Source organism: Lichenostomus cassidix, chromosome W, assembly GCF_008360975.1.
Source record: "Lichenostomus cassidix isolate B80296 chromosome W, HeHo_3.0, whole genome shotgun sequence".
NCBI lineage: Eukaryota > Metazoa > Chordata > Aves > Passeriformes > Meliphagidae > Lichenostomus > Lichenostomus cassidix.
This window is the reverse complement of record NC_139510.1, coordinates 293,724-365,812: the sequence shown is the minus strand read 5'-3', so window position 1 is coordinate 365,812 and position 72,089 is coordinate 293,724.

The following is a 72,089-nucleotide window of genomic DNA, read 5'->3' as shown; positions in this document are numbered from 1 at the left end:
TATTGCTAAGTTATTGCTGTTATTTATTCTGTACAGTGTCCGCCGCCTTTGTACGTGACAATAAACTGCTTCAACAGCTTTTTTTTATTTTAAATTTTGACTGTTTGTCCTCAGGACAACTGTCCTCCCACGCTGGTAGATGGTGTTAGGGAGCAGGATGGTCCCCCTGTTATCCAGGAGGAAGCAGTCAGAGAACTGCTGAGGCCCTTGGATGTTCATAAATCTATGGGACCAGATGGGATCCATCCCCGGGTGATGAGGGAGCTGGCAGATGAGCTTGCGAAGGCGCTCTCCATTGTTTACCAACAGTCCTGGCTCACTGGTGAGGTTCCAGATGACTGGAAGCTGGCCAATGTGACGCCCATTTACAAGAAGGGTAGGAAGGAGGATCCTGGAAATTATAGGACAGTCAATCTAACCTTGGCACCCGGTAAGGTCATGGAGCAGTTTATTTTGAGTGCCCTCACACAACACTTACAGGATGGCTGGGGGATTAGACCCAGCCAGCATGGGTTTAGGAGGGGTGGGTCATGTTTGACCAACCTGATCTCCTTTTATGACCAGGTGACCCACCTGGTGAATGTGGGAAAGGCTGTGGATGTTGTCTATTTGGACTTCAGCAAGGCCTTTGACACTGTTTCCCACAGTAAACTCCCGGAAAAGCTGGCAGTTCATGGCTTGGACAGGTGCACTCTTTGCCAGGTTAAGGACTGGCCAGATGGCCGGGCCCAGAGAGTGGTGGCAAACAGTGCCGCATCCAGTTGGTGGCCAGTCACTAGTGGTGTCCCTCAGGGATCTGTGCTGGGGCCAGTTTTCTTTAATATTTTTATTGAAGACACGGATGAGGGTATTGAGTCTACTATTAGTAAATTTGCAGATGACACTAAACTGGGAGCATATGTCAATCTGTTGGAAGGTAGGAGGGCTCTGCAAAGAGACTTGGAATGATTGGATAGATGGGCAGAGTCCAATAAGATGAGGTTCAACAAGTCCAAGTGCCAAGTCCCGCATTTTGGCCACAACAATCCCCTGCAACACTATAGGCTGGGGACAGTGTAGCTGGACAGTGCCCAGGCAGAAAGGGACCTGGGGGTACTGGTTGACAGCCAACTGAATATGAGCCAGCAGCGTGCCCCAGTGGCCAAGAAGGCCAACAGCATCCTGGCCTGTATTGGAAATAGTGTGGCCAGCAGGACCAGGGAAGTCATTCTTCCCCTGTACTTGGAACCAGTGAGGCCGCACCCCGAGTACCACGTCCAGTTCTGGGCTCCTCAGTTCAGGAAGGATGTTGAGACACTCAAACGTGTCCAAAGGAGGGCGATGAGGCTGGTGAAGGGCTTGGAACACAAGCCCTATGAGGAATGACTGAGGGAGCTGGGGTTGTTTAGCCTGGAGAAAAGAATACTCACCTTATCACTCTCTACAACTACCTGAAAGATGGTTGTAGTCAGGTGGGGGTTAGTGTCTTTTTCCAGGCAACAACTGACAGAACAAGAGGACACAGTCTCAAGCTGCACCAAGGGAAATTTAAGTTGGATGTTAGGAAAAAGTTTTTTACTGAAAGAGTGATAAAGTTCTGGAATCGTCTGCCCCGGGAGGTGGTGGAGTCACCATCCCTGGATGTGTTTAAAAAAAGATTGGATGTAGCATTCAGTGCCATGGTTTAGTTGAGGTGATGTTAGTGCATGGGTTGGACTCGGTGATCTTGAAGGTCTCTTCCAACCTGGTGATTCTGTGATTCTTTGTATATCTCGTGCTTGTAGTAGAGTTAAATTAATTTATTTTTGCTAGTGCTCAAGTATTCTGGTGATAGAAATCATGAAAAAATTTTGCCTGCTCTAATTGTTGTGGTACAGTAGCTGTCATTGCAGAAGTTTGGAAAACAATAAACACAGACCTCTGCTCTCTTCTAGCAGGATCCATCTTTATGACACACACTTCAGTATTTATATGTTTCTTCTGTGGGAAAGTTTAGGGAAAGTCTTGGGAAGGTACAGCAGGGAACACAAAGCAGCCACACCAAATCAAGCACCCGTAGAGCAGATGTTTCTGCCCGGTTATCAGTCATTCATGCAAACACAACTCCCACCCAGCGTTCTGGGTGGTAAGAAAGGCATCCACACACAGGTGTTTATGGCTAGAGTCAATCCCCTGGTATGCACTTTCCCAGGGGAAACAGAGTTGCCACCAAGGTCAGGATAGCTGCAGCAGGCCACTGCTTCCATACTTCCCCCTTCTTTGTTTAAGGAGGAATTGATCCCAAAGGCAGCCATCACATTTACTTCTATCTTTTTGCTGACTCAGAAAAATTTTCAGAGGCAAACAAGTCCTGCAACAAAAGTAAGAAAAGGACCCATCCCCAAAGCGCCAAATAGCCATATGTGTCAATTCAGTCCCTCAAACCATGTTTTTGGGTTGAGCCAGGTAAAGCTGTTAGTGAGTGTATTGTAGAGGCTCTGTGCAGATATGGTTTGAAGCCTTTGAGATTGTTTTCTAATGTTGTCTCTTAATGCATTTATGTTTTTATCCATATTTATAGAAAATGCCCCCTTTAAATGGGCCTTCACCTTATCCCAGGAAGTTTCAGAGCTGTTCCATTCTACAGGGGTTACACACGTTAAGCATTGGTGTGCTGCCAATCACAGTGAAGGCGTAAGCGAGTATTTAGGGCATCTTGTTTTTCTCCTACCCATAGCAAGGCAGCCTCAAGGGCATCTAAGCGTGACAGTATTTGTTGATCAATTGCTGCTTGCATTTGTAGCTCCTCTGTGAAGTTACTCATTACAAAACTACATGAGCTGTTTTTACTGATTCTCTTAAGGCAGCAATAGCAATAGAAGACAATAAGCCAAGCAACAAATCTCTTAGTTCGTTTGAACTCCTTTAAGAACAAGCGTTTTAGATACATGATTCCTGATTCTCCTTCCCATTCCCATGTAAGATTCACAGGAATCCATAGTTCCGCATGCTGATGTAGGAGTGTGGGATTCGTCTCTACCACAAGCCCCTGAGAGGAGGGGTTGTGGGTGATTCCAAAGGAGTGATGAGAACCCCAAGTCTGTAAGAACATAACAACAGAATTAGATTGATAAGCAGGGCCATTATCAGTGTGAATTTTCTGTGGCTGACCCTTTGTCGCAAGTGCACGGAGAAGGTGGCAACAAACATCCTTTGCAGATTCACCAGTGTATGCAATGGCATCTACAAGGTCTGAAAATTAGTCAATAGAACAATGAACAATAAACATGCTTATGGTGTTTGGAATTGGGGCTAATATGACAAAAGGAGTTAACACTTAGTGGAAGAGAGTTCAAAACCCGAAAGAATCTGTGAGATGGTACATGAAATTAGGTTTTCCCTAAGAAATCAGCAAAAGAAACAGCACAAGTTATTGAGTCTTGTAGCAAAGCTGTAAAGGTCCTTCTTGTTGGCAATTAGAACACACGCATATCCTTTTCCCGTTTTTTGTTTAAAGAACATGCACTTCTCTTACCATGAACATTAAAGCAACACAAAAGTAAAACATCATAAGCAATAAAACAAGAAGCTTACTACATGCTCAGCTTTAGCATCAAGCAAAAATAAGCAAGGCAATACATGTAATCATAACTACGCGAGAAAAAAGATAGTGACTTAGAAAGTGTCTTGGGGTGACGTTATGATAATCCTATATTCCCTACCGTCTACTTTTTTGTACTCAGAAATGTGTTCCTGTTGCTTTAAGCCAGATTCCGCAGCCAGCAAGCTCTGAGTTGTTTTGAAAACTTTCCCAGATTGCTCAGCCTTGAAGCGCGGGGCGGGGAAGGAAGACTGTCTCCTGGATCAGGTTTCCAGCAGCGGCGGCAGCGACGAAGAGCTGTTTTCCCTGGGACTGCTCCTTCTTCGATCTTCTTCTTGGACTTTTTTTCTCTGACTTGTTTTCTTATCCGAGAGAGAGATCCCCCAGGAGGACGGTAGGTGAAAAATCCGCCAGGAGCCACCGGAGCGAGTGCTTCGCCCATTTCCCCGGGACCCACCACAGGGGGAAGCTACACCCGAGAAAAGGACACTACAATCAGCTGTTTTACTCGGGTTTAGGGGAAGTCCCTCTCCCGTTTCCCCCTGCCTCCTTGCGGGGCACTTTGTTGGCTTTGTTAAATAAACAGGTTTTTTTTCACTTTCCTTCAAGAAATTCTGTTGTGGTGGGGGGAGGGGGTGCCGGAGGCCCTTTTCTTTCAGGGGGAGGTGTTCATTCAGAGTGCTTTCCTCCTAGACTTGTCTCTAGCCCGAGACAGAAAGATACATCACCAACTGCCTAAATACTTCACCATCATCCAGAGTCTGCAATTGCTGGGGAGTCCCATTTTACAGTGAGGACCTAGAGAACCTTTCCCAGGCAAGGTTTCCAAGTTTACCCCAAAGGGGGTCCAGCTTTTATAAGACCAAATCAGCAAGTCAAAGTGAGTTGATCACATCTTTAGTGCAGAAACACCTGGGTCTGATGGCATACTTCCCGACCAGCCAGGGCCAGGGCTTGGCCAGAGCCTAGGCCTCGACTGGGAGGGTTTCCCTAAGATACAACAAGCAAGCCTCTAGTAATATCAATTGGGAAAGTTTCTTAAAATTATACATTTCTTACAGATAACTACACAAGGTTATATGAAAGTTTCCAAAGCAGACAGTGTTGTAATTTAATTTTAGCTAAATAATCAATGGTACTATGAAGAAACTGCAAATAACTAAAGGAATGCACACATGTAACATCAAATAATGTGGCTAATTCCCTCTATAAATGCTCAGTGAATTCACATTATTACATTAACAACATATTCAGAATCGTTAATGCAGCAACAGTAACTGTCCTAAAAAGCTGAGATTATATTTTTGCACACATCTATGCTTATATGAAAATAAGGCAAAATAAAAGCAAGAAAGAAAGCACTAAGCATCCTACAATTAATAATAACCATAATTTGGAATTGTTACTCATTCTTCTGTGCTATTTATGGAAGATAAAACTGAAGATTGTTATGAATATGTATCTTAGTTAACCAATGTAGAACATTTACATCCATAGAATTTTTGATGATATTAAGGATCTAATAAACCATATCTTCACACATTTTTAAAACCTATTGTCTTATGTTCTTAAACAGTTGCTTACCAATCCTCTATCATAATTGTTTCAGTTGATTCCATCCTATTTCTATAACAAAAGAACTTTATATTTTTTAATTTAAATGAGCATATTGTAACAGAAATTAAAGGTAATTTTACTTAAATTCAACATCACTTAAATTTAACAGAAATTAAACCTAACAACTTAAAGTTAACATCACTGAAACTTAACAGAAATTAATCCTAATAGGACCTAAACTCAAGAGAACTTAAAATTAATAAACCTTAAACTGAACAACACTTAAATTTAACAGACTTAATTGAATTTAACTTTAACAGAGCTTAAAAGCAACAGACCTTAACCATAACATCACTTAACTTTAACAAAACTTAACCTTAATAGCACTTAACACTTAACAGCACTTAATAGATAATTTAACTTAAACTATTTAGCAATTGATTCATATAGAACTTACTATAACACAGCTGTAACTTACTTACAGGCCTAAGGTACAAATCTAAAATACTCAAGAAGCTAGAACAACATCCCTTGTATATTTGCTACAGCACTTTCACACTTGCATGCACACAGACATAAAGAGTCTGCTCAAGGTATACCTGTGGAAAAAATCCCCTTTAATTCAGTAAAGTAGTCACTTTGGATACCTTTGCATATTTTCAGTGGGCTCAGGGTCAAGCCTTAAATTTAAAAAAAACCAGATTCAAAGTTGAGAGTGTTACTTTAAAAGTTTCAGATTCAACAGAATTTAGCTAATTTTGACTCCATCATTATAAGAAAGCTACTGAAAATTTGCATACAAAAGTTAAACATCAATGAACAATATGCAAGCAAACAACTGAGTCATAAATGAAATAGCAGCAACATGGAACTCAAGAGGGTGGAATTTCTGCAGGATTTACTGGAAATATTATAAAGGTGTGGCAAATACATCATGATTGTACATAAATCAGTTTCAAGAATCGCTAATGTTAACTGAACATTTTTGAAAATGCTTGTCTCTCGGTCAATAGTTTCTAATATAAGCATAGGTTTGCAAGATTTGCAATTTGCAGCTGTACTCAAAAATGACAACATTGTATGCTTTGGTAAATTACATTTAAAATCTGCTCCATTCGCAGATGGTAAGATAGTTCTCTGTGATTGTCATTACAACAGATTTGAGATATAAATAATTAAGGACAAAACATCAGGGACATAATCATATAATACTGCCATGGTTTTTGTACATGTAACTTTGTGAGTTCAGTGGGTAGATAACACTGAGGCATGTATATAAGCAGCCACAAAGGGATAGTTACAGCTAATTTTAAAGGAGTATGCTACTGTCTATGGCATCGTTTTCATTCTGCCATTAGAATAAGGAATGGTAGAAACTCAGTTATTGAGCAGAGAACAAAATATTCACTTGTCAAGACTATTTTATGAGATGGTGTCACTTTTAGTCACTTTTCTGGCCCATCACTGTATTGAAACTGTTTTGATATCAAGGTCAATTTCAATCTATAAATATTAAGGAAGAACAAATACACTGGAAGCACTGAACAGTTGTACCCATATGAAATGCTGTCACATATTCCTACATGGCAAAATATTCACATTTAAATGTTCTTATTAAAGCTGTACAAGCAAACTGTTAAAGCTGGCACTATTCTGTCTGCTGGTGCAGCGGAGATTCGTGAGCCAATTATATCTGAGTCCTGAATAGCTTCTGCAGGTAACATACATGGGGAAGAGTCGGGGTTTGACCCTGACTAAATGCCAGGCACCCCGGCTCTCTCCTGCCACAAATGTGCAGGAGAGGGGTGTGGCTATTGAACCGCTAGCAGAGAGAGAGAGAGACTGAGGCTCCAATGTGTGGTGAAATGTTCTAAATTTATTAATTAATTCCAACTTATATAGACTTTCAAAGATCACTCGGATTGGGCCAATTCAAAACCTCCCCCCAGGCCGATTGGCCGGCTTGAATCATTCATATCTTGAGACACTGTTCCAACAACATCCAAACTTTATCTTTGTTTATAAAACACAGGAAGAAGAGAGAAAGATTTCTCACGGGAAAGGTCTGTGCTCGCCACAGTTCCCCCTTTTTATTTAAGAACAGAAGGTATCGCTTGTGAGCCCCAGTGGATCAGCATGAAGGATCTGCTAGGTAATGGCCGGTTACCAAACAGAGCCTGGTTGAAACACAAGAAGGGGTCCGTCCGGCGGTGGCCAGGCACCCAACAGAGCCCGAACCAGATGCTGATTAAGATGGTCAAAGAGACTCCTTGCAATACCCTAAATAGAGCAGATATAAAACCTAATTCTACATATAAATCTATAATTCAACAAAACATGCATTCAAAATCCTTGCTTTCTGACTCCATAAAATAAATTTCAGTCAGTGCTTGTGGATGGACCGGCTTCTTGATCATCATCAGAAGGATTACTTGGTTGGTGTTCTGCATTCTGGTTGTAATTTTGAGGTTGCTGGTTCTGTCTCAGGAGCCGCAGGTCAGGGCGGACTCATTTTGCAGGCAGCCCTCGTACCCCAGTATCTGTGGAAACGCAAGCATACCCATGACCCCAAGCAATAAGCTCATGTGGGCCTTCCCAGGTGTTAGTAAGTAGGTTCTGTACCCATATTTTCGCCCGGGGCAAACGCAACTGGCCTGATGACTGCAATGAGAGAAAATGGTTCAAAATCACAGGATTATTTGAATTTGGTGGCACTGTAAGGTGATTGATTGTGTACAAAGCTTTTTCCAATGGTCTCTGTGGTGTTTCCCCATGCATTCCTCCTTTTTGCCTTTCCAAGACACAGTTCAGAGTACCATGAGCGCGTTCAACAATGGCTTGGCCAGTAGGAGAATGCAGAATATCAAATGTGTGGTCTACACCCCATAAGTGTAAAAACTGCCCTGTCTTCTGTGAGGCGTAGGCAGGACCATTGTCAGTTTTCACAGTGGCTGGCACCCCCAGGACCGAGAAGGCTAATTTCCAATGGGCAATGGCATCACGACTTTCTTCTCCAGTATGATCAGTTGCCCACATAGCTGAGGAGAAAGTTTCAATAGACACATGCACATACTCGACTCGGCCAAATTCTGGAATGTGTGCCACATCCGTCTGCCACAACTGTAAGGCCTTTAGACCTCTGGGGTTTACCCCTGGTGGCAGAGGTGCAGCGAGTCCGTGGCAGTCAGCACAAGCGCTGACAATGTAACGAGCCTCAGTTGGTGTCAATTGAAACTGCTTCTGCAGGGTATGTGCACTTTGATGAAAGAAACCCTGCAATGCCTTGGCTTGTGCAATTTTGTCAGGCTGAGGTGCCACCCATGCAGGGTTGGCTAGCATGTCAGCCCTGGCATTGCCTTCTGTTATAAAACCTGGTAGATTGGTGTGGCTTCAAATGTGCAGAATATAACATGGATGTACTCGAGCCTGAATAGCCTTCCACAGGGTTCGCAATAGCAAAACAGAGTTGCATTATTGACTTCTTTTAGAAGTGAACAATCCAAACGTTTGGTTATGTCTGTTACATAAGCAGAATCAGTGACCAGTTTCAAAGGCACCTGAGAGAACCGCTGAAAAGCCATGGCAACTGCTTTCAATTCAACCAGTTGAGCAGAGCCTGTATCGTGGCCTTTCAGCACCTGCCACTCAGATCCTTCCTTCCAGGTAACAATGGCCTTTCCCGTTTTCCCAGAACCATCCGTGAAGACGGTGGGTCCGTGAACCGGCACCCGGCTGTTCTTTGGCCACAACGTAAGATTGACTGAATTTGCCAGCTGCAGAAATTTGTGGCTGGGCAGATGATAAGCAATCTGCCCTGAAAAATTTTGCAGTGCACTTTGCAAAGGAGCGCTATTAGCAAGACTCCATTCAAAATTGTCCCGTGATACCGGAACAACAATCGTTGCAGGATCAGCTGCCATCAATTGTAAACACTGATAATGGCATTTAGTTATCAGGCAAGCTATCAATCCAAACAATGTGGGTGCTGTCTTTTTAGGCTGATGGGGCAAAAAGACCCATTCCAGGATGTGCAAAGGATCATCTCATTGTTTGTTCCACTGGCCAATGATACCTGTAGGATGGAGGTCTGGAGCAGTAATGAAAACAGTGATATCAGTAGAGGGATCTAGTCGATAAACATGATGAGCAGAAACAGCTTGCTGCACTTCATTCAGCACTCGTCGCGCCTCGGGAGTCAATTGTCGAGGTGGGTTTAGGTCAGAGTCCCCCTTTAAAATATTAAAAAGTGGGGAAAGTTGTGCATTGGTCAGTCCCAAATATGGACTTAAACAATTGATGATGCCTAGCAACTTTTTGGGCATCATTCAGAGTCTTAATAGTGTCTGAAAACTGCACCTCTTGATGCTGTATGGTTCAATCCAAAATTTTGACTCCTAAATATTTCCAAGGAGGCTGTTGTTGAACCTTTTCCAGAGCAACTTGGAACCCATAGGAATGCAAGGCATCGAATAGTCGAGGCTGTAACCTCCGCAACTCATCCTGGGTGGCTGCTGCCACCAGGATATCATCCATATAATGGTAGCAGAGTGCCTCGGGAAACTGCTCACGGATTCCGGACAAGGCCTGCGCAACATACCATTGACAGATAGTTGGGCTATTTTTCATGCCCTGAGGTAACACTTTCCATTGAAATCGCTTTACAGGCTCCACATTGTTAATTGCAGGCACAGTAAAGGCAAATTTCGGTCTGTCATTGGGGTGCAAAGGGATTGTAAAAAAGCAGTCCTTCAAATCAACGATCAAGATTTCCCACTCTGTGGGAATCATTGTGGGTGAAGGCATGCCAGGCTGTAAACTCCACATACTTTCCATCACTGCATTAACTTTTCAGAGATCTTGCAACAGTCTCCATTTCCCCGATTTTTTCTTAATCACGAAAACTGGGGTGTTCCAGGGACTGGTAGAAGGTTCTATGTGTCCCTGTTTCAGTTGCTCCTGAACCAGCTGACAAAGGGAGACTAACTTGTCTTTTTGCAGGGGCCACTGTGGTTCCCATACAGGTATTTTGGTCAGCCATCATAGAGATAGCGTGGAATACAGTGCGCCCGTGCACACAGTGGCCCCAATTAAAAATTTGTCATGATTCGCACCCCCCAAGCTGCCAACACATCCCGTCCCCAGAGGTTAATTGGAGCTGGAGTGACATAAGGCCGAATGGAGGCCATGTGTCCCTCTGGATCCTTCACCAATACAGGTCGCTTACTCAATCGACTCTGTGTGGTTCCTCCCAGCCCCGCGATATTCATTCCCACCGGGCACAAAGGCCACGTAGGAGGCCACGAAGCGGCAGAAAGGATCGTTGCATCAGCACCTGTATCGATCAAACCTCAGATTTGAATTCGATGCGGACGTGCTTTCGGCATGATGAGGGTACATGTCATCTGTGGCGACTCATTGGAGATACATGCAGCCCAGTAGACCTGCAGAAGTCCTGGCGGTTCAGTGCAGTCACCTTCGCCAGCTTGCTGGTCTACCCTGAGAACAGAAGACTCACAAGGCAACAAGTGAGCAAAGCAAGTGTTTGCAGGAATGGTGACAGGGGGGTCAGGTGTGGAAACCATAGCGTGAATTTGGCCCTTGAAATCAGCATTTATGAACTCTGGAAGAACAAGGATCCCTTGGCTAGTGGCCTCAGGCCCTGCCATGAGCAGTGCACCAGCCCCCTGATCCAGGGAACCGTCCACCTCCAAGGGAACCCTGTGGGCATCGTCAGATTCTAAGACGACTGTTGCTGCGGTGTAGGCATTGACTCGGGCTGAGCCTTTGGTGCCTCTTCCACATTGACCGGGTAAGCCTGGGTCATCACCCTGTTCTGGGGGAACTGATGTGATGGGGGGCAAATCCCCCTTTTTGCACCCCTCTTCACGTTTCCTGATAGGGGTCAACCATCTGCATGGTACTGCGACCTGCAGTAGTCTGAAGTGTGACCTGGCCTACCACACCGCTTACTGTCTTGGTTTGAAAGACAGGTGTCTGCCAAGAGAGGCTGAACCCTCCCCTAGAGCAGAGGATGTGATTTTCCTTCCCCTCCTCCCTCCGAATTATTTAATTTAATAAATCAAGGGCTTTCAGGCAAAGGTATGGGAAAAAAAGGAGTATCAGTTCTTTACTAGTATCTATAAACAAACAATAACAATAATAGCAAGCCACAACTAGAACCAGAAAACCAAACAGCAGATAATGTGAGCTGCTGAACTTTCTCCCGTGTGGTGTAATCACGGTTGCAAGCAGCAGGGGCGCTGTTGAGCTCCCGGCCGGCCAGGGCAGGTGCGATGACTCCCGAGCGGCTGCAGGTGGCGCTGTGGCGCAGGGTCAGGTCACTGTCCGGCAACTGTAATGGCGACGGGCTGAGGAACACGCAGCGCAGCAGGAACAGCTCAGGGCAGCGAGGGAACAGGGCAGCAGGAGCGGGCGCTCTCTCTCTCTCTCCGGCCAGCGAGAATTTCTACAGTCACAGCAAACGCTGTGGTCTCATGCGGCAGAGGGCGGGGGCAGGCAGCAGAGGCAGCCGGACTCTCCCGGCAGTAGCCACGAGGGAAACGCAGCCCGGGGGGGGGGGGGGGAAACGTGCCCTTCCCCGTGAGGAGAAAAGTTGAATCAAAGCTCACCCAGCCAGGAGGGAAGAGAAACAGGGCAGAGTTGGATCTCCTCTGGTAGCAGCTGGAAAGCCAGGAGGCAGCAGCCTCTCCCCTCAGCGTCCGAACCACGAGAGAGAGTGTTCCCCAGCAGGCTCTCCCTTACCTAGCCCTGCCCAAAACCTAGCCATTGTCTTTTACAAAAGGCTTGATCACTCTGAACATCGGACCATTTGTAACCTAGCAACAGGAATGGGAAGGAATTCTCAACCCCCAACACTTACATTGAGGCGTCTCGGTCCCTGAATCTCCCTTCTTTCCTGAATTTTCTTTCTGTTTTGATTTGACTCGTTTCCGTTTGTTCCCAGATTTGGGCTGGTTTTGTCCCTGATCAGTGGGTCCCTGATCTGAGGACAGAAATGCAGCCAAGGCGGACTTCCCCTGAGTTTCTGATTGCACCCTGGCGCAAGCTCACATCATCTCCTGCACAGAAGGATCCTCCAGTAGGGCATTGATGATCCTTCTACACTCGTCATTGGCATTATCTCTTGCCAAATGTTTCATCAGGATCTGTCTCGTGGACCAATCATCAACCTGTTTTTCCAAGGCTGCTGCCAGCCTCTCAATAAATGTCAGGTAAAGCTCAGATTGCCCCTGCTGTATCTTTGTATACCGTGTTTGCGGGGCAACTATCTCAATAGTTTTCAAAATGGCTCCCATACCGAGCTGTTGGGCTTGCTCCAGGATCCAAGGATCCCAGGCAGCCTGAACTTTGGGGTTAGTGAAAGGTCCCTTACCCATGAGGACATCAGCCCCAACCATGCGCCTAGGGTCCTCGGCAGGCAAGGACACATTTTTCTTCAGCTGACCCTCGACCAGCGCTTTCCAATTGTCCTCAAAGGCGCTGTATTGCATGGGGTGAAACAGCACCTGAGCCAGATACGTAATATCAAATGGAGCAAGCAAATCACTACTTATCACTCTAAGAAGTTGCATCACGACTGGAGAAGACAAACCAAATGTCACTACTTTGGTCGCTAAATCATTTGTGACGTGCCATGCGATGGTGGAGTGGCTGTTCCTTGTGTCCATGGCGTCCGGGCCAGGCACATACACCGGAAAAGCCTGAACGCCCCCTTGTGGGAAGCCACCACCATCTGAACCTGCCACGGCAGATTCGCATCCCTCCCTCTCTCTGGGCAATCCAATCTTCTCTATAAGTTCCCAGTCCCCTGCCTCCAGCGCACCCTGCGTGACAGATTCGCAGAACTGCAGGGGGTCATGCGGGTGAAAAATCCCCATGCCATTGCGGCATCTCCAAGGATTGGTCAGAGCCCAATGCCATTTCTTTTTCGTCGCCCGGGAGAGCCTCCGCCCAGGAGGAAGAATACCTTCCACATCACTGTCTGAGTCGTCCAAGCAAGGCTTGCAACCAGCACTCCCCATCACAAAGGACGGCGGCTGGCCGGAGGCAGTGTCTGCGCTAAGAAACTGCGCGGTGACTGGGATGGGGGAGGGGCAGGAAGACGGTGGCGCCACCAGCGGGCTGCCGGGCACGTTTGCCAAGCCTGCTGGCACAGCGCCAGTATGCTGTGCCAGGGCTGCATTCACCACAGAACCTGGCAGGGGAACCGGCATCTGCCTGGGGCCGAAATGTCCCTGCGCTGCCAGGACCAAGCTGGCTGCGGGGCCACCGGGAAGTCCAGACCCCATCCGGGGTCCCAGGGGATGGACTTCTGGCCCAGCCACACACGGACAGGAGGGCCTACACGAAAGGACCTCCCTCCACTGCCGGATTCCAGCCACCTCGACCAGCAAATCATGAAGAACTGCAAGCGGAGGAGTTTCCGCCATGTCCACCGAGCCGTGGGGGAGCCGGGTCAGCCCCGCTCCCGTGGGAATGCCAATCAAAGCTCCCGCAGCGGAAGCACCGCCCTCCGGGGGCTTCCCTTCTGGCCCCCGCACCACCAGAATGGCAGCCAGGTCTGGAAGTGGCCCCGCGACCACCCTGGGAAGCCGCCTGGACTGCCAGGCACCAGCCGCAGCCGGTGGATGAGGCGGCGCCTGTTCGCACGGCCCAGGCACCACACCAGCCCCACTCCCGCTGGCTGCAGCCGGCTGTAAACTGGCCAAACGGGGAGCCAAGCCCCCCCATTGGAGGTGCCTCTTCTGGTCCCTGCGTGGCCAGAATGGCGGCAGGTCCCGGATGCCGCCCCGGGAGGGGATCGGCCGTCTCTGCGGCTGGCGCAGCTCTGGGCTGCACCACCGCCGTGCCGTCCAGGCCCGGGACCCCCAAACCAGCCGCTGCGCGAGCGGGAACCCCCGCGGCAGCCGAAACCACCGGCAAACCCGGAACCAGGACCCCCGCAGCCTCAAGCTGCTGGCAAGCAGCCAAGGCGAGCAGCTGCGAATCCCGGTCTGGGGCAGCACCCCCCACGTCCGCCCCACCAGCCCCCGCCGTGCACCCTGGCTGCCCATGGGCGAAGGGCACTCCGGCGCCATTCTGCGGGGGAGGGGGGGGTCTCTGAGGTTGCGCATGCCGTGGTGTCAGAGGGGGAGGAAGCTTCGTGGTGGCCTTGTCAGAGCCGGTCTGCAGTCCTCCTTTCTTCATCATCCCAGCCAGCTGTTCTGTCGGATGGACATAAGAGTGCCTCGGGAGGTCAGTTGCAGAAACATACAGAGGTTTCGCGGCAGCATCCGCTGCCAGAGATGGGGCTTCAGCATCCGTTTGGGTCGGCACGTCCCTCACGCACTGCCCCACGACCGAGAGCAGGGGCTCCAGGCCTGTGAAACCCTCGAGCTGCGACTCATAAAACACTTGCCCCTTCAAAGCGTCCCAAATGTCTCTCCAAACCCCATGGAAGCGGACTGTAGTCCTGTCTGCAAGCATCATCTCCGTGGCCAGGGTGCAACCGACATTGAACCAAAAATCACAGCTCAGTGCCACATCCCAAACATCCCGGGCCACCTGGCCCTCGACCCATCGCAACAAGGCCCGAGCGACTCGCAGCATCTGATCGGCCGCAGGGTCATCCCCAGAGTCCTCCAGAAAAGCCTGCAAGAGTTCATCCGCAGGAATGGGGGGTCCATGTCCGCATCAGAATCAGCCATGCCTGAGGGCAGGCAGGGGGGTTGGGCCCAGGCAAAACCGTGTACCTGGAGTTGCGCGCAGTACACGTCGGGGTCGCCAGATGTTGCTGTTGAACCGCTAGCAGAGAGAGAGAGAGACTGAGGCTCCAATGTGTGGTGAAATGTTCTAAATTTATTAATTAATTCCAACTTATATAGACTTTCAAAGATCACTCGGATTGGGCCAATTCAAAACCTCCCCCCAGGCCGATTGGCCGGCTTGAATCATTCATATCTTGAGACACTGTTCCAACAACATCCAAACTTTATCTTTGTTTATAAAACACAGGAAGAAGAGAGAAAGATTTCTCTCAGGAAAGGTCTGTGCTTGCCACAGAGGGGAAAGAAAAAATCTGTTAAACATACACCAAATTCATGAGTTAAATGAGATAGGACACTGATGGCAGAACACACAGAACAGAAAAAGGGCAGACAGGCTCCAAAACTTAAAGTTGCAAAGTTATTTAATTACCTAACAGAGTCGGAGAATAAATGAGAGGTAAAAATAAACTTTTCATACACCATTTGTTCAGTCACCCCCCTCCCTCTTACGAACCCATTTTTTATTCACCCCCCCCCTCCTTCCAACCAAGAGCTTGAGTAGGGGGGCAAGGTGTGGGGTATTTTCTTAGTCCATAGAGCAGGTCCATAAATCTATTCATTACCACAATTCTTCTACTACAAATACTCTTTATCTCTACTTATTTCTCTCTCTCTCTAGACAGTTTCTCTGCTCTCACCCCCTCCCTCTTAAGAAGCAGTTTCTCTGTTCACCCTCCCCCCCTCTTTCCAATTCAACAGCGTGGGTGGGGGGCAGGGTAAGGGGTTTGTTCTCTGGTCAGTCCAATCAGGGAGAGGGGTCCTCTACTTAGCCACGGGGTCCCTCCCATGAGAGACAGTCCTCTGGGGAGCTTCTTTGGCATGGGTCCAATCTCACGAGCAACATCCCACCCGAATTCTGCTGCAATATGGGTCCTCTTGTCCATAGGGTGCTGTGCAGACTCTCCCGAGCTGAGGTCAGGCTGCTTCCATGCAAGGCCTTTGCAGCTTTAACTCTTTAAATGAGATTCCCACTGGATCACAGCTTCCACCAGGCATCCACTTGCTCCTCTGGCGTGGGCTGTGGGTGGATTTCTGCACCCTTGTGGACTCCATGGGATGCAGGGGGACCTCCTGCTTCCCCTATGGTCTTCACCACGGCTTGCAGAGGGTTTTCAGCACCTCCTCCCTCACTTTCTTCACTGACTTTGGTGTCTCCATGCTGTTCTCCCTTCACATATTTTTACCTCCTTCTCTAGCTAAAAAGAAGTGCGTGCCTACCTTGTTTTGTTTTTTTCTTAAATATGTTTTCACAGAGGCATAACTAGCACCTCCAATTGGCCCAAACTTGGCCGGCAGCATGTCCTTCACCTTCAGAGCCATCAGAGATTGGCTCTGCTGGACTTGATGTAAAAACTTCCAGAACTTGCACTCAGGACACACAGGAGCTATCTTTGTGCCACACCCCACCCCTCAGACACCTCCCCAGGCCTACTACAACAGCTTCCGAGGGGTTCAAATCTCTCTTAGATGTTAAAGATACCTTGCTGATGTTCTGGGCTAAGCTAAACCACCAGAGGAAGTGAGGGTTTTCTTTCAAGTGAGTAGATAAATGTTTCAATTGAAGACTAGCATGGGCCTTACACAGTTAATTGTTCCCAGTAACTATTTTAAATTATTCAATATTTTGACATCAGGCTATAAAGTTAATTGCTATGGCTTTACATTTTGTCCAGTTAATATTCAACCTAAATTGTCCAAGGAGGGATCTACCAAATTTTACCCTATGGTTTTAACAATGATGCCTTGGTTTTATCAGAGCTGGATGACACTATAGCCTTTTTTTGCACATCACAATAAATCTGACATAATATATATCTATAACTGAGCAGAACATAAAATTACTTGTTCAAATTAAATACTTCAGGTGCATCTATTGAACTTGCCAATTGAAGGACTGACTTCTCAACACTTAAGCAGTCCTTATTTGCAAGAGCAGATGCTAGAAGTCTGTAGGCAGAGGAAAAATCTTTAATTCTGGAACAGCCTCAGAGAGAAATGTAGTTCCTGTAAAAGGTAAACCTTCAATTTTAAGTTATATAGTGGGTTTTCCTTTCAGAGATTTGGATTGAAAATTGTTGTAACCTGTAACCTCAGAAAAGAGACAAAGTATACAAAATATGGGCTCTCCAGGAGAAATAGTCTGTCCTAGTGAAATCCAGCAGAAAGAGAAAACCTGAGGAATATCTTAGGCTAAGCAGTAATAATGAGAAGGGGTGGGGGAAAGGAGCTTCAGGTTACCCAGGCTAGAAACAATTTGCTTTGGTTTCTAGCCAACTTCTGTTTACTCCTCCAATGTTACTGAATTGCAGGCACTCCAGCAATTCTTACTAAAGGAATTTCATCCAAGTTAAGGAAGGTTTTACTGTAGCTTTCAACATGGATGATATTTCATTTGGTTTCCCTGCTCAACTTCCTTATAATCTAGTTTCTTAGTATTGTTAGCTCTCCTGATTTCTGCTGCAATGCTTTCTCTTTGTGGAAACTGGAAACAAACTTGAAACACAACTCAGTTTCACTAATTAAGAGTTAGCCTGAAAGAATGTTCAGTCTTGGTCCCCAAATTTCCCTTCTGCTTTGATTTGACTCGTTTCCGTTTGTTCCCAGCTTTGGGCTGTTTTTGTCCCTGATCAGGGGGTTCCCGACCAGGCAAGAGAAGTGCAGCCAAGGTGGATTTCCTTGGACTGTCTGCTTGCACCTTAGCGCAAGCTTGTACCATGTCTGTGAGTGAAGGTTCCCCTGGTAGGGCATTTATGATCCTTCTACACTCCTCGTTGGCATTGTCTCTTGCCAGCCGCCTGCACAATATCTGTCTCAATGTATCATCTTCCACCTGCTTTTCCAAGGCAGCTGCTAGCTTCTCTACAAAGGTCAGGAAAAGCTCAGATTGCCCCTGATGTATTTTTGAATATCGTGTTTGTGGGGCGACCATCTCCATGGTTTTTGTGATGGCTCCCATACCGAGCCTTTGGGCTTGCTCCAGAATCCAAGGATCCCAAGTAGCTTGGACATTGGGGTTAGTGAAATGTCCTCAAAAACTGCATATTGCACGGGGTGAAACAAGACTTGAGCCAAATATGAAATATCAAATGGAGCAAGCAGATCACTATTTATCACGTTTATAATTTGCATAACATGTGGCGAAGAGAGGCCATATACCACTATTTTCGAGTAAAGATCGTTTATGACCTTCCACGCAGTGACATCATGCCTGCTTTTCTCATCCGAATTCAGGTCAGGCTTAAACAGAGGAAAAGCCTGAACGGCTCCTTGAAGGAAGCTAGCATCACTTTGATCTGCCGTAGCAGCCAATGGGTCCCTTTCATGGTTCTCCTGTCATTTTGGCAACCCTAATCTCTCTATAAGTTCATAATGTCCTGCATCCAGCGCGCCCTGCTTTACTGATTCCCAGAAATGCAGGGAGTCCTGTGAGCATAATGGCTCCGCTCCGTTCTGGCGTTTCCAAGGGTTGCTCAGAAGCAAGCACTTCTTTCGCTGCCCGGCCAGTGCAAGCCTTCACCCAGGAGGAAGCATCCCATCTAAGTCGCTGTCTGAATCGTCAGAGTAGGGCTTGCTATCTGCAAGCCCTATCACAAATGACAGGGTCTGGCCGGACGCAGTTCCCGTGCCGAGAAACGGCACAGTGGTGGGGTTGGGGGAGGGGCAAGAGGATGGCGGTGATACAGGCAGGGCATCAGGTGTCCCTGCTGAGTTCACTGGCACAGCGTCAGTTAAAATTGCTTGCTGCGTCGGCACAAAAGCGGCTGGATCAGCACCCTGTGCCGAGGCTACATCTGCCACTGGAACTGTCAGAGGGACCGTCACTTCCTGTCTTTGTCTCTGATCCCTCCGCACTCCCGCCGCCATTTCGGTTGTCCCCGTGGCATGGAGCCCAGACACCTTCCAGGGTATTGGGACAGGCACTTCCGCCCCAGTCCAGCCTGTGTGCTGGACGCCCCGCGAGCAGATCTCTAACATATCTTGGCGCAATCCAGCCACTTTGGCCAATAAATCCATTAAAAGCCGAGACGAAGGGGGCAAATCTGGCGGAGACCCAAAATCCTGCATACCTGTTCCGCGGGAGGTCCGCGCCAGCAACGCCTCACTCGCCATGTCGATCAGGTCACCTTGGCAGGAAGCACTTGCTGCCAGGGCTTTCCCTTCTGGTTCCAGCATGGGCCGCATCTGTTGCGCAGTCCGCCCTGCCTGGATTTCTGAATCCACGGCTGTTCTGGATGGAACCAGGGTTTGTTGCTGTCCTGGCCATGTCACGGCAAGGCATGCAGTTTTTGCACTCTCAGTTCCTGCACCCAGGGCAGCCCGTGCCGTGGCTGGGAGCTCTGGCGGCGGCCCCAGTGGAGGAGGAGGTGCCACGCCGTTCCGCGGGGGCAGAGGGGGGGGACGCTTGCTGCCGCCACCGTCCTGTGGTCCCCCTGATGCCCCTCTCTCTTCAGCATCTCTGCTAACTGATCATTTGGATGAGGGTAGGTGGGTAATATAAAATCATGTGGAGAGTTATACTTGCGCTTTTGAGACCCATCCGCTACTGTGGGGTTGGTCCGGGGTGGGGGTTTCTCAGTGCGGTCCTTGTCGATGGAGAACAAGGAGTCCAGACAGAGAGAAGCATTAAGTTCTGCAGTGTAAAATTCCTGTCCCCTTAACACATCCCAGACCAATCACTATGTCCGATGCAAACAAATGGCTTTCTCATCTCCAAATACCATTTCTTTCCACAGTGCCTTCCCAACCTTCAACCATAGGGCACAGTCCACGTCTGTCTCCCATACTTCGGGGACCCCATTTTCCGCAGCCCAGTCCATTAGTATTCTGGTCAGTTGTTGTTTCCCCTTGACCACTGGATCAAACCAGGGATCCTCCAAGAAGGATCGCAAAAGGTCGTCTTTTGGCATTGGGGGGGTCCATCTCCATCCCAAAACCCGAGCGCGGCGGGCGGGGAGGGGGGAGGGTGCCGGCGTACCTTTTGCGATGTGTGTAGTACCCGTTGGTGGTCACCAGATGTCGCTGCTTGACCGATAGCAGAGTGAAGAGTTGTGAGTCCTTTCAAGAGTGCTCAAAGACTATTTTATTAAGTAATTAACAGATTTATATACACATCAGAAGGCTATTCAGATTGGCCAACAATCATCTACCCCCCAGGGATTGATTGGCCCAGGCGTTTGAGCACCTGTGTCCAAAAGCCGTTTCAATAACATGAAACTTTATTTAGAAAACATAGAAGAAGAAAAAAATTCCCATGGGAAAGGATCTGTGCTGCCACACCTGCTGTCCTCTAACTCCCATCACCACCACTGTAGAGGGTACCAGAGGCCACTCGGGGGACCATTCCTTTTGTGTTATGATAGATACATCAGCTCTGGTATCGACCAGTTCTGTAAAAGACTTAGAACCTATTTGACAAGTGATTAATGGCTGTTGTACCCCTATGATTTTTGACCAAAATATTTGTGGGGTACCTGTGCTCCCAAATCCTCCTGCATTTTGTTGCTGTTGTAGGATTGGAGCTGAGCAGGGAATTGCTGGCAGTGGTATTAATTGTGACAATTGGCTTTCTTGTGCCACTGTGTTATGAATGGAGACAAAGGGTTGATAGATTTCTGCCAATTGCCTAGGCCTGTGACAACTGGCAGTTAACCTATTTAGAGCGACCAGCACCCCCCAAACCCAGTCTCATTTGCAAGTTTTTTAATGACAGCCGATTTAGGTCTAATATAAAGTGGATTACTGTTTATTAGACACAAGAGATAACAGAACAAGGAGCCAAACAACTTATATACTACACAATATAGGAAAACTACGAATAGCTAAACAAATCATATATTGCCCAAAATGGGAAAACTACAAATAGCTAAAATGCAGCGCACAAAAAGTACTTGTTATTGTTGTTATTATTGCTAGCAAAGAAGAATACAATTTAGGAAACAAATGATCTTTCCAAAATCCAATTTTGGTGCTGGGATACATCAGAATCCTCCCCCAATCCTGCAAGAAATTACCACAGAGTTGCGTCCAGACTCTGGGGAGAGACTTTCTGACGCTCTGGTGTTTGTGTAGAAAAGCTTCTACCTTTTGAAAAATTGTGAGTCTTTTATAGGATAAAAGTGTGTCTGTTTGGTCAGCAAGTATAGTTTTTTTTCTCTTTTCACATCCTCTCTTCATTCCAAAATATGAATTAAGGTTAGAGGTCTTAGACTTTCGGGCGCTAAGAGATAACCCCTGCCAGGCTGTTGACCCCACTGGAGTTATCTATCTTTTGCCATCAAGCAGAAGGGGGGGGGGGATTGTCCTTCCACACTCCACCCCTGTGACCAAAAGGCACTACTTTTACCTCATGAAGTGACAGTACAGGCATCTCTTGCCTTCATGCTATAAAAGTACTCATGTTTCTAATGTATGTACTATCATCAAGTATTTTAGTATACATTGTGTTCCTAAATTGTATTATTCCTTAATAGAACCTTGACCATGTTATTGATATTAATAGGAAGCACCTGCTGTTGCTTCAGTTTATGGGTTCATGTAGGAGATTATGTAACACAAAATATATATTTTTAAAGAAAAATTAGTAGCAACAACTAAGAGATTATATAATATGGCATTAACTTTAGAGTGTTCGTGGTAATTGGAGACAATTTAACAAGTCATTTATATGCGTGTTGATATTAGTCCATGTAGGGTAGATTGTTTTCCACTCCTCGAGTCTTAGGATTATAGGAGGATAAGATGCAAATCAGGAACAAAGAAGAGTCCATGGAGGTAGCTTCTTGGTCGTAGCAACTTGATGAGTCCAGTAAATGGTTGGTGAGTCTTTTACTCCTTTTGTGCTTTTAAGTTCAGTCTTCTTTTCCAATAGAGTTTAGTGTTAACATATCAAGTGTTAGACAATTCTATAATAATGTAAACAAATACACATATATAGATAGATAGATAGATGTAATTGGTTTGATTGTCTCAGGGGATGTAATGAATTTTAATTTGCTTCATTTATTTAGAATGTAATTCTAATCGGCATTTCTATACTTGAAGAAGTAGATATATAATTAAAATTGATTAGGTTATATTTAGGATGCAATCCCCTTTTTCCCACTGTGACAATCAGAGTAAAGGCATAGATATTTTAAAGTAATACTTGTAGAAAACTGTAAAGGATATACATAGACATCAATTGAAGCTGTCAAATAATTTAGTACTTCAATAGTATTAAATAGAATTCTAATGCTACATGAACAAAGTTAAATTTATTCTTTTTGGGTTTTTTTCCTTTTTAGAGAAGTTGATTATCATTAGATTTACATATTTTGTTGATTCCAATTTTGCAAATTTGGGATATGATCCATATACTGATCATTAACGTTAGAACTACAATTATTACGCCAATTAGTTTCCTCATGATTGCACTTAGATTTGGAATCCATTAGGTTATCCAATCAAATACATCTGTTCCTTGATCCTTCTGGATCTCGTGTAAGCTTTTAGTGTTTTTCCTAATTTCCTCTAGATCAGTCTGTATTCTGAGAGTTTGATCTATGTATACACAGCAGCTTGTGTTGATGACTGTGCATACTCCACCTTTGGGGGCTAACAGCAAATCCAAAGCCATTCGGTTTTGCTTAATTACCTTTGACAGGCTGATAACTTCTTGTTGCAAGGCACTGATTGCATCACCTGTCCATTTTTCTATTTGTTCAATAACTCCAGATATATTTACTATTGTTTGTTCTAATTCAGGCACACTTATCCATGGTAAGAACCCTCTTACAAATCTATGAAATCCAGTAGGCCTCTCAACTAAGGGATTTAAATTTCATCTGTATCTTGTTATAAAAGATTGTAGGTGTCCTCAGGGAAATTCTGATTTGTCAATAATGTCTGTCTCTGGGACAACTGTACCAATGGTGCACATTCCTTGCCAAAGAAGGCATAGAGCTTTTCTAGCTTGATTTCCACAAAGCCAATAGTATCCCATGCTGTCTGGAATAGGCCACCATTGTGTGGTTAAAATGCTTTTTTTAGTTACATCCAGATATGAATGACACTTGGGATAGATTCTTACCCTGACCCCACGGCTACATTCAGGTAACTTAATTTTTTGGTGTGAAGTTACTCCTGGTCCTTCTAGACATTTGTGAATACAGGAGGTTCCCACAGTCACTATGTCTATTGTTAGGATTTGCTGGTCTATAACAGTGTGGACTGGTTTTTTCCCAGAAAGAGCATTATTTTGGCAGGGGGGACACCATTAGAAAATATACATGGTGTGGGAATTCCCATCATCCGAGTACCTTCATCTGAGTGAGTAGGGAATTGAGAACAGATCCAACAGTTGCTTCAATTGGCTATTAAGGTTACAGCTTGTATTAGTTTGAAATGGGTGTTTCTTTTCCATGGGTTAGATAGCATTTGCTCTATTTGGGTTAGGTTAGAAAGAGTCATGGAAGTATTGATATTTCATTCTGGTTTCCCTTTTACAATGACTAATTGCAAGGTTTTATCGGGGTGGCTGACACGCCATTCAGCTTTGCTAAAAACAGTGACCTGTAGGCATAAAAACATAATCAGCATTGTCATTAACATTTTGATTAAAACGGATTTACTGGTTGGTGTGAAGTCCCGTGTGGTCTTCTGTGTGTGTGGAATGGATGTTATTTGTCTTTAGGAGTCCAGGAATTTCTGAAGTTTTCATAGCCGTGTAGGTAGCAAACAGTTCTTTCTCCTTCTGCTTGAGCGTTTCTTATCTCAAGTCCAGGGTATACACTTAGTCTTTGATCTCGTGAGGATATTTTTAAACATTTAAGGTTATTAAAGAAACTAAAACAGCAGAATTTAAATAGTGATAAACATGTTTTCCTGAGAGTCACTATTCCCTCTGGCCTTTAGTTGCAAATACGTCGCTATTTTCTCTGCTGCCACATGGGGGCAGTGTAGGGACAGTTTGCAAGGCTTCATTGAGGAAATAGGGTTTTGCCCAGAGCAAAACCAGATTTGTTATAGAAACAAATATAGTTTAAAATGTGGAGAATACCCATTGAGAGCTGATTTTATGTTGGTGGCCATTAGAATCAGTAGCTACCCAGGCCATGGGCCCTTGAGTATTTGTTACCATCATTGGTACAATCCCAATTTGGGGTAGCTTTACCATAACTGGTTGGCCCACTGTTAGATTATTTTGGAAGGTTTCGATTTTGTCATGTAGAGTTGTTTGGAAAGACATAGGGCTCAAGAAAGCTTGCAAAACCGGGCTACCCATAACCCCATATCTATTATTTATCTGGTACAGCGCAAAAAATAACTGTTTGCCCCAGTTTGAATCCCGTGGTTTGAGGTAATGTTTTAGCAAACCATTGGCCCGTTCCACCATCCTGTTTGCCTGTGGATAAGGTGTGTGGAAAATCCATTTGATGCCTTCCTTCCTGGCCCAATCCTGTACTGCCGCGCTGGTAAAATGTGATCCATTGTCACTCTGTATAAAGTCTGGGATAGGAAGGCTAGAAAACTACCCGCTGAGCCCTGAGATAGTGGCTTCTGTGTTGGCCTGCCTGCTTTTTGTGGCTTTTAATAGCCCAGATACGACTTCAACCCATGTTAGTATGTACTTATAAAGAGTAGATGTTTTTAAAGGTCCAATATAATATATTTGCCAGGTTGACCAGAGTGCCTTATTATTTTTGATGTGTAAAGGTGGTGTTTGATCTGGGTGATTTTGTTCAAGTCTCAGCTGGCATTGTGGACACTGTGAGAATGTCTTTGCACATCGTTCTGGTTATTGGCCACCCTCTACTTTGTGCTGCAAAAAGAGAGCTTCTTGTCCCGTATGTGTCAACTTACAATGTAGCCATTCTGCTAATCTGTGCCAGTGTTGTGGGTCCTCTAATTCATCACTTTTTATCTTTTTTATTTTTGTTAGCTGATCTACTTTGTTGTTCCAGTGTTGGAAAACGCAGTTTTCCAGCAAAACTCATGCTAACTGAGCAGGCCTGAGCAAAGCTTCAGCATGGTCAGGCCTCAGTAAAATTCCAACAAGCTACAGTGGTTTGTTTGCCTGAGAATGTTCTGTGGGAAGAATGCCATGAGAAAGATTAGGAGTCAGGAGTGTTATGAAAAAAGAATAAGGGAGTTAACAGGAGGATCCCTGAATGTGTGAGAAGCAGACTGCAGGTGTGTGTATCTATAATTAGAAATATCTGTAACAGTATATAAGTCTCTCGTTTGGTGAAATAAAATGGAGCTTACTTTATATCTCATATTGAGACTGCCTGTGAGTTCCCTCTCGTCGTTTTCTCTTTAAATGGTGACCCCGACGTGATACGGAGCTAGCAGGATTTAGAACCGACGACCACGGACACTGGCAACAGGATTTTACGACCCTGCCCAGAGAGCGACGAGACCAGAGAGGCACCGGAGCAGCGCTGGGGGGCTATGAAAGCCTGGGCTGAAAAAGACCCGCTTCCGGATGGGCTAATACTCGGAAAGGCTGCACAAACTCTGGCAACTGCGAGCTTCAATACAGTGCTTAGACGGTGTTGACCAGGACCCTGAAAACCAGCTGGACCCAAAATGGAATCAGAGGTAGCCCAAATTTTATTGTTATGCTTTTTAGAAAAGCACGGACTCAGTAAAACTGCCCTATCACACTTAATGGGCCTGATAGTGGTGGGACAAGCTTATGGATTTTTTACAAATCCTATTACAGTATTCAGTGTGGGAGAGTGGTTGAATTACGGAGCTGTTTTGCTTTTGGACTGTGATAAAATAGCAAAAAAGCTTGGCAAATCATGGAGTAAAGTCGTAGCCTGCTTACAAATACACGCCACGGAGCAGAACCTTGCGTGGCTCACGGCACAGGACATAACAGCTGCATGGAGCAGAGAGAAACCTATGAGTTACTGTGCTGTTTTTGCTATGCGGGGAACTTCGGCAGCCGCGCAGCCAGGGAAGCCCCCCCCGCCAGGGAGGGGGGGGGAGAGAGGGCGCACGGTGCCGCTGCCGACAGCCGAGAATACAAAGTTACTCGATTGGATGAAAAATCTGTTCCTGTCTCAATGTATCACAGAGTATGGCAATTTTACAACGAAAAACATCTTAGCTGCTTTGTTTGAGAGAGTCACTGTTGGACTTTTGCCAGAACAACTGAATACTTTGTTAGAACGAGCTCCGATATCGCGGGTAAAGAAACAGAGTAACCAAAAATCATCCCGATGTTACCGATGCGGGAGTAAGAGACACATGCGGAAGAATTGTAACGAAAAAGTTTGGTGTTCCCACTGTAACAGAGATACTCACAGTACAGAAGCTTGCAGAAACAAAAAGAACAAACAGAAAGTGACCAGTGACCCAGGAGCAGCAGCGGCCCCTACCCTGCGGCACGCCACACAAAGGAGACCTGTGGCAGAAGTTGCCCCAACCGTGGCTTCCGGCCGAATGACAACCAGAGCGGAAGTCCCAGAGGGTGCCCCGGTGGGTGGAGCCGCGAGCCATCCACGCCTCCTTCACTGCCCCAACTGTGACGTCTGTGGTGAAACTCTAAACTCTACTCCTCCCCAAGGATGAGGAAATGATTGACAGCTTCAGCAACGAACCAGAACTAACCAACAGCGTTGCCAGCAGAAACAGCACTCTGATACCCGAATCGGAGCTGCAGATTCTCTCCAAAACCTCTAATTATTCGCTTTGCAGGGTGAAACATCCATTGCCACGTATTGACCAACAGGCCAAAACCTATTTCCAGCGTTTTACTAATAAAGAAGCATTGTAACAAGATATAATCCTGAAAAAAAATAACACCTTGAATACGAAAAGCCTTAAACGAAAATTGAATTTTGCTAAAGCATTTGTGTGTATGTGTGAATATTGTAGGCCTACTGAGAGTGTGTTGAATGCTTTAATGTGTAAATGAAGCCTGATTGATGAGAGTGTGATTTTGATTTCTTGAGAGTTTTAAGGTGTGAATGAAAACCTGTGAGTGAAGTTATACTGAATAGTTTAAACTACTTGTTAAGTACTTTTGGTTAAGCATAGATTCTGTTAAAGTTAAGTAATAGTGAATTTAAATTCTATTAAGTTGTAAGTTCTGTTAAAGTTAAAATTCTGTTAAGTAATATTAAGTGATGTTAATTTTAGATTCTGTTAAGTTTTAAATTTTGTTAGAGTTAAGTTGTTAAGGTAATATCAATTTTAAATTCCATTATAGTTAAGTCCAATTTGTTAGTTTAAAATAAGATTTATTAAGATTAAGTTTTATTCATTTTTAGTGATGTTAATTTTAAGTTTTAAATTTGTTAGTTTATATTATTATTCATAGAAGCTTTGCAGTTTCATCTTTCTTAGTTAAAGTCAAGTAATAATATCTACTGTTTTCAAATATTTCATCTCACCTTATATAGCTATCTACAAAAATAGTAACATGTTAAGATACTCTCCTTATTGATATTAATCAAAGTTTGTTTATAAGATGTTCTAAGAAAACCCTTCCACTTAGCACCTGAGCTCTGGCCAAGCTTTGGTTCTAACTGGCTGGGAAACATGCCATGAGTCCCAAAGTGTTCTGCATCAAAATGTGATCAAATAATTTTCATTTATCAAATTGAGTTTATAAAAGCTAAACCTTCTTCCAAGTAAACTTAGAGTCCTTACCCGGGAAAAGGTTCTCTAAGCTTTACCTGTGAAGTGAATGTTTTCAGCAATGACAATTTCTAGACCATGGCAACATATCTAAATAATTAATGAAATTTCCTTAGGTAAATTTATAGCAATTCTAATAATAACAATAACTTATAGCAAAGCAAATTAATCTGATAACAGACAACGTCTGTTCTCACAAGCAAAACGGGGGAACTGTTGGAAAACGCAGTTTTCCAGCAAAACTCATGCTAACTGAGCAGGCCTGAGCAAAGCTTCAGCATGGTCAGGCCTCAGTAAAATTCCAACAAGCTACAGTGGTTTGTTTGCCTGAGAATGTTCTGTGGGAAGAATGCCATGAGAAAGATTAGGAGTCAGGAGTGTTATGAGAAAAGAATAAGGGAGTTAACAGGAGGATCCCTGAATGTGTGAGAAGCAGACTGCAGGTGTGTGTGTGTATCTATGAATAGTAACTTCTGTAACAGTATATAAGTCTCTCGTTTGGTGAAATAAAATGGAGCTTACTTTATATCTCATATTGAGACTGCCTGTGAGTTCCCTCTCGTCGTTTTCTCTTTATTCCAGAATGATTGCAATGTCTGGTCATTTGAATGCGCTTTAACCCAGTGTCAGGGTTTGACCTTGACTAAATGCTGACACTCTAGCTCTCTCTTGCTACAGAAAAAAAAAGCTATAAAAATACACATCAATCTCGAGAGTCAAATGAGATAGGACATTGCCAGGAGGACACACGAAAAGAGGGCAATCAGGCTCCAACTAATAGTTGTAAAAAAAGTGATTTAATTACTTAACAGAGTTGGAGGATAAATGCAAGGCAAAAATAAACTTTTCATACATTATTTTGTTCACTTCCCACCCCCCCTTACGAACTTATAGTATTGACCCCCTTTCTTCTTTTATAACCAACAAGCCCGGGTAGGGAGGCAGGGTGTGGGGGTAATTTCTCAGTCCACAGAGCAGGTTCATAAATCTATTAATCACTACAATTTTTCTACTACAAATACTCTTTATCTCTACTTGTTTCTCTCTTTCTCCAGACAGTTTTTTGCTTTCACTCCCCACCTTCTTAAGAAGCAGTCTCTGCGCTCACTCCCCTTCCCTCTTTCTAAACTAGCAACACAGACAAGGGGCAGGGTGAGAGGGGTTCTCTGGTCAGCCCAATTAGAGAGAGGGGTTCTCTACTTAGCCAGGGGTCCCTCCTACGAGAGACAGTCTTCTGGGAACTTTTTTGGCCTGGGTCTAATCTCATGGGCAACATCTTGCCTGAATTCTGCTGCAACATGAGTCTTCTTGTCCATAAGGTGCAGACTCTCCTGAGCCGAGGCCACGCTGCTTTCATCTCAGGAGCAAGGCTTTTTCTTTCTTTGCAAGGCCTCTGTAGCTTTAACTTTTTCAAGACTCTAAACTGGATCACAGCTCTCTCCAGGTATCTACCTGCTCCTCTGGCATGGGCTGTGGGTGGATTTCTGCATCTTTGTGGACTCCATGGGCTGCAGGGGGACCTCCTGCTCCCCCCATGGCTTTCACCATGGCTAGCAGAGAGTTTTCAGCTCTGGCGCCAGGAGCACCTCCTCCCCCACTTTCTTCACTGACTTTGGTGTCTTCATGCTGTTCTCTCTCACATATTTTCACCTCTACTTCTTCCTCTTCTAACTACAAAGAAGTGAAAGAAGTGTGTGCCTGCTTTGTTTTGATTTTTTCTTAAATATGTTTTCACAGAGGCTTAACCAGCACCTCCAATTGGCCCAAACTTAGCTGGCAGCATGTCCATCATTTTCAGAGCCATCAGAGATTGGCTTTGCTGGACTTGATGTAAAAACTTCCAGAACTTTCACTCAAGACACACAGGAGCCATCTTTGTGCTACTCCCTACCTCTCAGACACTTCCCCAGGCCTACCACAACAGCTTCTCAGGGGTCTAAATTTCTCTTAGATGTTAAAAAATACTTTACTGATGTTTTGGGCCAATCAAAACCACAACACCCAGCCTATCTGGATTTTCTGTTTTTGAGCTTGTGTTAATAGCCATTTCCAATCCTCTTTCTGCCAAACTGCTTTTCCATTTACCTGCCAATTTAATGCTTCCCACTGACACAACCACTGTGTGGCTCCAGCCCACACAGCATAGGAGTCCACATACACTTTTTCTACCTTTTCCTTTACTGCCAGTAATACAGCTTTCAATTCTCCCACTTGTGCACTTCCTAATCCTTCTTCTATCACTTCCTCTCCCATTTCAATATTCAGAGCCACTGCTCTGTACTTTCATTTACCATCAATATGTTTGGCTGAGGCATCAATAAATCACACATCTTTTACCTCAGAATTTGAGGTAAGCACAGGGGCATCTGATATGGGGCTACTCTTGTATGGCTGTTGTAGAGCCAGTGCGTCTGGAGTGATATGTGTAATTCTGTAGGCTTTGTGGCCCTTCAGTGATAACCATCTGGTCTGTGATCCCTGAAAGGTATGCATACCACTTGTGTACTGTAGGTCTTTGTGCAATGCCCTCGGGTGGGGCACAGCCTTTTTTCACACTAGCTAGCAAATTGAAATGTCCTTGAATTTTAACAGGTTGCTTCTGTTGATTTTTTTCTACTTGTTTGAGAGCTCTGGTAAGAGATAGAAGTCCCTTCTCCCAGTTGGCCCAGTCGGAATATCTTTTTTCAGTATCTTTAAATGATGTGGAGCTGAATCCCAGGGGGCGTTTTAGCCCCTGGGGTCCCCTTTGGAACAAGTTACAGTAAGTTCTATGTTCAGCAAAACCCCATTCGGCTACTATGGGATCACTGGGATGAACTGGACCAAGGGATTGGTAAGTTTTTAGCTCATCTATTAATGTTTGCAGGGCCTGTTGGTGAATACCATCCCATTCCCATGCTTGATTTTTCCTCATTAGTGTGTATAAAGGCCTTGCTATTATATAAAACCCAGGAACATGCTTTCTCTAGTACCCCAGAGTACCCATGATCTGCTGTAACTCCTTTTTGGTTGTGGGGGCAGGTATGGTGTCTAATTTTGTAACAGTTTCCTCTGGAATTACAGCTCTTCCTGAAACCCACCAAACCCCCAAAAACTTTACTTCTTTAGAAGGTCCCTGGCATTTGGTTAAAGGTACTTCTATTCCCTCTTCGCTCAATTTATTCCATATGTCTTGTGCTGCAAGCCGTACTGCTTTTTCTTCCTTACCCCCTACTAACACATCATCGATGTATTGATACATTTGCACTCCTTCTGGCATTTTTATTTGTTGAAGGAGTTCTGCTAACGCATTGTGAGCTATTGTGGGTGAATGTTTGTATCCCTGGGGCAGACAATAAAATGCTTATTGTGTTCCTTCCTAAGTGAATGCAAATTTGGGTTTGTCTTCCTCTCGAATTGGTACCATAAAAAACGTCTTTTATATCAAGCACAGCCATCCACTCGTGAGCAGAAGCCTGCAGTGTGGAAGTGAGATTTGCTATATTGGGAACAGCTGCTGCTAGGGGTCCTGTGTTAGAATTTAATCTTAGATAATCAACTGTAAATCTCCAGTTTACATCTGTTTTTTTTTACTGGCCAGAGGGGGGAGTTGAAAGAAGAATGTGTTCTAAATATGATATTTCTCTGTTCTAAATTTTTAATTCCCACATTACGTCCTTGTTTGGCTGCAGGAGGTATAGGATATTGTTTGGTATTAGTTACAGCAGAAACAGGCAGTATTGGAGCCAATTTTAGGAGATTTATTTTTCTATTTTTCCCCAAAAAGGTTACTGCGTGAGGTTTCTGAAGACCCAAAAGACCAAATATTACCATTTTGTAATTGCCACATTTTTCCTTGAAGAATATCATATCCTAAAATGCTCTCTTCATGATCAGCGATAGCAAAAATGTGAGCTGTCATCTTTTTTTCTCCGGGTAACCACTGAGGCGCGGATTGACTCCACAACTCAAATAGTTATGAAGTAGGTATGCTTTTATTCCAGCTGGGGTGCATGGGGGGTAGCCCCTCCAAAGGCATGCACACCGTCAGCAGCACTTCACTAGGTTTATATTAGGTTACAGGTTACATATGCATAAAGTTACACAATGGTCCTATACATATTCATTACCTATCCCCACTTTGTATTATAATGAGTTCAAAGTTCATTTAAATATGTTTGTGTAATCACAGTGTCACAGATTAATTGTGGGCAAGGGTCCCAAATGATTAATGAGGGCAAAGTTAGTAGTCTTCCTCAGAATGAACTCTTCACCCTGTTTCCTTGTGCATGCTCCCTTGATTCTTGGTCCAAGTCCAAGCCTTAGAACTAACTTGAGCCAGTTCTGGGGTCCGAGAGCAGGATGTTCAGTCACACTCAGTAGTTTTTCTCAATTATTTGGCTTTCTTCTCTATATCCTCCCCGATACTAGGTAGGCACAAAATCATTAAGCGAATAATACATTGTCTTCAGCAAGCAGTTCTTAGTAAATCATTATCCAGTCTCTGGCCTTCTAAATCAGTTCAAAAAATTTATTATAATTATCCAGCTTCTAGTTCCCCTAAATTAATAAATTCCAGCTCCCCCTAAATCAACCATAACAAGATTTTTGCTAGATGAGCTGTTGTGCTGTCTCCGTTAAAACCAGTTAAATGTATCTTTTTTCTCTTTTTAAAACTTAAGTTTAATTTTGCAGCATCCGCCAAAGTAATTTAAGAGATTTGAGCTCCTGTGTCAATGAGGAATTTCAACGGTTGCCTTTTAGGCCCTATGGGCAAATACACATGCAGGCTAATCTCATCGGGTGTGTCCAAGTGCTGGCCTAGGTGCCCTTGATTTCCAGCGCTTATCAGTTTCCCTGAGTTGCAAATGGATTGGGGGTGGGAGCAGTTCCTGCTTCTTGTGTGGTGTTTGAACTGCTAGCTGGTTGCTCTTTAACCCTTTCTGTGAATTGAATCAAGTCTGCTATTGTACTGTTAGGCTGTCCTCTCATAGCACTCTTAGGAATTCCTAGAGTGAGGGCTTTCCTCCCCAGTTAATTCCTTTTATTTCTGCTGGAGTCAGGTCGGCTAGGATTTTTCCTTTTCTTGGGGGGGTTATGTTTCATTACTCTTACCTGCCGTTCAGGAGGTTTCCATGTATCTGTGTTAAATTTATTTTCCTGTGTGTCCCACCCTATTTTTTTTGCATATGCGGCTATGTCGTGTGAGAGATCTGCCCATGTCAGGATGTGTCTCTGTGGTGCCTGCGTGTTTTGCATTAGTGTTCTGTTGCACGTTACATTGTTTCTGATTTCATTTCGTCTCTCTACCAAGTAATTTTTTTAAGGCAGCTGGGGCCCCCCGTATCAAGGGTTGCATTCTGTCATGATGTACCTCTGCAGAGATCGGGATGTCTCTGTCTGCCCTGTCATGCATTGCTTGAATACAAGCAGCTTTTGTTATTGCAATTATGACCTCATTTGCTGAGTGAATAGGGATTGAAATTGGTTCTCCCCTGTCCATATGGTTCATTCCACCTGCCCAGTAAGCAACTCTGCTGGTGATGGAGTGCAGTTCGTTAGGGGGTTGTGGTCCATAGTGCAAAAATACTCCTGCACCCCAGAACCCGTAACTTTCTGAGTAATCTAATAATATATTGTCTCCCCCTGTGAGACAAACTCTCCATAGATATTCTGTTTCAGTTTCCCCTGCCTTGTTTTGTATTTTTCTTTAATGTTGCCCATTTGCAGGGGATCATAGGGGGTCGTTTTGGTTGTGGTTTGCCTTCTTGTCACCGAATCTGCGGGAAAAAGAAAAACCCTCCAACAACATTTTTAATGTTAGAGAGTCAAGGCATTACTTTATTATCTGGCCAGGATGTTGTTCTGGCCAGGATGTACCACAGAAATCATCCCATCCACACATAGCCCTGGTGTGCAGAGAGAATCATTCCATGATACATGGCTTTTACTTGATTTTTCAGATATTTTATACGGTAAAAGTACATAGAAAAATATTGGGTCAGTGTTCATTGGTTCAAAGTTGAGCAAATCCCCAGTATTCAGTCTCTCATTGGATCCGAATCACCTCGCCTCTGATGCTAATTAGATTTTTCATCTTATCATTCTTTTCCGGATCAGATATTTTCACTCCTGGCGTCTGGGGTAGATGTTTGTGATAGTCACTGATGTCCTGTGGACGTTCTCTTAATGGCCTTTATCTTTGGCTTACTCCCAGTCTGTTTGATATGCTGAGTCCATCAGACCTCATCTGGAAGAACAATGCCCTGGAAAGAAATCTAAAATTCCTTTTCCCGGGGTAAAGACAAACAAAACTGTATTGGTTTGAAAACAAACCAGTGGGAGATCACAAGTCAAGATTGAAATTAAAAATAAGTGAAATAATACAAGGAAAAGCACTGACAAAGTCAGATACAACCTAACACCCTGTTAGGGTGGTAGTAGCAGTCCAACTGAAGTAGTCCAGTTGAAGCGGTGATCCTGTGAAGGTCTAGTCTCCAGCTGAAGATCTAGTAGTAGCTCTGGTCCTCTGGGAACCCAGTAGACAGGGCTAGCTCAGGCAGTTCCAAGGCCAGGTTATATCCAGGTGGGAACACCTGGCTCCTCCCTCCTGGGCAGAGTATCCCACAATGGGATGAGATAAGTCCATGAGTCACACGGTGGGTCCCTGATGGCCCATTGCCTGTCATCCGGAGTGGGTCATTAGCAGCTGATAGCAGCTAATGGCCCACAGCTGGTGGTAATAGAATACTTAACTACATCTATATTGCAACCTAGGACAAAAACCTTTGACTAAAGTTATACAAAATTTTTAACCTGATATATTTTCCAACATTCTCCCCCCTTGCAGGCCCTCTGCTATCTCAGTTTTTATTATGGGTTTCAATTAAAATTCCGGAACTACTTCCTCTTTAAAAGGTGGAAGTTCCGTGCTTTCATCTGAATCTAATTCAGAGGTTTCATTATAATTTTCATCAGAGCTTTCCCAGATATCACCATCTCAATCTTCAGGCGATATTATTAATTTTTAAATTTTTTAAACATTCATAGTTTTGGGAATATGCAATAATGTTAATTCCAATTTTTCTTCCAATCATTTTGCATTTTCCTTAGATTCTTTTAGTCCCTGTTTTGCTTTGTCATATTGGCCTTGCAGGGATAGTTGTGCAAGTTTTAATCTTTGTATTTCATTCAGCAATTTCTCGTTCCCTTTTATCATTCATTCTCTCCATCTGCAAGCAGAGTTTAAACATAGGGCAAGTGCATGACAAATAATTCCCTTTCCTTTGGTGTCTTTCAGTGATCCACATTTTTCATCTATTTTCTCCTTTATTGTTCCCCTCTGAAACCAGTTACCTGTGGGCCAGGCATTATCGGTTTCAATATGAATATTGTGCCTCCATAAATAATGTGTTAGCTCCCTACTCTCAATTCTCAAATCATCTGCCATCAACCCTGCTCGCTGCGCCAAAATGTTATGAATAGAGACAAAGGGTTGATAGATTTCTGCCAATTGCCTAGGCCTGTGACAACTGGCAGTTAACCTATTTAGAGCGACCAGCACCCCCTAAACCCAGTCTCATTTGCAAGTTTTTTAATGACAGCTGATTTAGGTCTAATATAAAATGGATTACTGTTTATTAGACACAAGAGAAAACAGAACAAGGAGCCAAACAACTTATATACTACACAATATAGGAAAACTACGAATAGCTAAACAACTTATATATTACCCAAAATAGGAAAACTACGAATAGCTAAACAAATTATATATTGCCCAAAATGGGAAAACTACAAATAGCTAAAATGCAGCGCACAAAAGGTACTTATTGTTGTTATTATTGCTAGCAAAGAAGAATACAATTTAGGAAACCAATGATCTTTCCAAAATCAATTTTGGTGCTGGGATACATCAGAATCCTCCCCCAATCCTGCAAGAAATTACCACAGAGTTGCGTCCAGACTCTGGGGAGAGGCTTTCTGACGCTCTGGTGTTTGTGTAGAAAAGCTTCTACCTTTGTGAAAATTGATGAGTCTTTTATAGGATAAAAGTGTGTCTGTTTGGTCAGCAAGTATAGTTTTTTTTCTCTTTTCACATCCTCTCTTCATTCCAAAATATGAATTAAGGTTAGAGTGATGCATAAAATGCTGGTAAAAATGAGACGCAGACACCGCAGTATAGGGAAAGGGGTATTACCTTGGTTCAATAGGATCCCAGGTGCACCTTCGTCAAAGGTGGTACCACGATGAAAAGAGAGCCCCGGTACAACGCGTATACAATTTTATGGACCTCACCAATTAGCATACCTATCTAAAATTCCTCAATAAGAAACCTAACAAATGAAGTAATTGCCCCCTTATTCTAATTACCTCCCCCCCCCAAAAAAAGCTACAACTTAGTTTACAAAAACATGTTCCAGAGATGAGGCTCTGTTCAAGGTTTGTGCCTCATGTTCTTGAGATTGTGGGGATGTTTCGTCTTCCCCAAAGAATTCTGAACTAGGCTATAGTACAAGAGTTATAAACATGTGGGGCTAAGATACAGGGAGTAAAAAGTACAGGAATAGGAAAGGATATAAAGTATATAAAAAGGGTATAAAAGTATAATGAAAAAGGACAAAAAACCCATCAGGCATCAAGAGGTCTTAGACTTTCGGGTGCTAAGAGATAACCCCTGCCAGGCTGTTGACCCCACTGGAGTTATCTATCTTTTGCCATCGAGCAGAAGGAGAGAGGGGGGGAACATCCTACCACACACTGTACAGGGAGGCTTGGGTGTCCAAGCCATGATTTTGATTTCCCCTTTATAATCTGCATCAATGATTCCTGGTAATATAAACAATCCTGTTCTGGTGGTTGAAGAGTGACCTAATAATAAAGCGTGAGTATGAAATGGTAGTGGACCAAAAACAGCAGTGGCTAACAGATGAACAGAGGTATCATTTAGGACTCTGGTAGCGCTGAGGGCCAGATCCAAGCTGGCATTCCCTGGGGTGCCCCTTGCAAGATTTGTGCTTGCATTGGCATCTGACTGAGTGGGGTCCTGTTGGATTGGGGGGCACTGGACCTCACGGCCCCTTTTGAGTTTCCCTGCTCTGGGAGGGGGTTCCCATCCTTATCAAACTTCGATCTGCACTGTTTTTTCCAATGAAACCTTTTTGCAGCAAGGGCAAGGTGCATTGGGTTTTTTATTGTCCTTTTGTCCCTTCAGACACTGTTTTCTAATGTGGCCCTCTTCTCCACTGTCTCAGGTTAGAGACAAGTTTAGGAGAAAGCACTCTGAATGAACACCTCCCTCAAAGGAAAAAGGTTTTGGCACTCCCTCCCCCCACCATGAAAGGAATTTCTTGGATGAAAGTGAAAGAAAACTGTTTATTTAACCAACCAAACAAAATGCCCACAGGGCACAGGAAAAGGGAAAAAGGAACAATTAGGTATTGAACCTGCGAAGGCAGCTGGTGGATTTTAGAGTCCCTTCCTTCCTGGGCTTAGCTTCCCCCCGAAGGTCTGGGGGTCAGGCAGAGTTGCTCTGGCGGCTCCCTGCAGGGTCCCGCCAACCGTCTTCCCAGGGATCATCTTATGTCGGACAAGAAAGCAAGCCAAGCAGTCCCAAGAAGAGAAGAAAAGCAGAAGCCACCGAGAATTCCTGTTGCAGTTCAGGGGAAAGCTTCTCCTTAGCTAACAAAACCAAGCAGCTAGCAGAAGTAAGCAACCTAGCTAGCAGCAGCTGCAAGCAGGAAGGAATGCCGCTCCCCCCGTGCCCCAAGGCCAAGAAAACCTGGGGGAGTAAGAGCTGGACTGCATACCTGCGCCAGGGTTCTCTCGGCTCCTGGACCCAGTATAAAGCGACGGGACCCATTTCTGGGCATAAGGCAGACAATAGGGGATTCAGGATTATCATAAAATCACCCCAAGACATCCACATTCAAAGCACTTGACAGCTGCTCTGGCCACTTGCAGCTGTTGGGCTAAGGCAGTAGCAATAAGTTCTGCTTTGAATTGATCTGAACTGATATTAGCGCATGTCTTGATATAATCAGAAAATTCAACATCAGTGCAATTACTTGTCAGGTCCAGGGGTTTTTTATAGTCATTGTTAGCATTTTTATAAGCAAGGGATTTTAAGACAGCATCAGCTGCCACTTGTATCTCAATTTGCCACTTAATGGCTGATTGCAGTTGGTCAATAAAGGTAATATATGGTTCATGAGGGCCTTGTCTGATGGCGGTGAAACCAGGCTCTAATTTTGTTGTATCAGGTACTTTTCGCAGTGCACACAGGGGCATAACAGTAGCTTGCTCCCATGCCTGGGGGGCCAGTTGCAATTGGGCCCGAGCTGTGGCATACATGCTAGTGTCTGTGAGTTGAGGGGCAGGTATATTGATTGGGGGTTGCTGATTGGCATTATTCAATGCCTGAGTTTGAGCCATATCTACAAGTTCCATCCACCAAACAGTATTGTTCCCCTGTCAAAATTGTTTTAAAGAGAGCTTTCCAATCCAAGGGTAACATCATATGAGATTCTGCTATGGCATCTATTGAATTCATAGTAAAGGAGGAGGATAAACCATTTTCCTTCACTGAGTTCCTCAGTTCCTTTAGCATTTCATATGACAATTGGTCGTGATGCAGATTTTGATTCCGATACACAACCAGCATAGCATGATAAAGTTCAATGTCACCTTCTTTTAAAGCCCGTCTTCGGCATTCCTGTATAAATCTTTCTGGTTCAGGCCCTGCAGGAGGCAGTGTGTCCTCGTTATAGCCAGTAAAGGAATACAACAGGGCATACGGCGGTGGTCGGTTTGCTGTAGCCTTTCTGCATGCAGCTTGTAAAATTTCTTCTGCACTAGGACCAGCTGCTGCCATAGCATGTACTGGAGCTAGGGGAAGATACAAGTCAGATCCTTGTTCAGGATCAATAGGACCAGGATCAAGAGAATCCTCTCTGGATTGTCCTCCTCAGGTGAAGTCTCATTAACAATAACAACAGTATCTGATGGGGGTGCAGGCAGGGCATCTGCAAGAATGTGACCTGCTTCCTTAAATTGTTGCAGAGCAGTATATACCGTACGCCAAGTAATTATATCATCAGGGTGGATATCATGATGAGTAACCTTGCACATTTGTAGGCATTCACCAACCTTTTGCCAATGAACAAGATCATAGGAGCCATCAGGTGGATGGATACCAGGGACAAAATTGTTTGACCCATATAAGTAGCTGTATAAGTCTTTGGGGTTGGATTTTATATCCTTGTTCCTTGGTAATACATAACAAACTGTCTTTATGCAATTTTTGGGATCTTGTTGCACTTTGCCCCATGCTTCCCGACCACTCGCAAAGGCTAACCTGTTTTATAGCAGGCGATGAAAAGAGTTCTTCGTTGAATACACCCATGGTTGATTCAGTCAGAATACGCCACTGGAAGCTGGATTATTTCAGCTGTAATGAAGTCCCTGTTCAGGTGCCATCTGTAGCATATGGAATGAGAATCGCTCTCTGTATGCGACATGAATTCTGATTTTATTACAAAGCCATACAGTATATATACTTTTCAGCATGAGACGTTGTCTCTTAGTTGTTTTCTCAGCCTTTCACAATTCCTCAATACATCTTGTCAGGTTTGGCAGCTTGTTGTTCTTCTCAGGGGAGGAAAGGAAGCCTGCTTATCTGCTTCAAACCCTGTGCTGATCAATACTTTTCTGCATCTGGTTCTTTAGTTTCTCATGGGATCTCGGGGGCCTCTTCCACTGCAACTCCACATCAAGGAAAACCCATTTGGGCTGCTGAAGAGTGCATGACATTGCTTCCCATGTTAAGAAGCTGACAGTGAATGTCCATCATGTGGATATGCATGTGCTTAAGAGTCGGGCTAATGAGGAGCAGCATAACAAGGAACAGGTGGATCAGGCTGCCAAAATCAAAGTGTCACAGGTAGAGCTGGACTGGCAACATAAGGGAGAGTTATTTCTGGCTCGGTGGGCCCATGAAGCCTCAGGTCATCAGGGAAGAGATGTGACATACTGATGGACTACCAGTAAATCAACATCCTCTTCCTCTGTGGAAGCATACTTTATACAATGCTTCCCAATATTACAAACTGGGCAGCATTGCTTAGGCTTTTTCCTTGATCTTTCTCTAAAGCTAAAATCATAGGATCACTTGGTAACACTACACTTTTTTTCTTTTCCTTTCTGGATGAACTCACAGTGTGAAAAACAAATCTACACATGACACATCATTCCATTTCCCTCACTGATGACAAAACAACATCAATTGTAACATTGTATTATAACTTAAAGTTCCATTCTTTGGCCATTTTTCACCATCGTCCAAAGAGTACAAAGATCACCAATTATTAGAATATTCAATTAACTGTTTTCTGGAGAGATAGCCTCCCATTGCACCTCCCATCTCCTTCCAGTGTTTCAAAATACATTCTAGGGGTGATTTCTACACCCCCCCCCTTTTGATGATTGGTTGGAATCCATCACAGAATATAATAAATCACAATTAAATTTTTCTTTGAGAGGGTTATGCAACACCTACTCCCACTTTTTTACCCTGAGTTGCATGCAATACCTGCTCACACTTTTTAACCCTTCAAAGGGCTGGCACTCTGGGCATCCCCATTGTAATGCGCAAACTAGACCAAAACCTAGTTTTCAAGTTCGCTTGACTTTAATCCAGTGAGACTTTTCAGCCTCGTTATACCTCCCCCCTCCAGTAATACCTTAATAAATCCCAGGGTCTGTGCCCTAAACTCACTGGATCAGGAGACCGGAAGATCTCCCAAAAGACCCTTTGGTGCATGCTGGAATCCTCTTGATCCTGTGAATCTGTCAAGCATCAGATGCAGGGTCCCATCTGGGTCGCTAGAAATTGTCACTGAAAATGTCAGGAAAATGAAACTTTCTAACACTGTAATTTCAGTATTAGAAAGCATACATTACTTTATTTTGGCATCGGGTGTGTGGGGGAATTGATCCTCCTAACACATGCACATCAATTATCAAAACTTTTAACTATTTATATATTTCAGCAAACAAAGGAATTAGTGTTCATTGGCTACAAGTTACATAGTTCTCTTATTAATTAGCATTCTATCTTCTATTGGTTAATGGTTCTTTCGCTTCTCATGCTACTTAGCCCGCATGCTCATTTTCTCTCTTCTTTTGGGACAGTAGGTTTCTTGGGTTGGTGGTCTGCGGGTCACTGGTTGCAGATCTCCCCCTGCTGGAATTACATTTTACCCAGTTGGAGCTGATTTCAGCAGTTGCTGAGTTTCTTCCTTATCTTGGGAGCTCTGCCAAATGTCCTTATGGCCGATAAATTATGCATTCCTCGTGTTAACCTCCCCCCCCTTCCGTCTGAGATCACTGAAGTATGTCAAGCCCTAAACTTTAATTTGTTTTTCTAACACCTGGACATCACTTAGAGCTTGTTAGCTGCTCTCTGTTTCATGGATTAAATCTTCCTTGTTGATTAGGCTTGAAAGTTACAAAGATCAAACATCAAAGAACATCCTTTTTTAAAAAAAGTTTTTACATATTCCACACTTTGCAACAATTAGGCAGGGCCTTGTTTCACAACCCCCTTCTCATTCCCTGTAACTCTCTGAACAAATTGTTAATTATTTTTGACTCTTGAGATGTCAGCATCTGTTATGATCTAATTATTAAGGTTCTTTGGAAATACCTCTGCCCGAATTAAGGTACAAACAAGACTATATGCCAGTCAATAGTATGGGTTTTATTTGATAGAAAATATGAGAGAGAGAGGGAAGAAAAGAGAAGTAGGAAAAGAGGTGGGGGGGACAGAAAGAGGGAAAGAGAAAATATCACTATCCGTGGATCCCAACGATGTTGCGTTGATCCTCTCCAGCTGGTCTTTTTTGGTGGTGGTGGTCCCCCCAAAAGCACAGAATGCCATGGGTTAATATACACTCAGGCCAGGGGCAATGTCCAGGCATGTCCCCCCAGGGGAGGGGCAGTCTCTTGGAGCAGACTCTGCTTGCATCACCTGCAGTCCTGTGGTGCAAGGCCTAGCACTCTGGGGGGTCTTTGATAGATTGTGACTCCCCCTCAGCTGCCTCTCACGTGAAAGTCCCATGGATGTGGCCTGTGGGGTTGGGGGTTCCACAACTGGGCCAGTTTGTGTAAACCTGGCTTCTGTGAGCTGTGCTCTGCCCCCACCCCAAACTCAGCCAGGGATGATTCTCAGCACAGCTGGTGGCTTTGGCCTTTTGTGGATGCATTCCTTTCCCTCAGCCTGAGATGATTGAACAATAGGGTTTCCCTTTATCTAATCTCAGCAGTTTGACTCAGTCCAAAGTCTCAGTCAGGTATCTTCAGGGAGGCTTCTTTGACTGTAGCTTCTTTATACACTTTTTGTTATAATGAGCAAAACTTTATATCAATGTTTAAGGCATGAACTATTTCAGTCTCTGACAGCATCAGCAAAACTAAACACTATTTGTTACAGTTAAAGATTTTCCCAACAATATATCTTCTCTGAGCAAATGCTTATTTGATAAAAATAACAGTGATGTTATATCCTTAAGCTTTATTTTGGCATTTGACCTGGTACAGTAAAACATTGTAATTAAAAAAGCTAGAAAGATAAAAAAATCAAAATGCCAGACACTGAACTGTGAATAATTGGCAGGCCTCCAAACACAGAAGAGGAACAATCAGCAAATATTTGTGTGAGTGATTCAGATCCTCTGGGGATCAGTTTTGTCTGTCTGCTATTCTTTTTTATCAATGGTCTTGAAGAAGCTATACTGAATTATCACCATGTCACATTATCAGATTATGCAAGAATTGAGGGTGTGAGAAATAATGGAGTGACTTACAAAATGACTTGGAGCTCCTGGCAAACAAAGTGCACCTAAATATATATATATATATATATATATATCTCCTACATATTATTTTAAAAATCTACATGCTATCTCAATATGGCGAAATGCAATATCCTAATTGTGGACTAAAAAGTATAGGCAATCCTTACACCTTAAACACTTTTAATCTTTAATAAAATATGCTACCTAGAAACATATATAGGATTTAGCATTGATAAGTAGTTTTGAGGTTTTGGCATGCCACGCTCAAAAGGGCTCAAGGTTTAAAAGGATGCCTCATTTACAGCAGAGACGAGGGACTCCATTTACTCGGTTTAAAGTCAAGACTGCTGAGAGCTCTGTGTGCTCACGTAAGTTTAGTTGCTGAGTATATATATATATATATAGATGCATTTATTCCTGGGGGCTGCACTAGCAATCAGACTTGGTCTTGGGGCTAAAAGTGAAATCCAGCAGACTTAAGATTGTAAATAAAGCACTTAAAAAAAAAAAAATTATGAGAGCATACTACCCAGCCCCCGGGGTTATGCCGCGGCGGGTACCGGCTGTCCAGCCCCCCTTCCCCTCTGCCCTGAGCGTTGGATTAACTGTCCTCCACACCCCCGGGTAACGGTTAGTAACAGTCAATAACAGCCGACACCACCCGCACTCCCTGAGGCTGAGGGGGCCACATCCTTGGGGTGCCCCGTCAACAGCAGCTCCAGCCCCGTGAGGGGCTCCTCCCGTCCGCGGCACTTTCCGGTCGTACCCCCCCGCCTGACGCTACCACATCCTCCGCTGACATCAGCCTGCGCCGCCATATTGGAGAAGAAGTCACCTCCGCCAGCTCGGCCGTAGCAGGCGGGGAACGCCGACTCCCACCGCCACTGTCTCAGCCGAATCCCGCTCCCCATGATTCCCCCCGGCCGGCCGCTGCCCCGGTGCGGATAAGGCGGAGGCAGGAGCGACTGCCGTCTCTTCTTCTTTCCCCCTCCCGAGCTGTTGCTAAGCTCCTCTCTTCGTGGCGGGCTTTTAACCTTCCACCGCCTCCAGCCATGACTTCCTTGACCCAGCGTAGCTCCGGGCTGGTGCAGCGCCGAACAGAGGCCTCCCGCAGCGCCGCCGCCGACAAGGAGCGGGAGGCGGGAGGCGGCCCTGAGGATGAAGGCCGCCGGGACGAGCCCGGCGACGATGAGAAGGGCGACTCCAAGGAAACACGCCTGACCCTCATGGAAGAGGTGCTGCTCCTGGGCCTCAAGGACCGTGAGGTGCGGCCGGGCGCGCTGAGTAGGGGGTGGCTGACGGGATACCCCTTATTCCGGGGTTTATGGAGGTTGTTGATGGGGAAGGGGAACCTAAGTGGCGCTAGGGCGCGGGTGGGATGGGAGCAAGGACGCTGCTGGGTGAGCGTTGCTGTTGGTTTGGGGCAGAGGCGTTGTGGGGGATGGTGGACTGTTATGGAGCTTGAGGGTAGGGGTGCGTGCTGGAACAGGCTCGGGATTTAGGAAGAGGTAGGGAAGATGATTGGATGTTGAGCGGAAGGAAAGCTATAGATTTCGGATTGCCCTTTGAATGCAGGGTTTGCAGAGGGGCTCTAATATTTATAGCATCTTAAGGAAGGCAGCGTAGGGCTTGGAGGAAGAAGGGGACTTAGAGCCTCTAGAGGATAGCGTTGGTAGTTGACTTAGAGGCCCTGGTTAGACCTCTAATATTTATACTCTTGTACTTACCTGTAACTCTAATGTGGAAGACTTATGTACTCCTATGTATTTTGTCAGACACGACTTTATGGTGCTTATGTGGTTCTCAGGTGCTTTAGTATGCTTAGTGGCCCTTTTTTATAAGACTTTCCAGACTACTGTTGTGTTAAAAATGTCTTAAACTTTGGGGAGATACATTTGACAAAAATGGGCCTTGAATAATGAGAAGTTTGTCAAAATGAGGAAATGGCATTATTATGTAATTCTGCGTTTTTACTGAATTTATAGCTTAATTAGGTGTCATGATACTGTTAATAACAGTCATTGAGGAAGGTATGCTTCTACCAGTGTGCTGGATTTTTTGTTTAATTTGAAAGAGGTAATCCATATAAAAAGCATGCACATTACAGAAAATCCTGTCAGTTTAGTTAGATGCAATGTATGATGAAGCATAATATACCTTTATTTATGTATTATAATATGAGTTTTATTAAGCAACCTGGTTTTTTTGTGAGTAGTAAACTAATGAAGCAGTTCATTGATTTGGGTGGAAGTCTTAAAACTGTGTGTTTGTGAGTGCAGAATAATGGGGGGAAATCTGTGAAGTTATGTGTTCTTTGACTCTACATTGCATCTAAAATAGATTTGATGGTTGATAAAGAATTGGTTAAAGAGTAATTTTCCTAGTTAACATTTGTTTTTTAATGCGTGTTTGTATATCTGTATATATACTTGCCACGATAACATATTTTATTTATGTCTCAGATTGTGTATTTTGGACCCTATTCCTGTAAATACATTTTTTTCAGATGGACCTTGCCATGGCATCCTAATAAAGTCAGTAGATATTCAGTGTTGTGTTCTTCCATCTGTTGAATCTGAAAGCTTGTGTATGTGCACATTTCTCTTTCTACATACCTGAATAGCTGCATGAAAGTAAGTTAAGCATGACAAGACAGATATCTGTCAGGATTACCTCGGAGGTCTTGCCTTGAGGAAGGTGGGATAGACTGGGTGTTCATTCAGCCCTTTTTTTTTTCTCCCCATGAGTGTATGCTAAATCTTCTGAATTTTGCAGGCTTTAGGCTGTAAAAATTTCAAGGCAAGGAATAATCTGTCTGCCTAGAAAGAATATATGGTGCAAATATTCCTAGTATATCAAACATTGGGTTTAAAAATTCGGCTTTGCATTGGTGTGCATCAAAATTGTAAATCATCCCACATTGCTAAGTGCAACAGTGGCAAACACTGCAGGTAATCTAATATATATTTGCATGCAAAAAGTAACTAAGTGATTACAGTGGCACATATATTTGTGACTCCCTTGAGATTTTGCACTTGAGATGTCAGACAAAAGGGATGATACTGTCTCTAGGGTAGGGAGCTTATGTGCACAAACATCAGCATGCACTATTTTTGTGCTTCATTAGACATGATTCATTCGGGTTTGTATTTTGGTTTTGTGTCTGATTGTACTCTTTGTTTTCTTACACTGTGTAAACGGCTTTGTCTCCATGAGTTAAAATCTCCATGATTTAAAATTGAAAATAAAATGATAAATTGATTTTCAAAGATTTTTTTTTGCTCTCTATTGTTCTAATGATAAGTTAGCAAAACTTAGGTACTTTATGCATTGGGAAATGCTTTTTATAAAATTTTTACTTCTGATAAAATTTATTTCCCATGACATTTGTGTGAGATTTTGTCATGACAGCAAGCAGAGAAAAGCAATATAGGGTCTGTAAAGTATAATTGTGAAACTACATAAAGTATAAGGGAAAGGCAAAGGAAAGCCAGTAAATTTAAAGCTGATCATGTCCTTCCTTTTTATTGCAGCAGGATAAAATAATTAGTGTTGAATTTAAAATAAATAAATAAAATAGTCTGAATTAGCCTAAGAACATGTTTATCTAAAAATAGCTTCTTTCTCAGAAAAGTCACTGAGAACTGCATTGATAACTTAGTTTTAAGGCGTGGTTTTTTTGGTTTTTTTTTGTAATTTCACTTCTAATATTAAACACTGGTGAATATGGCTTAACACTAGTAAATTCTATTAAAGAACAAAAAGCCTTGCATGTAAGGAGCTGCCATTTATAATTTTAAGTGTAGATTGCAGAACCTTTACTCATAGGAGAGAGATTTTCAGGCAGATTTAGATAGTGATGAATTGATTACTTTAGTGTTTCTAGGAGATTGTTATATATTTATGTGAGTCCTGCTTTCAGGATAGTGGAATGGTTGTAACAACTACAGACACAAGTTTTGTGTTGTTGGTGCAGTCATGGGAATGTCCAGCTGCCCCAAAACAAACACAGCACACCTCAATCCCATTCTTAATGCTTGAACAAAATTACATTTTTTTTCCATTTGGCCTAATTAAAGGGTAGTTTATGTATGTAAGCTGGTTGCTCTTTTTTTCTACCAATGGTTCTTCCATTTGTATCTTCTGTGTATATATAACTATTTCTGTATTTCAAGGTCAAGATAGGTTTTAAGGGGTATGTGCTAAAATATGTGCATGACAGATCCAATGTCCTTGGTGGAGCAGGAGCACTAGAACTAAAGGAGCATCTATAATTTATTTGGAAACCCTTCAGAAACATGATTGGGAAAAGGAATCATGTTCCTCTGTTTAGAACAGAGCAATAGCCTCTTGCGATAGGAATAAAAAATACTGAAACAAAATACTTTGCTGTGTTAGGTTAAAAATAGTATTGCAGTAGGACCAGTTCAAAGCCATGGCAAAAGGGAGGTTATTCTGTAGAACTACTGAAGCTTTTGAGGTCACCTCTCCCAAAAGAAGAAAGTAATAAATATTGTTAGCTGATTTATAAATGACAGCTAAGAGATGAGTACAGGTTGCTTTTTTTATTACAGCTCTTCCAGACATCTTGTAACTCAGTCCCACAGAAAGCTGAGAGGTTGCTAGGTTCTCTGTAGCTGTCACTCCATTTAAATTTTTTATACATGTAGGGGGTTTTATGGTTGGTTTGTTGTTTGGTTTTTTTTGTGTTTTTGTTTTGGGGTTTTTTTGAGTTCTCATTCAGTACAAGTTTGGAATCTATTAAAATACAGTAATGCACATAGCTGATCTTGTCCTCTATACAATGTGCCACAACTAAGCAAACTGAAGCAGCTATAGAGATGCAGCACCTTCTTCTGTAGTTCAGATAATTATATTAAGACAAAATACTTATTTGATCTGTAACTAATTCCTCATTTGCTGAAAGAAAACTCACATAATGTACACTGAAATAATTGTCATGTACTACAGTCTGCTGCAACAGTATTTCTAGTTTTATTTACATTTTCATTGGTAAAAATTAAAATGTCCTTTGTGAGAGTGAAGTAATGTTAATTCACTTGGGTACAGAAGTTCTCTTGGATGTTAGCTACTCGTGTTTAGCTTTTAGAAACTTCATTTATTGCTGAAGATTTAGTGTTACAGCATAGTTTTTTGTCATGTGAAGGTCTCTAGTTTATGATACTTTTCATTGTATTGAAATATGTTATTAGGGAGCTAGTTTGCTGGCTTCAGATGTGCTGTTTTGTGTTGATTAGATTAATGCTAAAATATAGTTTCTTTATTCTTACAAAATCAGAGTAGCTGGATTTCTTACTGAATTTTGTATTTTAATCCTAAAGAGATTTTTTGGAAAGGTGAAATAGGAATTTTGAAAACATTCAAAATATGAGTGGTATTTTCCCTGATTTTAAGATTTGCCTTTGTGAAATTCATACTAGGATTCAGAAGTCCGTGGGGTTTTGGTTTTTTTGGGTTTTTTTGCCTGTGTAACAAATGAGTTTTCAGAAGGCATCTTTGTATTTTTATTTCTCTTCCTCCCCTCCCTCCCCTTAAAAAAGTTTCAGCAACAGCCAGAATGTCAACTCAAAAGCTCCCAAGTTTTATGGAAAATTTCTGAGACAAATGAGTGAAACATGAAGAGGCATCTACTGGGAATTTGCATTTCAGTTGAAGAATGGTGTATGAATGTGTTGAAACCTTGACAAAGGCATGCTTTTATCTCAAATCATAGAATCATTTAGGTCGGAAAAGCCTTCTAAGATCATAGAGTCCAACCATTAAACCAACACTGCCAAGTCCACCACTAAACCATGTCCCTAAGTGCCACATCTACATGTCTTTTAAATACCTCCAGGGATGGTGGTTTGACCACTTCCCATGGCAAAATGTTCAGGGCCTAATAACAACAAAGTATGGAATGTCTGTGATGAATTTTTTTTTTCTTTTATAATATAGACCTTTTTTGTCCTTTTTTTATTTCATGTCCATACCTAAATTAAAGGCTAGCAGAAGGTAGGAGCTATGTGCTACAAGATGCAGTGAAGTGCCTCTTTACTGTACTGCTGAGTAAATCCTGCTTTTGGGCTCTTTGGAGAACAACATGCTGATTTGGAAGCAGCACTTTGGATACAAGTTGACTTTGTGTGGAAATGGTGTTTATATTTCATGGTTCTGTATGCAGCTAGTGTGGTTATCTCACATGGCTAATCTGTAACCTATATTATTTATTCATGGATAACTGAGTATAGTGTAGTCCCTTCTTTCGTGTAAAGCTGTCTAGTATAGGACAAAGGCAAAAACAATGTTAAAGCCTTTCTAGTGATACTTCTCAGTATTTTTAAGTGCTCTTAAAAAAAAACAAAGCTGTAACCTTTTCCTCTCCTGTAGCAAGCTGTTTTTATTAAAAATTTTTCATGAAGTATAGCTGAGAAAGTATTGCTGTTAATTGCTAGAAGTGGAACTAAAAGTTAACATCATTTTATGTTAAAGAAAATGTGGTGTTATTTTAGGTGTTCTTTGATCCTAAAGTAGTTGAAGTACTCCAGCATTTATCTCAGTTACTTAAGCTTCACAGTAACAGGCCACCTTTGCAATGCTAAATTGAGCAAGCCAAATGTTACAGATAGTATATTCAAGAACGACTTTGCTAGTCACAGAGCAAATAATTACTACAACACATAATAATTTCTGTTTTGCATTACTGGGGAAATAATAGAATGGTTTTAGTTGAAAGGGACATCCAAAAGTCATTTCGTCCAACCCCCCTGCAATGAGCAGGGACATCTACAAGATCAGGTTGTTCAGAGCCCTGTCCAGTCTGACCTTGAATGTTTCCAGGGATAGGGCATCTATCATCTCTTTGGGCAACCTGTGCCAGTGTTTCACCAACCTCATAATAAAAAATTTCTTATATCTAGTTTCTTATTTCTTCCTTATAGTCTTTCTTATATCTACCCTCTTTTAGTTTAAAACCATTACCCCTTGTCCTATTGCCACAGGCCCTACTAAAAAGTTTGTCCCCATCTTTTTTATAAGCCCCCTTTAAGTACTGAAAGGTCACAATGAGGTCTTCCTGGAGTTTTCTCCAGGCTGAACAACCTCAACTCTCTCAGCCTGTCTTCACCAAAGAGGTGCTCCAGCCCTCTGATAATCTTCATGATGATCTCTAGATCTGCTCCAACAAGCCCATGTCTTTCCTGTGCTGAGGACTCCAGATGGGGTCTCATGAGAGCAGAGTAGGCAGGAGAATCACCTCCCTGGACCTGCTGGCCACACTGCTTTTGATGCAGCCCAAGATAAGGTTGGTTTTCTGGGCTGCCAGCACATACTGCCATCTCATGTTCAGTTTTTCATCCACTAAGAGGATGGGAAAGGAAAGCTAGTCTGGAGTAAATGTGTGGTTCAGTTTCCTTTGCATAGACAGCATTCTCAGTCTGTTTTCTCATAACTTTTAGTAAAGAATGAAAAAAATGGTAGTCAATTCATCATGTGCCACTTTTAACAGGTTTTTTCCAGTTTGCAAACAGGTCTTGGATCAATTTCAGTAATTTATTTTCTTTCCTTTCAGAAATATTCATAAAATGTTACTGCAGAATGATTTCACATACACATATCAGACATTTAAAAAATTATTTTGTTTTCTGTTTGTGATGGATCATTAAGATAATAAAATAGCATGTCTTGTAAGCTAGATCTTTGTAATTAGAGAGCCGTTAAACACTCATAGATCTTTTACTATTTGTGGATGTTACAGGATTTATTCATCGCAACAGGAAATTAGACTATTGAGCTTTTTGCATATCTTTCTGTTGCTGATATTCTTTTAAGCACTTGTAAGCTACTGCCCTGGTTCTGGCCAGGATGCAGTTAATTTTTGCATCAGCCAGGATGAACACAGCCAGGACCTTCAGGTTATTTGATACCACCTCATGCCATTCGCAGGGGGGAAGGAGTGGGGTGGGTACCCTTCCAATTTGGCCAGGGTGTGTGGAGTGTGCAGTCCAGGTTACATGATGAGCAATCCTGTGTGAATCATTCACCTATCTTGTACACTCTGCTATAAGTATTGTTGCTGTTACTCTTGGTTTTTTTATCTCATTGCTGTTTCTGGTAAATTGTTCTTATCTCAATCTGTGATCTTTGGCTTTTTATGTCTCCAATTCTCCTGGGGGGGGGGTTGGGGTGGGAGTGGGGAGTGAGTGAGTGACCCAGAGTGGGTTGGAAACAAATTTGATCTAAGCATTTGTTGTATTAGGTACAGAGCCACTGGTCACAATGTCGCTTGGTCTGTTCATGTGGGTGTGGTACCTAAGCCTGTATATATTCCTGTATGTGCTCCTCATGGTGCTCTTTTTCAGAGCAGGGAAAGGGATCAGGATTACTTTGTTGCTGTACTGTGGGATATCAGTTTATGACATGGTAACATCAAGGGCAATGGGAGTCATTTGGGATGTGTATTCAGTGTTGTTCTTATGCCCTCACTTTGGGTGCTACCTCTGGGAATTCATTAATAATTGTACCTAGTCTGTGGGGGGGGGGGGGAACAGGGGAGGATGATTTTCCCTAGCTTTTCACCCCCTTTTCCTCCTTCAGGCCTGTTACAGCAGCTTTTGAGAATTTTGAATTCCCTTTGGATGTTAAGGAAAGCGTGTTCTTGTTGCTGAGTCTGCCAGGTCTCCTCAGTGTGCTCCACACCATGTTTAGAGTCAAGAAAGAAATTTCTAGGGAGGTTTTTCAGAGATTTGCCCTGAGGGTGGATAGTCATGAGTGGCATGGAATGTGAGAGGAAAGGGGCCAGTTTTTGAAGGATTGATTATTCTGCTCCAATGGTTTGGAGGTTCACCCCTGAACAATTACAGGACCCTGATAAAGTGACAGAATATTGGAAAAAAAATGTTGTGGCAGTTCCAGAGAAACACAAAGTTATGCAATGTGCTGGGCCCTGGCTACTATTTATTGGACACTGCTCATCACTAGACAGCACCCTTAGGGGGAGGAGGAGGAAAGCAGATCAACAGGCACTGTGGCCACTCCAACTCAGCTGAACCAGAGAAGCAACCTGTGCCGGTAGCAGTCACCCCTATAGAGAAGAAGAAATTCAAGACAAAATCAATTAATTTAGTGAGGGATGAGAGGAAGTAGGGCCCTCTCAACAGGAGGAAGAGGCAGGGCCAGAGATAATCACCCAATCCCTATTCCCGAGTGAGCTGTGAGATATGCGAAAATATTTCAGCCGCCATCTGGGTGAGCCCCTGGTGACCTGGCTGCTCTGATGCTGGGATAGTGCAGCCCACAGTTGGAAACTAGAGGGTAATAAAGCCAAGCAACTGGGATCCCTGTCCAGGGATGCAGGCATTGACAAGGGGTTTGGGAAAAAGATAGAAATTCTCAGCCTCTGGAGGCAACTCCTGTCAAGTGTGAGGGGAAAGTATCTTTTCCAGGACAATCTATCAGTGCACCAAGGCAAGTGGAACACCGTGAAGAAAGGTACCCAGTACCTGAGAGAATTAACTGTGTTGAAGGTATTCTATAAGGATTCAAGTGACAAGCAGTCCCCTATAGATCCAGATGAAGTCCAGTGTACGCAAGCCATGTGGTGGAAGTTCCCATGGAGCGTGCCATCATCGAATACCAACTCATAAGCAGTGATGTCATGGAAAGAAGAACAAACTGTGGATAATTTGGTTGTCCAACTCCAGCAATATAAAGAAAGTCTCTCTTTCCCCCTATGGACCTGCATCTCATCCATGGAAAGACTGTCAAAGGACCTCCAGCAATTCAAAGAGGAAATGTCCCATGCCCCACCAGTACAGACCAATGTCTGCTATTGGGAGCAAGTGTCTCCCTGCTCGAGAGAGGATCCACACCACAAGGTACCCAGTGTTTTTTACCTGCATGACCACGGAGAGGGTATGAAGAAGCGGGATGGAAAACCCACCTGTGCCCTAGGAGCATGGGTACATGAGTTGAAAGGAAGAACAACCACTGCAGGAAATTCTTCAAAGATAAATGCTGCTCCAGTTTCCAGTGGGCAGGTCCTCAGACAGAATAGGAGGGCTGATGTTACTTCTGATCCTCTTGAAGGGACCTCCAGGTCATATTTACAAGAAGTGAGTAACGAGTACTATGTTCAGAACTAGAGGGGTCCTGCCTCCAGCCGGGTGGAGGAAAGGGATAATCAGATCTATTTGACTGTGTGGATCTGATGGCCTGGCACATCAGACCCACAAGAGTATAAGGCTTTAGTTGATACTGTCACACAATGTACCCTGATGCCATTGAGATATGTAGGGTCAGAATCCATCTCTGTTTCTGGGATGACAGGGGGATCCCAACAGCTGACTGTACTGGAAGCCAAAGTGAGCCTGACTGGGAACAAATGGCAAAAACACCACATTGTGACTGGCATAGAGGCCCTGGCCATCCATGGCATAGATTACCTCAGGAGAGGGTATTTCAAGGACCCAAAAGGGCACCATTGGGCTTCTGGGATAGCTGTTGTGGAGACAGAGGGAATTAGACAGCTGAATACCTTGCTTGGTCTCTCAGAGGACCCTTCTGCTATGGCACTGCTAAGGACTGAAGAACAATGGGTAGTGATTGCTACCACAACAGTGCATTGTTAACAATACTACACCAACTGGGACTTGACTTGGGGACATTAATTGAATTTATTGCCAATAAAATCAGAGCAGGATAATGAGAAGTAAAACAAATCTTAAAAACTCCTTTCCCCCACTCCTCCCTCCTTCCTGGGTTTAACTTTATTCCTGATTCTCTACTTCCTCTCACCCCAGCAGCACAGAGAGACAGGGAATAGGGGTTACAGTCAGTTCATCACCTCTTGTTTCTGTCACTGCTTTCTCTCCAAGGAAAGGAGTTACAGAATCAACTAGGCTGGAAAAGACCTTTGAGATCATCAAGTCCAACCTATGACCTAACACCACATTGTCAACTAGACCATTTCATTAAGTGCCACATTCAGTCTTAAACACCTTCTAGGGGCAGTGACTCCACCAACTCCCTGGGCAGCCCATTCCAATGCCCAATCACTCTTTCTGTGAAGAACTTCTTCCTAATGTCCAACCTAAACCTCTCCGGGCATAGCTTAAAATTGTGTCCTCTTGTCTTGTCTCTGGTTGCCTGGGAGAAGAGACTGACCCTCACCTGGCTACAATCTCCTTTCAGGGAGTTGTAGAGAGCGATAAGGTCCTTCCCCTGCTCCAGCATGGGGTCCCTCCCTAGGGAAGCAGTCTTCCATGAACTTTTCCAAAATCAGTCCTTCCCATGAACTACAGTTCTTCATGAACTGCTCCAACATGGGTCCCTTTCCACAGAGTGCCGTCCTTCAGGCACAGCCTACTCCAGCATGGGTCCTGCACAGGGTTACAAGTCCTGCCAGCACCGGCTTTCCATGGGGTCACAGTCTCCTTCATGCATCCGCCTGCTCTGGCATGGGTCTCCTCCATGGGCTGCAGATAGGTCTCTGCATCCCCATGGTCCTCCATGGACTGCAGGGGCACAGCTGCCTCACCATAGTCTTCACCACAGGCTTCAGGGGAATCTCAGCTCTTGCTGTATTGGTTTGAAAACAAACCAGTGGGAGATCACAAGTCAAGATTGAAATTAAATATAATTGAAATAATACAAGGAAAAGCACTGACAAAGTCAGATACAATCTGACACCCAGTTAGGCTGGTGGCAGCAGATCAACTGAAGTAGTTCAGTTCAAGCTGTGATCCTGTGAAGGTCTGGTCTCCAGCTGAAGGTCTAGTGGTAGCTCTTGTCCTCTGGGAACCCAGTAGACAGGGCTAGCTCAGGCAGTTCCAAGGCCAGGTTATATCCAGGTGGGAACACCTGGCTCCTCCCTCCTGGGCAGAGCATCCCACAATGGGATGAGATAAGTCCATGAGTCACACGGTGGGTCCCTGATGGCCCATTGTCTGTCATGCTGGGTGGGTCATTAGCAGCTGGTAACAGCTAACGGATGGCCCATTGCCTGTCATCCGGAGTGGGTCATTAGCAGGTGATAACAGCTAATGGCCCCACAGCTGGTGGTAATAGAATACTTAAATACATCTATATTGCAACCTAGGACATTATCCACCCCTTATTCTATTACCATCTACACAGTTCTCACTTAAGATAAGGTCTCCTTGTGGGACACAACGGGTTTCTCCATCTGCCTGCATCACCCACCAAGTATAACCAGGTCCTTGGGCAAAAACAACCCCACGGATGGGCTTGCCTTTGCCTGAGGTGGGACTAATCCAAACAGTCTTTCCTAAAAAACCTCTTATGTGTACCACAGGGACTTTATCTCCATCCACTGTGTGCAAAGGTTTGGACTGGGCAGGACCGGCTCGATTGATAGAACCTCTTGTGTTAACCATCCAGGTGGCCTTTGCTAAGTTCAGTTCCCAATTTTTGAAGGTTCCCCCGCCAAGTGCCTTCAAAGTTGTCTTAAGTAGTCCGTTGCACCGTTCAACTTTCCCGGCAGCTGGTGCATGATAGGGGATATGGTATATCCATTCAATTCCGTGTTCTCTAGCCCAGGTGCTTATGAGGCCATTCTTGAAATGGGTTCCATTGTCAGACTTGATTCTCTCAGGGGTGCCATGTCTCCACAGGACTTGCTTTTCCAGACCCAAGATGGTGTTCCAGGCAGTAGCATGAGGCACAGGGTAGGTCTCTAACCATCCTGTGGTTGCTTCCACCATGGTCAACACGTAGCGCTTTCCTTGGCGGGTTTAGGGAAGGGTGATGTAGTCAACTTGCCATACTTCCCCATACCTATACTTTGTCCATCGTCCACCGTACCACAGAGGCTTCACCCGCTTGGCCTGTTTGATTGCAGCACAAGTCTCACAGCTGTGGATGACCTGTGAGATGTTATCCATGGTCAAGTCCACCCCTCGGTCACGAGCCCATCTGTACGTTGCATCCCTCCCTTGATGACCAGAGGCATCATGGGCCCAACGAGCTAGAAATAACTCTCCTTTGTGCTGCCAGTCCAGATCCACCTGTGACACTTTCACCTTGGCAGCTCGGTCCACTTGCTCGTTGTTACGATGCTCTTCATTAGCCCGACTCTTAGGTACATGTGCATCCATGTGTCGAACTTTCACGATCAGCTTTTCTGCCCGGGCGGCGATGTCCTGCCAAATCTCAGCGGCCCAGATGGGTTTTCCTCTGCGCTGCCAGTTGGCCTTTCTCCAGCGATCTAACCATCCCCACAGCGCATTGGCTACCATCCAGGAGTCAGTGTAGAGATAGAGCCTTGGCCATTTCTCTCGTTCAGCAATATCCAAAGCCAGCTGGATGCCTTTAAGCTCTGCGACCTGACTCGATCCACCTTGTCCCTTGGTAGCCTGTGCAACTTGTTGTGTGGGGCTCCATACTACAGCTTTCCATTTCCGATCTGCGCCTACAATTCGGCAGGAACCATCGGTGAAGAGGGCATAGCGTCTTTCACTCTCCAGCAGCTCATTATATGGGGGTGCTTCCTCGGCACATATTACTTGCTCCTCTGCTTCTTCTGAAGATAATTTAAAAGTCTCACCTTCAGGCCAGTTTGTTATAATTTCCAGAATCCCAGGGCGATTCAGGTTTCCAATACGGGCGCGCTGTGTGATGAGGGCAATCCATTTGCTCCACGTGGCATCAGTGGCATGGTGGGTCGAGGGAACCTTTCCCTTGAACATCCACCCCAGCACTGGCAGTTGGGGTGCCAGGAGAAGTTGTGCTTCTGTGCCGATCACCTCTGAGGCGGCTTGGACTCCTTCGTAAGCTGCCAAGATTTCTTTCTCGGTGGGAGTGTAGTTGACTTCAGACCCTCTGTAACTTCGACTCCAGAATCCCAGTGGTCGGCCTCAGGTCTCGCCAGGCACCTTCTGCCAAAGGCTCCAGGACAGACCATGGCTCCCGGCTGCAGAGTAAAGCATATTCTTTACCTCTGGTCCTGTCCTGACTGGGCCAAGGGCTACTGCATGAGCGATCTCCTGTTTGATCTGGGTGAAGGCTTGCTGCTGTTCAGGGCCCCAGTGGAAATCGTTCTTCTTGCGGGTTATGAGGTAGAGAGGACTCACAATCTGGCTGTACTCAGGGATGTGCATTCTCCAAAAGCCTATGGCGCCTAGGAAAGCTTGCGTCTCCTTCTTGTTGGTTGGTGGAGACATCGCGGTGATCTTATTGATGACCTCAGAAGGAATCTGACGCCGTCCATCTTGCCATTTCACTCCCAGGAACTGGATCTCTCGGGCAGGTCCCTTGACTTTGCTCTTCTTGATGGCAAAACCGGCTTCCAGGAGAATTCTGATGATTTTCTCTCCTTTCCCAAATACTTCCATTGCTGTGTCCCCCCACACAATGATGTCATCAATATACTGCAAATGTTCTGGAACCTCACCCTTTTCCAGTGCAGCTTGGATCAGTCCATGGCAGATGGTGGGACTGTGCTTCCACCCCTGGGGCAGTCGGTTCCACGTGTACTGCACACCTCTCCAGGTGAAAGCAAACTGAGGCCTGCACTCTGCTGCCAGAGGAATGGAGAAAAAGGCATTGGCAATATCGATGGTCGCATACCACCTTGCTGCCTTGGATTCCAGCTCATACTGGAGTTCCAGCATGTCCGGTACAGCAGCACTCAGTGGTGGTGTGACTTCATTCAGGCCACGGTAATCCACTGTCAGTCTCCTTTCTTCACTGGACTTACGCACCGGCCATATAGGGCTGTTGAAGGGTGAGTGAGCCTTGCTGGCCACCTCTTGGCTCTCCAGTTACCGAGTCATCTTATGGATGGGGGCCACAGAGTCTCTGTCAGTGCGGTATTGCCGGCGGTGCACTGTTGCTGTAGCAATTGGTACCCGCTGTTCTTCAATTCTCAGTAGTCCTACAGTGTAGCAACGTGGGTTTTAGGATTCCATGTGCTCCTTTGTTCCTCTGCTTTGTATACCATTGGTTCATTTTGAAATATGCTCTGCTGTACCTCAAAACCTATTGGTGTGTACCCTCCTGCCCATCTTCCCTTTGTCCTCCTGGGACTGGCTCAGAGAGAGCCAGCCCCTGCCCCCTCTCCTTCCCCTTAAAAGGCAGAGCCTGGATCACCTCGTGGTCTTTCCATCTCTGGGCTGCTAGCATCCCCTCCCTGCCTTGTGTCCCTTCCCCCTTCTCCTTCCCTGCACCCCTTTTCCCGTTACCCCAAATAAACATCCCTAGTAGAACAGAGATGGAGTCCAGTTCTTCCTTCGTATCACTATTTTCCTGCTTGAATTGACGCGGTTAGAAGACTGCCGCCATGCCACAGAACCTCGGGGGCCGCTCGCCCTGGATCCGGTGGGATTTACAAGAACCAGAGACCCGGTCCGGGGGGCAGCCGGCCTGTGCCACCCTCCTGGACCGCGATACAACAAATGGTGCCAAAACCCGGGAAAATTCCATCGAATCAGCTTGCTTTACCGTGAAAGAACCATCTCGCCGCTTTTTTTGCCGTTTTCGTCACTTTCCCGCCGCTCCTCGCCGCTGCTGCGTGCCGCTGGATTCCTGCCGCGCTGAAGCCTCGGGCCGCTGACGCCGGTTCGGCTGTGGCGGCGACGGACCGCCCCGGCAAACGGAGCCCCCGGGGTGGCCTGGCGCCACGTGCAGGGTGGGGCGGCCGCGGTGGCTGCAGCGGGGCCGGGCTGCTCGCCCGCTGCTGCCGCCGCCGCCGAAACCACCGTGCCGGAGCTGCCGCCGAGCCGCGGGCGCTGGGTGCCCGCTGCCACTGCCTTCCCCGTCCCGCGGCCCCGGGGGACCCGGGGTGGGGCGGGACCCGGCGCCAAGCCGCTGCCGCTGCCCGGAGAAAACAGGGGCCGCCGGCCCCGCTGGCGACACGCCGCCCGGTGCGGCACGCGCCACCCCGGACCCACGCGGCGGCGAGACAAGACCACGCCGCGGCGAGACCACGCGGCGCCGCCATTTTGGTGGCCGGAGCCACGTGGCGGCGGACATCTTAGATCGCCGCACGGCAGGATGGTGGGCGGAGCCGCGCCTGGACCGGTGCGGCGGCAGGAGCCGCTCCACTGCTCCACACAGGGCTTTTTAACATCTGCCTCCGAGGAACTGCGATTTCTGTGGTGGGAGTCTTTTAACCGCCCAGGAGAGACTTTTATAAGAAAGTCCCTGCAATTCCCAGGAATCTCTGCCGAAGCTGGATTTAGTTGCTGACGGAATAAGGCTCAACATGGAACTGGGGAACTGGGTTACAGAGACCGAAGGCGCTAGGTGAGAGCGCGGGCCGGACTGCGAACCGCGGGGACCAGAGTTGACCCGTTCTGCCTGTGGAGAGGGCCACGGGGGGCGGGCAGATTTGCTGATTTTGCTAGTAATTTTGAGTTGGGTGACCAGCTAAGGCTGTAAGGGACCCCCTTATTATGTCGCGTTTTATTTTCCCAAGTTTTTAAGCAGTCAGCAAATCTCCCTTATTTCCCAGCTAATTATTTTTTGTGTTTTCCATTAGCAGTTAGGCAGAGGTGAGCTTTGAAGGGCAGGTACCGTGGGGAAGTGGGAACCCCCTAGGTATCTCCTCCTCAAAAAGGAACGAACTTCTATCCCCTCTTTTTGAGTTAAAATATTTTATTTCAACCTTTGGGGGACTGCAAGGTGTTCCCTTATCAGTCCCCTTCCTGACCCCCGTTTTTAACTTTCCTTTCCCCACCTTCCTTCTTCCCTCTAACCCTCAGGAGAGTTTCTAGCAAACTGCAAACTGTTTCTCTATAAACACTGGGTTACTTCCGTTTTCCCAGGCTTTTTGCTAGCTTCTCTGTCCCTGCTAGACGGAGACTAATCACCTCCTGCTAGCCCTCACCCTAACTCCTTTCCTCATCCTCTTTTCCTACCCTCTCTTTCCCTAAACAGCCTGATAACACCAAGGCTCACTTTCAAGATGGCGGAGGCCATGCTTCCGAGACCTTCTCCTTCCCAGCATGCTCAGCCCTTCCCGGCTTTGTAGGCTCCGCCCCTTCTCACACGTCAGCACGCTCCGCCCCCTTACATCACAGGGCGGAGAAGCGTGGGAAAATCCCACCCCTAGGTTCCCACGCCAAAACCGGAAGTGCTGGGGAGGGGGAGCACAGCCGGCCTGGCCTCGCAGGCTGGCAAGAAGAATGATGGGTGGGTGAGAAATGCTTTTGTAAATTGTGAGTAGCCAGTGTTTTCTATCAGACACTGACAGCTTGTCAAAAGGTAATAATTGTGTTCTGAGTTTTATTTCCCAAGCAAAAGGACCTTTCCCTGTTAGCTCAAGCAGCAGTCTGTGTTCCAATCAGCAACAGAAGCAACAAACATCCAAGAACTGCTGTCCAGCTTTGCCAACTTGCTGCAAAGACATTCCAACTACAAGAAACTTACCAGCAGCCAAGGGAAATGCATACCAACATATATGGACTCCAGTGACTATATTTTTGATTTTGAAATCTGCTGAAACAACCTTCTGGGTTTAAACCAATAGATTTAACTGTGTATAATTTAGATAGTACCTCAATAACTGCTTCATTTTTCTTTTATATATACAGAAACGGGGAATTGTAGCAACGTGGGTTTTAGGATTCCATGTGCTCCTTTGTTCCTCTGCTCTGTATACCGTTGGTTCATTTTGAAATATGCTCTGCTGTACCTCAAAACCTATTGGTGTGTACTCTCCTGCCCATCTTCCCTTCGTCCTCCTGGGACTGGCTCAGAGAGAGCCAGCCCCTGCCCCCTCTCCTTCCCCTTAAAAGGCAGAGCCTGGACCAGCTCGTGGTCTTTCCATCTCTGGGCTGCTAGCATCCCCTCCCTGCCTTGTGTCCCTTCCCCCTTCTCCTTCCCTGCACCCCTTTCCCCATTACCCCAAATAAACATCCCTAGTAGAACAGAGATGGAGTCCAGTTCTTTCCTAGTCTCCTATATTCCTGCTTGAATTGACGCGGTTAGAAGACTGCCGCTATGCCGCAGAACCTCGGGGGCCGCCCGCCCCAGATCTGGTGGGATTTACAAGAACCAGAGACCCGGTCCGGGGGGGCAGCCGGCCTGTGCCACCCTCCCGGACCGCGATACAACACTACAGCAGATGGGTTGTCTGAGAGACCAGGCAGGGTATTCAGTTTTCTTATGTCTTCCGTCTCTATGGCTGCTATCCCAAAAGCCCAGCGATGTCCCTTTGGGTCTTTGAAATATCCACTCCTGAGATAGTCTATGCCAAGGATGCATGGGGCGTCTGGACCAGTCACAATAGGGTGTTTCTGCCACTCATTCCCAGTTAAACTCACTTCAGCTTCCAGTACAGTCAGCTGCTGGGATCCTCCTGTCACCCTAGAAATAGAAATGGATTCAGTCCCCACATACCTGGATGGCATCAGGGTGCATTGAGCGCCGGTATCAACCAAAGCCGTGTATCTTTGTGGGTCAGACGTGCTAGGCCATCGGATCCACACAGTCCAATAGATCCGGTTATCCCTTTCCTCTACCTGGCTAGAGGCAGGGCTCCTCTAATCCTGTTTTTGGTGCATGATGCTCTCCTCCTGTAAATGTGTTCCTGAGGTCCCTTCAAGCGGATCAGTCATATTATCATTTCCATTCTGTCTGGGGTTCTGTCCACAAGAGACTGGGGCAGTGTTGAACCTAGATGAGCCTCCTGAAGTGGATGTTTCTCTTTTCAATTCACGTACCCGGGTTGCTAAGGAGGAGGTGGGTTTCCTATCCCACTTTCTCATGTCTTCCCCATGCCCCTGTAGGAAAAAACAGAGGTCATGTCGCGGAGTTTGTCTTCTTTCCCTGGCTGGGGGATGTCTGCTCCTGATGGCAGAGACTCTGGTTGGTTTCGGTGAGGCATGGAAAATTCCTTCTTTGAGCTCTTTCCTTAGTTTCTGGTGGCTCTCTTCAATCAAGCTCCGGACTTGCTTGGCCAGGTTTGTTTCTACTGATGAGACCTGGGTGTGTAGTGGAGCGGTGACAGTGTCCTCGTATATTCTCAGTTTGTTTGCTAACACGCCCACCATGTCTTCACCTTCCCTCCACTGCAGTGTTGCCAGGTAACGAGAGTATATCTCTGGTCTGAGCCGCGCGAATCTTAGCCACATTTGTGAAGTGCATTGGACATTATCTGGGCTCTTGGGGAATCTCTCATTTTCTAAGAAAATGATCTCTAGCACGGCCAATTCCCTCAGGCATTGGATACCTTGTTCTATTGTGTTCCATTTTCTTTGGTGCATCTGGAGGTCTTCTTTGCAGAGGTATCTGTCCCGTACACTCAGCAGCAATCGCCACCAGAGGCTGAGAGTTTCCTGAGTTCTCCCAATCCCCTGGTCAATAACCACATCCTGGGACAGGGATCCCAGTTGCCTGGCCTCACTTCTGTCCAGAATGGTGTCGTTAGCTGCGGCGTCCCAGATGCGGAGCAGCCAGGTCAAGATGGACTCATTCGCCTGCCGGGTGAATTCCCTCCGTAGGTCACGCAGCTCCCCCAGGGATAGAGAGCGAGTGATGATCTCCGGCTCTGTCTCTTCTGCTTGGTGAGATGGTCCTGCCGCATCCTCATCAGTCGCTGTGCGGACTGATTTGCTCTTGGATTTCTTTTTCTGGACGGGGGCAACCGCTACTGGCTTTGGCTGTTCTGATTCGGCAATGGTCTGTGTTGAGACATTGACTGCTCGTTTGGTTCCTTTCCTCTTAGTGGCAGTTTGCGTGGACGTGGTGCCTGCTGACTTGTTTCTTTTCTCCTCCTCTTCAAGAAGACGCTGTACAACACAAAGTATTGTTCTGTTTCTCAGCATGATGTACACAGTGCTGGTCACAGAGAAAAACGAAAACAGAACTGACAGGAAGATTATGCCATCCTTAGCATCCAGAGAGAACTCAATATTGTCAAAGATGGCTGTGCCTGGCCTGAAATGCTGGAAGAAACTGCTCTCTCCTCCTAGCCCCAGAGGGTGGGTGCGATTGCTGAGGAGGTCCCAGACGTAGCAGCTCAGGTTAGGCCAGGCAGACAAAGTCGAGTATATATAACGAGTGGCATTCATTGCCTCACAGGTTACCATGCAATAGGCATAATAAACCAATAGAGCAATTTTCATGCCATGCCTTAATCGTAACAGGAGCAATACGACAGGCAGATAGTTTCCCATTTGAGGAAAAATATAGAGAGCGAGATACAGTACCCATATAGATAAGGTGAGCATCATGGTGATAGGATTTCTGAGTTTCCCCAGGTCGTGCCCCACACTGGGCGCCAAAATATGTATTGGTTTGAAAACAAACCAGTGGGAGATCACAAGTCAGGATTGAAATTAAAAATAAGTGAAATAATACAAGGAAAAGCACTGACAAAGTCAGATACAACCTAACACCCTGTTAGGGTGGTAGTAGCAGTCCAACTGAAGTAGTCCTGTTGAAGCGGTGATCCTGTGAAGGTCTGGTCTCCAGCTGAAGATCCAGTGGTAGCTCTGGTCCTCTGGGAACCCAGTAGACAGGGCTAGCTCAGGCAGTTCCAAGGCCAGGTTATATCCAGGTGGGAACACCTGGCTCCTCCCTCCTGGGCAGAGCATCCCACAATGGGATGAGATGTCCATGAGTCACACAGTGGGTCCCTGATGGCCCATTGTCTGTCATGCGGGGTGGGTCATTAGCAGGTGATAACAGCTAACAGCTCACAGCTGGTGGTAATAGAATACTTTAATACATCTATATTGCAACCTAGGACACTTGCACCTGTAGCACTTCCTCCCCCTCCTTCTCCACTGATCTTGGTGTCTGCAGAGTTGTTTCTTTCTCATATTCTCACTCTGCTCCTCTCTGGATGCAATTAATTCTGTGCAATAATTTTTTCACCTTCTTAAATATGTTATCACAGAGGTGTTGCTACCACCTCCAATGGGTTCGGCATTGTCCAGTGGCAGATCTGTCTTGGAGCCGGCTGGCATTGGCTCTGTCAGACATGGAGGAAGCTTCCAGCAGCTTCTCAGAGAAGCCACCCCTGTAGCCCCCCCACTCCTAATGCCTAGCCACTCAATCCAGACGTTCTAATCTGTCATTGATGAATGATGCAGTGAAGCTTTTCCTTTTTCTCTTCCATCACTATTTTCTGTTGTTTGCATTTTCCCCCCAACTTCTTATGAGTATGTTTAGTTATGCTGGTGAAAAGACTTTTAACTGGCTCTCTCTAGTTTAAGGTGCTTTATATTCTTGCAGTCTGTCTAAAGTTACTTAAATAGCTGAATCAGAGCTTTCTAGAAATCTGTATGAGGACCTAGTTAAGGAGGAACAAATGCTGCTTGGCTGTACAACAGGTTCTAAGGGCTTCAAATTATTAAATATGCAGTCAGTACTCCTAGTATTGACCAGCTTTTCTATTTGCCATTGAGAACTTGGAAAAGTTTGTGGGTTATTTTTTTTGTTGTTGTTTGTGGGTTTTTGTTTGTTTCTTTGTTCTTGTGTTTTGGGGGGGGGGTTGTGTTCTTTTTCACAAGACCTATTTGCTTATTTTTATGTTGAAGTTTCTTGCTGGAAGAATAAAGTTAGGCAAACTTTTTAAAGGTATACCTTATTCTAATATAAGAAATTTCTGCTCTGAAAAAGGATGTGGTTCAAGTTTTTAGGATTGGCTTGAAAAGTCAGGTATCAGATTTGTTGGACAAAGATTTTATACAGTATTCTCAATATTAAATTAACCATATATAGCATCAATATCTATGACTTCCACCCCCTTCAAGAGATTCAGAAATTGTATTAGTTATTCCTTATAGAATGATGATGTTTCTAAATAAAAATTATAGCTTTTAAAAGTTTTTCTTAAAGAATCCATAAACTTATTACAGTAACAGTTATTGACTGATTCGCCTGAGATAACTGCTTATAGTTACATTATCACAAAGAAGAGATTAATTTACCTGCAACAATAGCAGGCAATTTTTCTTGTTTCTAATCAGCAATTTTGCTTTCAGCTAAAAGGGTAGGAGCCAGAGAATCGTGTAAAGGTGTCAGGAGCTGACGTTCACTTATTTTTCTTTGTCCTCTCCTACCCATGTCTGCTAGCATCTCCATATGACTTGATGTGAATATCCAAGAGGATGTAGTGTTTCTGTTGTAAAGTAATACTGATATATGAATTTGGAATTCATAAAATGAAGCTTTTGGGTCAACAGAAAGGATTGAAATTCTATGCTAAAACATAATTTATAATAAACCAGGTACTTTCATTATCCTTTATATATACATGCTGCTTGTATTTTGTATTTTATCTCTTTGGATTTGGGAACAGCTTAAAGGAGATTTGTTGTAGAAGTTCTTCAGGTGATCTCAGCTGCTTTCAAAAAATTAAAAGAATATAAGTCATTATAGAGAGACTATAAAAAGGAAACAGTATATTAATATGGTTCTCGTCTTTTGGGAATGTGATAGTCCTATGCTCCTCAGTCTGCTAGTACTCTTCATTAAAATCAAAATACTTAAAAGCAGTGTTTGTCATCAATAATCAGCTACGAAGCAGATTAAAGTTGTAAAGTTGCTTGCAACAGATTCTTATGTTGGAGATAGGATAAAAGGAGAAGGAAACAGCCATCTTTGACATGAAAACTGTGGCAGATCAAAATTCCTATTAATTTTTAACCTGTTATAATGCACTTGGACAGCAAATGCTGTTATTCCTTTCCCCTCTACCCTCCTCAGCTGTCTTTCTATAGATCCGAAAATTACTACTTCAAACTGGAATTCTGTGGTGGTTTTGCTTAGCCCAGAACATCAGCAAGGTATCTTTAACATCTAAGAAAAATACAAACCATTCAAAAACTGTTGTGGTAGGCCTGAAGAAGTGTCTGAGGGGTAGGGAGTGGCACAAAGATGGCTCCTGTGTGTCCTGTGTGAAGGTTCTGGAAGTTTTCACCAAGTCCAGTAGAGCCAATATCTGATGGCTCTGAAGGTGATGGACATGCTGCTGGCCGAGTCTGGGCCAATTAGAGATGTTAGTTACGCCTCTGTGATAACATATTTAAGAAGAAATCAAAACAAAGTAGTCACGCACTTCTTTTTAGCTAGAGGAGGATATGAAAATATGTTAAGGGAAAACAACATGGAGACAAGGTCAGTGGAGAAGGTGGGGGAGGAGGTGCTCCAGGCGCCTGAGCTGAAAACCCTCTGCCACTCGTGGTGAAGACCATGGGATGAGCAGGTGGTCCCCCTGCAGCCCATGGGGTCCATGGGTATGCAGAGATCCACCCACAGCCCATGGGGAGGTGCCCAGGCCAGAGGAGCAGGTGGATGCCTGGAAGAAGCTGTGATCCAGTAGGAGTCTCATATAAAGGGTTAAAGCTGCAAAGGCCTTGCAAGAGAGAGAAAGGCCTTGCTCCCAAAACAGAACAGACTGGCCTCTGCTCAGAAGTCTGCATCCTATGGACAAAAACCTGTCTCCCATGGGAGGGACCCCATGGCTAAGTAGAGGACCCCTCTCCCTGATTGACTGACCAAAGAAAACCACCCCATACCCTGCCCCCTACCCCAGCTGTTGGTTGGAAGAAGGGAGGGGGATGAGCAGAGAAACAGTGTCTTAAGAGGGAGGGGCAGTGAGTGAAGGAACAGTGTCTGAAAAGCTTTTGTTTGCTTCTCGTTTATCCTCCAACTCTGATGGGTTAATAAATCACTTTGCAACTTTAAGTTTTCTACCTGTTTTGCCTTTGGTGCATCCTGCGACCAGTGTCTTAACTCATGAGTCCAGTGTGTGTGTGTATTTAACAGGTTTTTTTCTCTATTCTGCACAACTGCAGCAGCAGAGAGCAAAAAGAGCAAATGTCATAAGTGCCTAACATTTAACTAAAGTCACACCTCAACAAACTCCTTGACAAAAAAAGTGAGAGTTCTGTCACAATTATCAAGTCCATTATAAAATACAACTCACCACAGCCCATATTTTGAGATAAATTATCTCTGCCTGTCTTTTCCAGTAGTTTTCAAATGGGTGACAGATTATGTTTTTGTATTATTATGTTCTGTCTGTACTTTTTTTTTGCTAACAATAGGGTAGTAGGCACCTCTGAAAGAATTTGCTATTGCTTTAGAGAATCAGAGAGGGATGCTAGTGCTGTCCTGTCAGATTTAAAGAATAAAACTTAAAATTTATGTTGAATAAGGTAATCATTGCTGAGGTCCAAAATGGGAAACTCAAGGTAGTGATGAATATAATGCATATTGTAAGCATTATGTCCTTTGTGTTTTCTTAGCAGACTGTGCTCATGAATGGTTTCAGTATAGGTAGACCACTAATATTTGGGTTTTTTTAATTAAATTTTTTGAGCTCTTTATCCCAATGACTAACTTTAATAGTTCTAGCCGTAACTATTCAGGTTGTGAAAACAATTCAGTTTTTGAAATAAGTTTGTCCACTGAATTGTGGGGTTCCACAGAAGGGGATTCTCTTGCCTTTTGCTATCTGTCCCAACCGTGTTCCTTCCCTTTTCCATGCTGCCTCTGCAATTTGCTCATTTTCTCGCTGAATCAGGTGAAGAGACTGAACATTAGCTTTCAGACAGGTCATGTTCTCATCTAGTTGACTACACAAATGCTACTGAGGTGTCAAGAGAGATAGCAGCGATGGGGTGAAAAAATAAATACTTTGTCTTCAGCAGCAGTTCATGCTTTCTTGGACTTCATTGTTGGGTTCAGCCCTCAAATAACTAAAAATTAAGACATGAGGGAGGAAATACCTTCTCAAGTTAGATGTTTTTTTACAAGGTTAAAATGTGTGTCTGTTGTGGTTTGACCCTGGCCAAATGCCAGGCACCTATGACATCTGCTCTCTCCGCTCTCCACTGCCACAGCTGGGCAGAGGAGAGGAGAAAAAGTTAACACACAAAGGGCTCATGGGATAAGTTAAGGATCTGGGAGAAGATGCACTGAGGGAAAAACAGGATGAAACTTAAAGTTGCAAAGTGATTTATTGCTAACAGTCAGAGGAAGATAATGAGAAGTAAAATAAAGCCTTCAAAGACACCATTTCTCCACTCACCCTCCTCCCTCCTTCCTACCAGCAGCACAGGGGGACAGGGCATGGGGGTTTGGTCAGTCCATCACTGAGATCTGCTGCTGCTCAGGGAGAGGAGGCGTCCTCTACGTTGCCACGGGGTCCCTCCCATGGGAGACAGTTCTCTGTGAACTTCTTTGGCATGGGTCCAAATCTCACAAGCAGCAGCCCGCCCGAACCTGCTGCAACATGAGCCTCCTCCCATGGGCAGACAGTCCTCCTAAAAGTGCTGTGACATGGGCCCCTCATCCACAGGGTGCAGACCTCTGAGGCCAGGCTGTTCCATCTTGGGGGCAAGGCCTCTCTCTCCATGGGTCACCCACTGGATCACAGCCTCCTCCAGGTGTCCACCCGCTCTGCCGTGGGCACCTCCCCACGGGCTGCGAGTGGATCTCTGCATCCCCTGTGGACCCCATGGGCTGCAGGGGGACAGCCTGCTCCACCCGTGGTCCTCACCACAGCCAGCAGAGGATTGTTGGCTCCAGTGCCAGGAGTACCTCCTCCCCCACCTTCTCCACTGACCTTGGCATCTCCATGTTGTTTTCCCTCACATATTCTCACCTCCTCCTCCTCCTCCTCCTCCTCTGAATAAAAAGAAGTGCATGCTCACATTGTTTTGATTTCTTCTTAAATATGTTATCACAAAGGCATAACCAACATCTCTAATTGGCCCAGGCTTGGCCAGTGGCATGTCCATCATCTTCAGAGCCATCAGAGATTGGCTGTGCTGGACATAGTTAAAGCTTCCAGAACCTTCACACAGGCGCCATTTTTGTGCCCCCTCCCCCACCAAAATTGGGCTAAGCAAAACCAACACAGTGTCATTGATTTAAAAGGTCAATAAAACTGAAATTAATCTATTTAGGAATAATTGAAGTGGTGTGCACAGAAAGTAGTTGTTCAAAAAAGACACTTATGCCTTGAAAGTAATTAAACACTTGGGTGTCATTTTGCCCTCAGTTTGTTTTCCAGTTCCTCTCCCCCCCAGTGTTTCTCTCTGCCACTTTACGTATCTCTAAGAAAAACTTTCTGAATTTATGTATATACAAAACCTGAGTCTTTTTCTCTGTATTGAGATAACTGCTCAGAGCAATCATTCAGATGTTCTCACTTCATGACACTGCTGTGTAAATGTTAGAAGCAAGCATGCTTTTTGCCAATGGTGCTATGCAACATGAAAATCATTGCACATATAATTTATACCAGCAGACTACTCAATTTGCTTTGCCTAATTCTACAAATGACCTAAACTGACTTTCAAAGTTTTTCCAAGTTCCATATTTGCTTTAGTACATCCATCTCAAGCTATACATCTGTTGACAATTATTTCTTCTCATTCTCATTTTAAAAGTAGAACTGAACCTTGTATGTTTTACAGGTTTCAAGTTGTATTTTTATTATGCTGACATGTACATTTTGTGAGGATGATTAATGAGACCTGGAGATAATTGCTCTCAATAACTTCCCATGATGTCAGTAAGCACAGAGTGTTTTTCAGTATGTCATCTGTGATTTCTGAGAACTGTGGTGGGTTGACCTTGTCTGAATGCCAGGCACCCACCAAAGTGGCTCTATCACTCCCCTGGCTCAGCTGGGCAGGAGAGAGAAAACATAATAAAAGGCTCATGGGACAAGATAAGTACAGTGAGAGATCACTCACCAATTACCGTCATGGGCAAAACAGACTCGACTTGGGGAATAAAAATGAATTTATTATCAATCAAATTAGAGTAGGGTAATGAGAAATAATAAAAAAAATATCTTAGAAACAGTTTCCCTCACCCCTTCCTTCTTTCCAGGGTTATTTTCTGAATTCTCTACTTCCTTCTCACTCCAGCGGCATAGGGGAACGAGGAATGGAGGTTGTCAGTTCATAACACATTCTTTTTGCTGCTCCTTCCTTCTCAGGAGGAGGACCCTTCACACTCTTCTGCTCCAGCATGGGATTCCTCCCACAGGAAACAGTCCTCCACTAACTTCTCCAACATGAGTCCTTCCCACAGGCTCCAGCATGGGTCCCTCTAATGGGGTGCAGTCCTTCAGGCACAGGCTGCTCCAGTGTGGGCTCCCCCACAGGGTCACAAGTCCCACCAGCAAACCTGCTCCAGCATGGGCTCCTCTTCCCACAGGTCCTGCCATGATCCTGCTCCAGCACAGGCTTCCCACAGGATCACAGCCTTCTCTGGGTATCCACCTGCTCTGGTGGGGGTCCTGCATAGGCTGCAGGTGGATCTCTGCTCCCCTGTGGACCTCCATGGGATGCAATGGGACAACCTGTGTCTCCATGGTCTTCACTGTGGGCTGGCAGGGGAATCTGCTCCAGCACCTGGAACACATCCTTCCTCTCCTTCACTGACCTTGGTGTCTGCATAGTTGTTCCTCTCACATATTCTCACTCTGCTCTTCTCTGGCTGCAAGTGTTTCTGCACAATAGCTTATTTCCCCTTCTTAAATATGTTATCACAGAGGTGTTGCAACAAACATCACTGATTGGCTTGGCCTTGGCCAGCAGTGGGTCGCTGTTGGAGCTGGCTGGCACTGACTGTTGGACATGGGGGAAGCTTCCAGCAGCTTCTCACAGAGGCCACCCCTGTAGCCCACCCCCCAACCTTGCCATGAAAACCGAATGCAAGAACATACCATAAAAATAGTCAGCCACATATCAGAAAGAATAGATGGCAAGGAAGAAACCATTGTTTAAGAAAGCTAGCTAGTTGTTTATGTATAAACAAAACAATAGTTTTATGTCTCACAGCTTTTATATTGCTACTATTGATGCCTAAAATGCTGGTAAAAATAAGACGCAGACACCGCAGTATAGGGAAGAAGGAAGGGTATTACCTTGGTTTAATAGGACCCCAGGTGCACTATCGTCAAAGGTGGAACCACGACCAAACCCGTGTACAACACGTATACAATTTTATGGACTTCACAAATTAGCATATCTATTTAAAGTCTTCTAATAAGAAACCTAACAAATGAAGTAATTGTCCCCCTATTCTAATTATCCCCCCCCCAAATGAGGCTACAACTTAGTTTACAAAAATATGTTCCAGAAAGGAGGCTCCATTCAAGGTTGGTGCTTCATGTTTTGAGATACCAGGGATGTTTCGTCTTCTGCAGAGAACCTCAAAGTATGCTAATATCAGAGTGTAAGGGTTATAAACATGTAGGGCTAAGATACAGGGAGTGAAAAGTACAGGGAATGGGAAAGGGTATAAAATGTATAAAAAAGGTATAAAAAGAGTATAAAGAGAAAGGACAAAAAACCATCAGGCATCACTATTGACAGAGTATTTGAATGCCATCCATGCAGAATTAATAAAAGCAAAAGCAAACTCCAGCACAGTTCAGGAACTCTAGGTTTTCTATCTTTCAGCATCCAAGTAGAGCTGGTAGAAATTTTTTCTCTGAAATATTCTTCTAATGGAAAACAGGCTACCTGTAAATTCAGAATTTACTGTTTGCTAAAATGAAAGCTTTCTCTAACCTACATTGTGCCTCCCAGCTGAAAAACCCTGAAGTTTCATGTCTTCTTGGTAGACTGTCAGATACATTGCCTTAGAGCTAGGACTTCTAGATTCCTCAGGAGCTGTAATTGTCTATCTTGGCTTTCTGTTTCTTTCCAGATTAGCCATCTCCCTTTCTGATGGGACTATCATGGCTAAAAGGGGTTAAAACATTTTATTTCTGCTGTCTCTAAATGAAGTTTCTGAAATTTCATTCTTTACTAAATTTTGAAGTCTTTTTGTTTGTGTCTTTGTCTTGGGGATATCTTTTTATCCCATCCCATCTTTGTTTTTTGTTCTTTATGTTTTGTGTCTGGGATGGTCCATCCATCCGTCATCCCGTTCCCCCCGCCCCCGGCTCCAGAATCTCACGATCGGTGGGAGCCAGCCTGGGATTTCCTGCAAGAGTTGGAGGGGGGGGAAGAGGAGCTCCGCCCAGTGCCAGCCACGCAGTCGATTTGACTAGCCAGGCACCAGGGTCTCTCTCTAGGAGAGTGTCTTGGGGTGATGTTATGATAATCCTGTATTCCCCGTTGTTAGCTTGTATGCTCAGAAATGTAGTCCTGTAGCTTTAACTGCATTCAGCCAATGGGAGGAGAGCGGGTTTGCAGCAGTGCAGAACCTAAAGGCAGCTCTCCCCTGCTGCGGGGGGGAGGGCTGCCCCAGAAGCGGAACACGCAGGATGGTTTCTCCTTGGCCACGAGCGGTGGGACTGGTCAGACTGGGTCTTTGTAGAAGCGTCGCAGGTTTAGAAAGGCAGCTGTTCCATTCTAGGCTCCATGTGGTTTATTGGGATAATAAGGGAGGGAACTGGGGAGTGGGGGAGGGGAGAGGAGAGCCGAGGGGGGATTTTAGCTCTATAGAGCCTAGAATCTAAGAGGCCCGGTTCCGGGTCCCGCTGGGCTTTTATTCGTGGTGTTAGGAGGCGGTCCTGGCTCACATCAGCCAGTCCGGAAGGGTCAAGGGGGAGGGATCAGGAAAAGGACACACGTTACAACACGGGTTGTTTTGAAAACTCTTCCCCAAGCCTCTCTGCAGGGGAGCGAGGAGGAAGAAAAGCACTCTCCAGAGACTGGCTGCTGCAACTGCTGTTGAAGTTGCTAGCTCTTTTCCTGGGATTCCTTCTTCACCCTTTTTTTTTTGGACCCTTTT